Raw genomic sequence first — 72,089 nt, 5'->3', positions numbered from 1 at the left:
CAGATGGGGCTCAGAGAAGAAAGCAAATGCTCATAGAAGTTGAAGAAAGTTTCAAACAGACACAGAGGCCAGCTGGGATGGGCTTCCACTGGCCAATTTTGAGGCAATTAGAGCATCAGAATAAATGAGAATGAAGATGGTAACCTCTAGAGCAAACTAGGAATCAGTGGGTTATGTGATATTGATAAATACATACATACATACATACATACATATATACATACATACATACATAATTAAATAAAGGAGAAGGTAAAGCTCTACCCTACAGTCAAATGCCAAATAATAAACATAAAAGGAATAAAGAATTAGAAAAGCAGCATTCAACAATTACCACAGGAATAAGTGATTCCTGAAAGAATCATAAATGCATGCTCAGTCTGTACCAAATCCCAAAGCAGTCATTGAGCCATAACAGTACTCAAGTTTGGACAATTAAGGGTGGGAGGGTATGAAATACTTAGGGAAAATTTGTCCAAAGATATGCAAGGTCTGTGCACTGAAAATTAAAAGAACATTTCTGAGAAAAATTTAAAAAGACCTACATAAATGGAGAGACATACCATTTTTGGGGGGTCTGAAGATTCACTCAGTATTGTTAGGATGAAAATTTTCCCCAAACTGATCTACACATTCAATGCAATCCCAATCAAAATCTTACTAGACATTCTTAAAGAAATGAACAATCTGATTCTAGAATTCTTGTGGCAGTGCAAAGGAACTAGACTAAGAAAAACAACTATGAGAAAGAACAAAGTTAGAGGAAGCACACTACCTGGTTTAGAGAGTCATCATAATAAAGTAACAAAGAGACTGTGGTATTGGCATCAAGAGAAAGAAGTAGATCAGTGGATCAGATTAAAGCACCCAGAAATAAACCTGCACATACATGAAAAGCTGATTTTTGATAAAGGTTCACAAGTAAGTCAATGGTATGCAACAAATAATCTTCAAAAACTGGTGCTGGAACAAGTGGGTATTTACGGATTTTGATCCATGTCTTCTTGCACCTTATACAAAAGTTAATTAAAATGGGCTCATAGGTCTAAGCGTAACACCTAACACTATAAAACTTTTAGAAGAAAACCCTTTTGGGGCACCTGGGTGGCTCAGTCGTTAAGTGTCTGCCTTCAGCTCAGGTCATGATCCCAGGGTCCTGGGATCACGTCCCACATCAGGCTCCTTGCTCTGCGGGAAGCCTGCTTCTCCCTCTCCCACTCCCCCTGTTTGTGTTTCCTCTCTTGCTGTGTCTCTCTCTGTCAAATAAATAAATAAATAAATAAATAAAATCTTTAAAAAAAAAGGAAAACCCTTTTGACCTTGAGTTAGGTGAAGATTTCCTGGATATGACACATCAAAAGCACCATCTCTGAGTGAACAAATTAGTAAAATGGACCTCTTCAAAATTAAAAACTTCTGCACTTTCTAAGATGATGCAGAGATAATGAAACGAAAAGCCACGGGCTGAGAGAAAATATTGGCTAATCATATAGGGATAAAGGCCTTATATCCAGAATATAGAAAATCTGTCTAAAGTCAATAAGAAGAGATTGATGCCAGCAAGATGGCAGAGTAGGAAGCCACAGCTCTCCATCCTTCACAGAGACAATGATTTAATAAACATACATGGTCAAAGAAGACTTACTGGGAACTCCAGAAACCCATTAGTAAATCACATTAACTCCAGGGAAGCTCAAGGTTAAGAACAGTCACATTGAGATGGCGGGAAAAAGGGGTGGGGGATGTGTTAAATCAAAGATGACAATCTTTCCCTCAAGCCAGCCCAGGTTGGCTTAAGTGAGAGGAAAAGCCCACCTCCTGGCTTCTCCATTAGGAGGTAAAGAGAAGAGTAGAACATGCTTCCAATGTTCAGACATTTTGGGGAACTGCCCAAGGCACTGGTTGCTATCTCACCTGACTTTGAGCTTTGATGGGGGTACTGGCATACTTTGGATGCCTAGGGGCCCCTGAGAAGAAAAGTGAACTCAGCTGCACCAGAAAACTGGCAGTGCCACAGATGGAGGCCAGTACAGCTCACCACAATCAGAAGAAAGTATGTGGAGACATGACAAGTGATGTAACAGAAATAAAAGAAAAGAAAAGAAAAATAAATTTTGAAAAGTGCCAAGGAGACGACTATGAACAATTATAAACAAATAGGATAACCTGGAAGAGATGAATACACACCTAGAAACATACAACCCACCCTGACTGAGTCATGAAGAACCAAAAAAATCTGAACAGATCTAGAACTAGTGAAGAGATCGCAGCAGTAATCCAAAGCTCTCAAAAAAGAAAAGCCCAGAATCAGATGGCTTTGCTGGAGAATTGTACCAATCATTTAAAGGAGAATTTACATCAGTCCTTCTGAAACTCTTCCCAAAAATTGAAGAGGAAAGGACACTCCAAAACTCATTTTTATGAGGTTGGCATTATCCTGATACCAAAATTAGACAAAAATTCTACAAGAAAAGAAAACTAGAGACCAATATACCTGAGAAATATTGATGGAATAATCCTCAACAAAATATTAGCAAACTCAATTCAACAACACATTAAAAGGATTATACTTTATGATAAAGTGGGGTTTATTCCTGGAATGCAGTGATAGTTTGAGTAGGAAAACCCACCAAGGTGATGCACCCTATTAACAGAATGAGGGACCAAAGTCACGATCTTCTTGATGCAGAAAAAGCATTTTCAAATTTTAACACTCTTTCATGTCAACAAACACTCCACACTAAAATTATGAGTAGAAGGAAGTTATTTCAACATAACAAAGACCATATATGAAGTGACCACAGCTAACATTATTCTCAATAGTGAAAAACTAAAAGTGTTGCTTCTAAGAGAAAGAACAAAGAAAGGATACCCTCTTTTGCTACTTCTATTCAACAGAGGACTGGAAGTCCTAGCCCAAGCAATTAGGAAAGAAAATGAAATAAAAGACATCCAATTTGGAAAGGAAGAAGTGAAATTATCTCTGTTCACAGATGACAATATCTTGTATGTAGAAAGCCGTAAACATTCCACAACTACTGAACACATTCAGCTAAGTTGCCTGGTATAAAACCAACACTCAGTTGTGCTTCTATGTACTATCAGTGAACAGTCCAAAAAGTAAACTAAGAAAAAAAGGTCCCATTTTATATAACGTCAAAAAGAATAAGATACTTAGAATCAAACCTAACCTAGTGGGTAAAAGACCTGTACAGTGAAAACTACTAAACCATACTGAAAGAAATTAAAGAAGACATAAACAAATGAAAAGACATCCCATGTTCATGGATTGGAAGACATGAATTGTTGAGATGTCCTTCCTACCCAAAGTGATCTACAGATTCAGTGCAATCCTTATCAAAAGCCCTGTGGCCATACTCTTTTGATTACTGCAGCTTTGTAGTACACCTTCAAAACTGGGATTGTGATACCTCCAACTTTGCTCTTCTTTTTCAAGATTGCTTTGGCTAATTGGGGTCTTTTGTGGTTCCATACAAATTATAGCATTGTTTGTTCTAGTTCCGTAAATAAAAATGTTGCTGATGTTTTGGTAGGAATTGCATTAAATGTGTAGATTTCTTTGGGTAGTATGGACATTTTAACAGCATTGATTCTTCCAATCTATGTGCATGAAAAGATGCTCAACATCATGAATAATCATGGAAATGCAAATTAAAACCAAAATGAGATATCCACTTTACACCTGTCAGAACGGCTAAAATCAAAAACACAAGAAACAACAGGTGTTGGTGAGGATGCGGAGGAAAGGGAACCCTCATGCACTCTTGTTGGGCATGCAAACTGGTGCAGCCACTGTGGAAAACAGTACGGACATGCCTCAGAAAATTAAAAAATAGAATTATTGTATGATCCAGTAATTCCACTACTGGGTGTTTACCCAAAGAATACAAAAACAGGAACTGGAAAAGATACATGTACCCCTATGTTTATTGCAGCATTATTTACAATAGCCAAGATTTAGAAGCAACCTGAGTGTCCACTGATAGATGGATGGATAAAGAAAAAGTCACACACACACACACACACACACACACACACACACACACACACAGTGGAATATTATTCAGCTATAAAAAAGAATGAGATCTTGCCATTTCCAACAACATGGATGGACCTAGAGGATATAGTGGTAAGTGAAATAAGTCATTCAGAGAAAGAGAAATAACATACAATTTCACTCATAGGTGGAATTTAAGAAGCAGAACAAAGGAACAGAGAAAAAAAGAGACAAAAAAACCAGACCCTTAAATACAGAGAACAAACGGATGGTTGCCGGACGGAGGCGAGGTGGGAGGCAGGATGGGTGAACTAGGTCATGGGGATTAAGAGTACAGTTACCTTGATGAGCACTGAGACATGTATAGAATTGTTAATTCATTACATTGTACACCTTAAACTACTATAACACTGTATCATAATTATATGTCAAGTTTTAAAATGGCATTTTTTTTTGCAGAAATAGAAAAAAAATCATCCTAAAATTCATATGGAGTTTCAGAGGACCCCCAATAGTTCAAACAGTTTTGAAACAGATGTACAAAGCTGTAGGCCTCACACTTCCTGATTACATAGTATATGACAAACTCACAGTAATCAAAATAGTATGGTAATGGCATGAAGACAAACATATAAACCAATAGAACAGAATAGATAACCCAGAAACAAACCCTCGTATGTATGATGAAATGATCTCTGACAAGGTTACCAAGGCTACACAATGCCGAAAGGATCATCTCTTCAATGCATGGTGTTGAGCAAACTGGGTATCCACATGCAAAAGACTGAAGTTGGACCTGTACTTTCCTTCCACCATATACAAAAATTAACTTAAAATGGATTAAAGACTGAAATCTAAGATTTGAAATTATAAAAATCTTAGAAGAAAACATAGGGGAGAATCTTTATGACATTTGATTTGGCAATGATTTCTTGACTATGACGCCAAAATCATTGGCAACAAAAGCAAAAGTCGTCAAATATGACTACATCAAAATTAAAAACTTCTGCACAGCAAGGGAAACAATCAAGGGATTGAAGAGGCTAGCTATGGAATGGGAGAAAATATTGACAAACCGATATGTAAGAGATTAATATCCAGAATACATACATATATATATATATATATATATATATATATATATATATATATATATATAAAGATGTCTTACAAGTGAACAACAACAAAAACCTAAATGGTCCAATTAAAGCATGGGCAAAGGATTAGTATAGACATTTCTCTTATGCAGATATACAAATGGATAAGAAGTATATGAAAATATGTGTAACATCTCTGACCACCAGGGAAATGCAAATCAAAACGGAATGTGATATCACTTCACAACCGTTAGGATGGCCAATCTCAAATAAAACAGAAAATAACAAGTGTAGACGAGGATGCAAAGAAAATGGAACCTTTGTGCACTGTTGGTGGGAATGTAAACTGGGGCAGTCGCTATGGAAAACCACATGGAGGTGCCTCAACAAACTGAAAATAGAAGGATCATGTGATCCAGCAATCCCACTTCTGGTATATACCCAAAAGAGTTGAAAGTGGAGTCTCAAAGAGATATTTGCACACCCATGTTCATCACAGCATTATTCCCAATAATAAAGAGGTGGGAGCAACCCAAATGTCCAGCACAGGATGAATGGATTGAAAAAGTGGGATATACCTACACTGGATTATTATTCAGCCTTAAAAAAAGGAAGTTCTGTCGTGTCATATGCTACAAGACAGATGGACCTTGAGGACATTATGTTAAGTTAAATATGTCAGTCACAAAAAGACAAATGCATGATTCCATTGGTATGATGTATCTAAAGCAGTCCAACTCTTAGAAACAGAAAGTAGAATGGCAGTTGCCAGGGGCTTAGGGAGGGAGAAAAGAGAAGTTGTTGCTCAGAGGCCAGAGTTGTAGTCTTGCAAGATGAAAAATTTAAGAGGCCTGTTGCACAACAAGATTCATATGGTCAACAGTATTGTACTGTACAGTTAAAATGATAAGACAGTAAATTTTGAGTTATGCTTTTATACCACAATTTAACAAATGTCTATAAGAAAGAGAGAGTTCCATAAATAAATGGGCAAAAGATTTGAACATACACTCCATCAAAGAAGACATACAAATAACAAATAAGCACATGAAAATATATGCAACATTGTTAGTCATTAGGGAAATGCAAATTAAAACTGCAATGAGATACCATTACAACCTCTTGTAAATGGCCACAATTAAAAAGCCTGACCATAGGAAACATCAGCAAAGTCATGGAGGACGGACCTCTCATACCCTGCTTGTAGAGTGAGAAATGGTAGAGCCGCTTTGGAAAACTGTTTCTCGCAGTTCCCTACGATGTTAGTCTTGCATCTACCATATTATCAAGCCATTGCACTTCTAGCATTTATCCTCGAGAAAGAAAGCATGTGTCCACATAAAGACCCACACGTGAATCCTAGTAGTGTCTTTCCTAGTAGCTTTTTTTACCAGAGCCCCAAATGGGACACCACCAGATACCTATCAACAAGTGAATGGATATAACAATTTGTGGTATATTCATATACTCGAATACTACTCAGCTATAAAAATGAAGGAACTACTGATACATACAATAATACAGACAAATCTAAAGACAAATAGGCTGAAGGAAAGAAGGAAGACCTCCCCTAATAAAATAATACAAACCTTTATGGTTCCATTGATTCCATTTAAACAGAATTCTAGGAAGTGAAAAATAAGCTATAGTGGCAGAATATCAGTGGTTGCCTGGGGACAGAGCAAGGTGTGAGGTGGGGTGGAGGAGTAAGGCGAGGAGGCCTAACAGTACAGAACTGAAAATGTTATATCCTGGGAAAATAATCGTAATGCTCTTTAAGACTGCCTGGTTGTTTGGAATGTGGCTGAGTATTACTACAACACGGAAGCTCTATGGTACTTATTATTTTAGAAATTATTAAATTCTTGTGACTGACAATTTCTAAGTTGTGGAGTTATTCTGAGAAAATATATTGTAAACCCCTAAGGAGTGATTGTGGAAGCAGCTGAAACGTCAGCAGCGTTCCTGTTCTGGGGCTGTTGAACACAATGGCCCGGTAGGAGCAGGATCCCACGATCCCCCGGGGCAAGGCATAGGTTAAGAGAAAATATATTGTAAGCCCTAAGGAGTGATTGTGGAGGCAGCTGAAACGTCAGCAGCGTTCCTGTTCTGACTGTTGAACACAATGGCCTGGTAGGAGCAGGATCCCAGGATCCCCGGGGGCAGCGCATAAGTTAAGACCTTTGAAAGAATGTAACCCTCAGTCTCCCCTTTCTCCACCTGGCGATTGCTAGCCCAAACATCCCGCTCCTCCCTTGTCCCATGACTGACTCCCTGCGTGCTATGCGTAGGGGAAAATGCAAGCCTTGCTTCAAGATATGTGCCATCCCTTTGTACTCCTTTCCCACGCTTGGAGGCATCTGTCCTTGCTTTTCCGATAAAAAAAAAAAAAATAAAAAAAAAAATAAAAGCTATGTGCAGGATTCAGCTGCTGCTGCTCTCCCTTGCAGAGGCAGCCCTGCACGGCTGCTCAGATTGGTGTCTGAGAACTTTATTTCAGTGTGCGACGACACTAAGTAATACTTGCAAAATTTCTGGATTTAAAAAATTGATTGTAAAATGGATAAAATGTGGCTGCCGTGCTAAAATCTCAAATTGCCAGGGAAGAACTTCCAACCAACTGCATATATCTACATCCATCTGAGAGAAACATGGGAATCTCTGAATAATATTTATAAAGTGAGAACAATTTAGGTGTATTTATTTCAAATGTGTATTGAAGATCAAGTTCCTTCTTCAAGCAGGACAATTCATTGCTATCATCGAAAGATGAAAAGATCTAAGATGGGGCTCAAGGGCGACTACACAGCCTGTAGCTACTGGTGGAATGAAATTCCACCTGCTAAACCTCTTCTCCCATGATGAGATCAAAGTAGTTTCTCTACTTTTAGGCTAGTGTGTGAACCTCACAGGAGATAGTCCACAACATGCTTTTTTCAGATCTATGAACTCACTTGAGCCAGGTGTCAGATCCCAATAAACATGTGACATGTTGGGGTCTCCTGAGGACTGCTGCCCTTGAATCTGGAGTAGAAACTTCAGAAGCCGTCAGGACACAGAACCTCAGGACCTGCCTCCTCTGGGCTCTTGATATGAGCTCCTCACCACACAAAGAGCTGCACTGGGAGTGACATATCCAGCAATCACCATGCTTTACTGATGTAACTTTGTGCCGGGAGCCATGTGAAGCACTGGGCTAGTGACAATGACACTGGTACAACATGACAGCCACGTTATGATGGACTTCTCACAGGGCCTTTTTCTTCTCCTTCCCCTTTCTATCTCCTAACGACAAAGGTGAAAAGGAATAAGAAGTGGCCTGAATTCATACAGGCATTCATAATCCTGCAATAGCCACAGGTCCATGGGCTTGCTCATGTGGATCACTGACTGTTCTCAGCCATCCTGTGGGTGAAACATTCTCATCCCTGCTTTGTGGAAGGAGAAGCTGAGGTTCAGAGAGAGTCAGTCACCCCTGCCTTTTAAAAGAAAGTAGCTCCAGGACACCCCTGGAACAAGACACCACACTCGCTAGGGCCAGGTGGGACCCCAAAAGCCCATCCACCTCTCTAAGAGACGGCTGGGACATTGAGTCTCAAAGCAGGAAAGAGGTGAATGGACCTGGGATCCCTTTGTCTCCCCACAGCCCAGGTTGATTCAGCCACCACAGTAAGACACACACTTTCTGATGAGACCCAAATGACTGAAGGCAGGACCTGCTCTTCTCCCCGGCCATGTCTCTCTGTAAAGTCATGATAAAAAGTCATCATGTTCAGCATCATAACATTAGCTTTCTATGGCAACCATAATGCACTGGCTTGTCCTCTGTATCAGAAGTACCTTGGCATTGCCCTAGGTCCCTAACCTTTTGCCAAAAACAAAACATCTTGGTTCTTCAGACCACTGACTGAGAAAGCGTACTAGAGGCACTAGATTTGGACCCAGGCAATTGCCAGAACTCTGTTCAGTGTTTTGAAACCAAACATATCCCCATTGTCAAGGATTTTGTGTGCTTTAAAGAGAGACAGTATGATATGCTAAATTAAATAAATCAAAGACAAATACCATATGATTTTACTTATATGTGGCGTCTAAAAACAAACAAACAAACAAACAAAAACCCAGAACTTGTAGATACAAAGAACAGATTAGTGGTTAACAGAAGGGGGGGAGGGGCACGGGCGGAAGGAATTGGATGAAGATGGTCAAAAACTACAAATTTCCAACTATAAACTAAAGAAGTCTTGTGCTGTAATGTATAGCACAGTGACTATAGTTTACAGTGCTGTATGGTATATTTGCAAGTTGCTAAGAGAATAAATCCTAAAAGTTCTCATCACAAAGAAAAACCTTTTTTTGTAACTATGTGAGTTGATGAATGTTAACTTATCGTGATGATCATTTTGTGGTGCATATGTATGTCAAGTCACTATGCTGCACGCCTCAGACCTATACAGTGTGGTATGTCAATCATATCTCAATAAAACTGGGAAAAAAGAAACAAAAGAAACACTATGAGAGTATTATCAGTACACAGAGACCCAGCGAGGTAATCTATAGTTCTTGCCCTCTGACGGTGAACTTGTACTTCCTAAGGAGTTACACCAGGAGGTTCATTGTGTCTTTTGTCTCTTCTCTGACGTTACAGTTGATTGCTGGGTTTGAGTGTTCTCAGCCTGATCCATCCAGTGTAAAATTTCTGTCTGCTGTTCATCTCATGTTTTGTGCATTCTGAAGATAGTTGTCAGAACTGCATTTCACTGAAGGTTGCAAAAGGGTGCTATTCTAATTCTACAAATATTTCTTCATTTATTAGCTGGAATCCATATATACAAGAAACTTCCTTTCATCAGCTATTAGATTACACTGAGTATGGTATGCACAGGAAGGTCAGGATGACTGCTTAATTCTCTGGCAACATTTCTACTTTTCAAAATAGTGAGTGGTTTCTCTCGGAGCCTCCAAAGATGAGCAGTGAGCTCATTTTGCTTTGTTATTTTGTTTTGCTTTGCTTTGCTTTTAGACTGTCATCTGGAGTTCATAGATATTTGCATGTGTGATGTGTTTTGATCCACTGTAGTCATTATTTTATTTGATATTCAAATTGTTCTATGTCTGGCTAGTGGGAGCCTCTTTAGGTTGGCCTCTGAATGTTGTTGTTTTTTTAAAGATTTTATTTATTTATTTTTGAGACAGAGAGAGAGAAAGAGAGAGAACTAGCAGGGGGAGAAGCAGAGTGAGAGGGAGAGAGAATCTAAAGCAGACTCCGTGCTGTGCATGGAGCCTGACGTGGGGCTCCATCTCACGACTGTGAGATCATGACCTGAGCCAAAACCAAGAGTCAGAAGCTTGACTGACTGAGCCACCCAGGCACCCCTGGCCCCTGAATGTTTTTGACATGCTTTGGGGAATGATAGTTTGGTCCTGACTATTCTGTAACAAACTCTACCCCAGACCTGGAACCCACCATTTCTCCAAGGAATGCTGGCTTCCTTTCAGTGGGAAGTCATTTTAGAGGAATCAGTTTGGGTACTAGAATTGCTCAGTACTACCGGACTGATCACTGTTTCTTGCCTTCTCAGTTCATGGAGCCAGTAAGTATGTATTCTATTTTTCAGAAAATATACATCATCAGCTTCCATCCTTGCCGTTCCTCCAACCCTGGTGTAACTGAATTTTGAATGTGTTTTAAATTTAATAAATTTAAATATAAATAGCCATGCATGGCTAGTAGACACCTTATTGGAATGCAGCAGCTCTACACACATTTCTGCACCTTTCTCTTTTCACTTAACAAGAAATCCTAGAGAACACTCCATAGCAGTAAAGAGAGGGAGTCCCTATTTCTTTTATAGTGACATAGTACTCTCTAGCATGGATGTACATTAGATTATTCAACTATCTACCTATTGGTGGACATTAGTCTTGTTTCTGGTCTTCTGCTGCCAGGAATTGTTCTACGTGGGATGGCCTTATGCTTATGCCTTTTTATCATTTTCCATCGGTTCTTCTGGGTAGATCCTCGGAAGAGAGATTGCCGGTTCCAAGAGTAAATACCTAAGTAATTTTACTAGACAACATCAAATCCCCTGTTCAGGTGTTGTTCTATCAAACTAGCCTCTGTATGATGGTGTGGATCACAGGGAGACCAGTACATTCCAGGAGCATAGACAGATTGCTACACTTCATCTGCTGTGAAGTTAGTTCATTTTTTTCAGAAGCAAATGCTGTGTGGAATACCATGATAGTGGATAAGGCATTCTCTACATCCAGGGATGGTAATTTGGGCCATAGCTATGTGTGTGGGGAAGTCAAACCCACATCTAGAGTATTCCAGTAAAAACACATTCCTGTGAGAACAAAATGCTGCCCCTTCCATGACAGAAGTGATCCAATGTAGTCATCCTGCCATCAGGTAACTAGCTGTTCTCCCCGAGCGAATGGTGCCATATCCAGGGACTCATTGTTGGTCTCGGATGCTGGCAGATTGGGCACTCAACAGTGACTGTAGCCAGGTCGGACTTGGTGAGCGGAAGTCATGGGCTGCAGGCAGTGGTTTGGCTGGAAGCTCAAGGACATGCAAGGAACATAAGTAGAAAGTTGGTGGCAAGGAAATCTGGGGAAGAGATAGGGGGGATAGACTCTAAATGGGCACACAGATATCTTTGCTCCATGTGAATGCAAAGGGTCAGCAAGGGGTGACCTCATCAGAGGAGGAAATTTTACTTAACAAAGGGATAAGATGGCTCTTTATCTGGATATCAGTCAGCTTCTTTTCCAGTCCCTGCTGTCATTGCCTGATGGGCTCGTGAACAACGTGGGTGACCGGGTGGCAGGGAAGGAGGTTATGCTTGGCTCAGGTGAATGGAGGAGGTCAAACAGCCAGCTAACTGGGGGCAGGTTGATTACAGTGGGTCACTTCCATCATGGAAGGGGCAGTATTATGCTCTTACTGGAGTATGTTGTTACTAAAATCCTCTGGATATGGATTTCCCTTCCCTGCACGCAACGCTTCTGCCAAAACTACCATCCTTGGACTTGCAGAATATCTTATCCGCCTGCCGTGGTATTCCACGTAGCATTGTTTCTGACCAAGGAACTCACCTCACAGCACATGAAGTGGGGCAATGGGCCTGTGTTCGTGAAATTCACTGGTCTTACCATGTTCCCCACCATCATGCGGTAGCTGGTTTGATAGAATGGTGGAAAGGATTTTTGACGACTCAGTTACAGTGCCAGCTAGGTGGCAATACATTGCAGGCACGAGGCAAGGTGCTTTGGGAATCTGTTTGTGTTCTACATCAGCATCCCATATACATCCTCCCATGACTAGGATTCGTGCATCTAGGGATCATGGGTTGGAAATGGGTGTGACATCACTCACTATTACCTCTAGCAATCCACCAGCAAAATTTTTGCTTTCTGTTCCTGCCACCTTATGCTCTGCTGGTCTAGAGGTCTTCGTTCCAAAGGGAGGCATGCTTCCACCAAGAGGCACACAATGATTCCATTGAACTGAAAGTTAAGACTGCCACCCAGTCCCTATGGGCTCCTCGTGTCTCTTAATCAACAGGCAAAGAAGGGACTTACCATACAGGATAGGGTGATTGATTCCAATTAAAAGGGGGGAATTTTACACCTTTTAATTTTACCACCTCCACAATGGTGGTAAAGAAGGGGGTGTTTGGAATACAGGAGCTCCCTTAAGGTGTCTCTCAGTCCTATCATGCCCTGTTGATTCAAGTCAACGGAAAACAAAAACAACCCAATTCAGGAATGACTACTAATGGCTCTGATCCTTCAGGAGGGAAGGATTGGGTACCCCCCTACCCGGTAAAGAACCAGGAGAGTTGAAGGCAAAGAGAATACAAAATGGTTAGTGGAAGATTGTACTTAAAAATACTAGCTACAACCACATGACCAGCTACAACTATAATTGTTGTGAAGATTTCTTCCTAATTTTGCTGAATGTGTGTGTAAATGTGTGTTTATTTTTTTTATTTTTATTTTTTTTTAAATCTTTTCTTTTTTTAATGTTTTATTTATTTATTCATGAGAGTCAGAGAGAGAGAGAGAGGCAGAGGGAGAAGCAGGCTCCCTGCCTAGCAGGGAGCCCGATGCGGGACTCGATCCCAGGACCCTGGGATCATGACCTGAGTCGAAGGCAGATGCTTAACCATCTGAGCCACCCAGGCGCCCCAATGTGTGTTTATTTTATATGATAATATATGCATCATATTTGTTTTCTTTCCTCTCTTAACCTCTTATCATGTAACAGTAGATGCATTAGCTTTGCTTCATAGTATTTAAGTATTAAGTTTACCTGATAGTTACATAATAACAAGTTACTTAAGTTACACGATGACAAGGAGAAGAGTAAATACCACCCAAGGACTTTGCATCAACTTCAGGGGAGTGGGTCAGTGCGTTTTCACTTGTATACAGAACAGCTGTATATGTTAGCCAGAAATATGACCTTGTTATTCTGTTTTATTGGGAACTAAGTATGGTTGAAGGAGGTGTGTATGGGTACCAAGTTAACAAGGGGGAGGTGTCCTATGATGGTTAATTTTATGTGTCAACTTGGCTAAGATTTGGTACCCAGTTGTTTTGGTCGAATATTAGTCTAGAGGCTGCTGTGAAGCTATTTTAAAGATATGATTAATATTTAAACCAGTAGACTTTGAGTACAGCAGATTACCTCCATGATGTGGCTGGGCCTCATTGAATAAGTTGAGGGCCTTAAGAGGAAAGACTGAAGTACCCTGAGGAGGAAAGAGTTCTGCCTCCACACCGCCTTTGAACTCGAGATGGCAACATAAACACCCACTAGAATTTCCTGCCCACTGGCTTGCCCTGCACTTTCCGACTTGCCAGTACCTAAAATCCCATAATCATGTGGACCAATTCCATCATACATGTGTGTGTGTATATCTATATCCATCTATATCTGTATCTATATCATCTATATCTATATGTGTACATATGCATATAAATGTGTATTACACACATATATATACGTATATAAGTATATATATATATATATTTAATATAAATATGTATATATGTGTATTCATACATGCTATTGGTTCTGTTTCTCTGGAGAACCCTGACAAATGGATTCACCTTCACTGTCTGCATTTGTTGACCAGACAACCCTTTATGGTTGGGCAACTCTGTGTTGGTGTAGACACATGGGCTTGGCATACTTCATTTAAATTTAAATTTTGCTATCATCCACACTATCTGACTTATTCTACTGTGTTCTTTATATTTTCTGTGCAGAGCATGATTCCTAGGCTGCTTTGCATCTTCTGATTTGAAGCAGAGGCATTTAATACCAAGAGAGTGGATCCAATAAAATGTAATTGGAGGTGTTAGGGCAGAGTGAAGCATATAGAAAGCATTATATCACAATAGAGATATTTTGTAAGGGAAGAGGGGAGAGCATTGAGACTAGAGTAACTGAGGTTCCAAGAGGGTGATTTCTGATCTTGTGTATTCATAAAATAGGGAAAGTGTGTGTGTGTTCTTACTCCAGGATATCCACCATTCATTGATTGATTCATATATGCATGGTAATGACCCTAAACAGTGGTGAGGGCCTGCATGCCCAACTCCTTCTTCCATTGACACGGTCAATAAACTCCTTTTACTATCCACCACTTATACTAGAATGGTCTTCAACATTTCTTCTACATACGCTGAGACACGTATCAGATAGTATTATACTTTCTGCTTCAACCATTAAGAAGCATTTAGAAGTTTCAAGAGGATGGGTGCCTGGGTGGCTCAGTCGGCTAAGTGTCTGCCTTCGGCTCAGGTCATGATCCCAGGGTCCTGGGATCGAGTCCCACATCGGGCTCCCTGCTCAGCAGGGAGTCGGCTTCTTCCTCTGACCCTCCCCCCTCTCGTGCTCTCTCTCTCTCTCTCTCTCTCTCTCACTCTCTCTCTCTGAAATAAATAAATAAAATCTTTAAAAAAAAAAGAAGTTTCAAGAGGAGAAGGAAAATCTACTCTATTTAATCATGTTAGGGTTCTTTCTGTTGTTCTTTCTTCCTTCCAGGTATTCCCAGATTCCTTCTTTTACCAATACCCATGTGTTTTTAGAAATTTCTTTAGCCACTCCTTTAGGGTACATCTATTGGTGACAAATTCTTATCATTTTCCCTCACCTGAAAATGTCTTTATATTCCTGTTAATTCCCAAAGGATAATCTATCTGCATATAGAATTTAGATGGGCAGTTCTTTTCTTTTAGCACTTGAACGGCGTGCCACTTCCTTCTGGTCGACATGGCTTCTGATGAGAAATTTGCTATTTTTGTATAGTGTTTCTCCTATAGATAATGCATTTTTTCTCTTCCTGCTTTGAAGAGCTTTTTCTTTGTCTTTAGATTTCTGAAGTTTGATGATGTGTCCTTTCATTGGTTTCTTTGGACTTACTCTCTTTGGGATTTGTTTAGCCTCTGTAAGTCTTTGGCCAGATTTGAAGGCTGTTAGTCATTATTTGTTCCAATATTTTTTCTCCCATGCACTCTTTCTCCTCTCCATTCAGGACAACAATGACATGAATATTAGATATTTTGTTAGAGTCCCACAGGTCCTTGAGGCTTCGTTTTATTTACTTGTTTGTTTAGTTTATTTCCTCTGTTGTTTCAGGTTGGGTAATTGCTATTATTCTATCAACAGGCTCACTGAATCGTTTCTCTTTCTTCTCCATTCTTCTGTTGAGTTTATCCATTCCGTTTTTATTTCAGTTATTGTAAGGTTTGTGTGATGAGTAATTTTATGGGTCAACTTGTCTGGGCCTTACTACCCAGATATTTGGTCAGAAATTACTCTAGATGTTTCAGTGAAGTTGTTTGTTTTTTTTGGGGGGGGGTGAAATTATCATTTAAATTAGTGGACTTTGAGTAAAGCAGATTACCTTGCATAATGTGAGTAAGCATCATCTAATCAGTTGAAGGCCTTTATAGAACAAAGACTGACCTCTGCTGAGCAAGAAGGAATTCTGCCAGCAAACTGTTTTTGGGCTTGAACTGCAACTCTTCCCTGAGTCCCAAGCCTGGCAGCCCATTGTAGGTTTTGGACTTACAGTTGTCACTTGAGCAATTCCTTAAAGAGAATCTCTTTCTCTCTCCCTTCGTGTGTGTGTGTGTGTGTGTGTGTGTGTGTGTGTATCCTTCCCCCCAAGAGCCCTAGCACACCTTGGTTCGAAAATTTACATTTATTTATTCCTCTTTATATTTTCTATATTTCTTTTTTTAAATTTTATTATGTTATGTTAGTCACCATACGATACATCATTAGTTTTTGATGTGGTGATCCATAGTCTCTCACGGTTCATCTCTCCCTCTGATTCCCACCCCCCCTTTATTTTTCCCTTCCTTCTCCTAATGTCCTCCATGCTATTCCTTATGTTCCACAAATAAGTGAAACCATATGATAATTGACTTTCTCTGCTTGACTTATTTCACTTAGCATAATCTCCTCCAGTCCCATCCATGTTGGTGTAAAAGTTGGGTATTCATCCTTTCTGATGGCTGAGTAATATTCCATTGTATATATGGACCACATCTTCTTTATCCATTCGTCTGTGGAAGGGCATCTCAGCTCTTTCCACAGTTTGGCTATTGCGGACATTGCTGCTGTGAACATTGGGGTGCATATGGCCCTTCTTTTCACTACATCTGTGTCTTTGGGGTAAATACCCAGGAGTGCAATTGCTGGGTCATAGGGTAGCTCTATTTTTAAATTTTTGAGGAACCTCCACACTGTTTTCCAAAGTGGCTGTACCGACTCGCATTCCCACCAACAGTGTAAGAGGGTTCCCCTTTCTCCACAACCTCTCCAACATTTGTTGTTTCTTGCCCTGTCCATTTTGGCCATTCTAACTGGTGTAAGGTGGTATCTCAGTGTGGTTTTGATTTGAATTTCCCTGATGGCTAATGATGATGAACATATTTTTCATGTGTCTGTTAGCCATTTGTATGTCTTCTTCAGAGAAGTGTCTTTTCATATCTTCTGCCCATTTTTTGACTTGATTATTTGTTTTTTGGGTGTTGAGTTTGAGACGTTCTTTATAGATCTTGGATACCAACCCTTTATCTGTAGTGTCATTTGCAAATAACTTCTCCCATTCTGTGGGTTGCCTCTGCTTTGTTGACTGTTTCCTTTGCTGTGCAGAAGCTTTTTATCTTGATGAAGTCCCAAAAGTTCATTTTTGCTTTTGTTTCACTAGCTTTTGGAGATGTATCTTGAAAGAAGTTGCTGTGGCTGATGTCAAAGAGGTTACTGCCTATGTTCTCCTCTGGGATTTTGATGGATTCCAGTCTCACATTGAGGTCTTTCACCCATTTTGAGTTTATCTTTGTGTATGGTGTTAGAGAATGGTCGAGTTTCATTCTTCTGCATGTGGCTGTCCAATTTTCCCAGCACCATTTATTGAAGAGACTGTCTTTTTTCCATTGCATGTTTTTTCCTGCTTTGCCAAAGATTATTTGACCATAGAGTTGAGGGTCCATATCTGGGTTCTCTATTCTGTTCCATTGGTCTCTATGTCTGTTTTTGTGCCAGTACCATGCTGTCTTGATGATCACAGCTTTGTAATATAGCTTGAAATTGGGCAACGTGATGCCCCCAGCTTTGTTTTTCTTTTTCAACATTTCCTTGGCGATTCGGGGTCTTTTCTGATTCCATACAAATTTTAGGATTGTTTGTTCCAGCACTTTGAAAAATGTCATTGGAATTTTGATTGGGATGGCGTTGAAGGTATAGATTGCTCTGGGTAGCATAGACATTTTAACAATGTTTATTCTTCTGATCTATAGGCATGGAATATTTTTCCATCTTTTTGTGTCTTCTTCAATTTCTTTCATGCGTGTTCTGTAGTTCTTAGAGTATAGATCCTTTACCTCTTTGGTTAGGTTTATTCTGAGGTATCTTATAGTTTTTGGTGCTATTGTAAATGGAATCGTTTCTCTAATTTCTCTTTCTACAGTTGCGTTGTTAGTGTATAAGAAAGAAACTGATTTCTGTGCATTGATTTTGTATCCTGCCACATTACTGAATTGCTGGATGAGTTCTAGTAATTTGGGGGTGGAGTCTTTTGGGTTTTCCACATAAAGTATCATGTCATCTGCAAAAAGAGAGAGTTTGACTTCTTCTTTGCCAATTTGAATACCTTTTATTTCTTTTTGTTGTCTGATTGCTGTTGCTAGGACTTCTAGTACTATGTTGAACAGTAGTGGCGAGAGTGGGCATCCTTGACGTGTTCCTGATCTTAAGGGAAAGGCTCTCAGCTTTTCCCCATTGAGGATGATAGTCGCTGTGGGTTTTTCATAGATGGATTTTATGAACTTGAGGAATGTTCCCTCTATCCCCATACTCCGAAGAGTTTTAATCGGGAAAAGATGTTGTATTTTGTCAAATGCTTTTTCTGCATCAATTGAGAGGACCATATGGTTCTTCTCACTCCTCTCATTAATGTGATCTATCACATTGATTGATTTTCGAATGTTGAACCACCCTTGCATCCCGGGGATAAATCCCACTTGGTCGTGGTAGATGATCCTTCTAATGTATTGTTGGATCCTATTAGCTAGGATTTTTTTGAGGATTCTGGAATCCATATTCATCAGGGATATCAGTCTGAAATTCTCCTGTTTGATGGGGTCTTTGCCTGGTTTGGGGATTAAGGTAATGCTGGCCTCATAGAATGAGTTTGGGAGTTTTCCTTCTGTTTCTATTTTTTGAAACAGCTTCAGCAGAATAGGTATTATTTCTTCTTTGAATGTTTGGTAGAATCCATCAAGCGCTGGACTCTTGTTTTTTGGCAGGTTTTTGATCACTGCTTCAATTTCGTTACTGGTTATTGGCTTATTCAGGTTGTCAATTTCTTCCTGTTTCAGTCTTGGCAGCTTATAGGTTTCCAGGAAGGCATCCATTTCATCCTGGTTGCTCAGTTTATTGGCATATAGTTGTTGATAATAATTTCCAATAATTGTTTCTATTTCCTTGGTGTTAGTCGTGATCTCTCCCCTTTCATTCATAATTTTATTAATTTGGGTCCTTTCTCTTTTCTTTTGGATAAGTCTGGCCAGTGGTTTATCGATCTTATGAATTCTTTCAAAGAACCAACTTCTAGTTTCGTTGATCTGATCTACTGTGTTTCTGGTTTCTAATTCATTGATCTCTGCTCTAATCTTAATTATTTCTCTTCTAATGTGTGGCTTAGGCATCATTTGTTGCTTTTTCTCTAGTTCTTTAAGGTGTAGAGTTAGTTGGTGAATTCGGGATTTTTCTATTTTTTTGAGTGAGGCATGGATGGCTATGTATTTCCCCCTCAGGACCACCTTTGCAGTATCCCATAGGTTTTGGACAGATGTGCTTTCTTTCTCATTGATTTCCATGAATTGTTTAAGTTCTTCTTTGATTTCCTGGTTGACCCAAACATTCTTGAGCTGAGTGGTCTTTAGCTTCCAAGTGTTTGAATTTCTGCCAAATTTTTTCTTGTGATTGAGTTCCAGTTTTAAAGCATTGTGGTCTGAGACTAGGCAGGGAACAATCTGCTGAGACTTTTTGTTCTTTTTTCATTTGTTTCAAACATGTTTATGTTCACTAATTGAAACCTTTTTATCATGATACTTTAAAATCTTTGTCAGAGAATTCCAACATCTGTGCTATCTTGGTATTCTTGTCTGTTGATTCTCATTTCTTTTTCAAGTTGACATTTGCCTGGTACATAGAAGATGGATTTTTATTGTATTCAAGACTTTAGGACTTTATGTTATGCAATTTTGCATCTCATTTAAGTTGTATGTTTTAGCAAATCTTCTGTGATACCATTCCAATGGAGGAAGGAGGTTGTCATCTCATAACAGCCAGGTAGGGATGCAAGTTTAGGTTCCCTATGTGGTCTCTGATATCACCCCAGAGGTTGGGGAGGGGTGCCTGGTCAGTCAGGTGAGTGTGGAATCCATGCTCCCCACTCAGACTTTGCTGGCCTGGTGGGAGTGGAGCTGCGTTTTCCTCTGCGGTATTTGGCTGTAGTAGGATAGTTATGATCTAAAAGGTTTCTTTTTTTCCTTTTTTTTGAATTATGTTCAGTTATCCATCATATAGTACATCATTAGGTTTTGATGTAGTGTTCAACGATTCATCAGTTGCATATAACACCCAGTGCTCATCACAACACGTGTCCTCCTTAATACCCATCACCCGGCTAGCCCACCCCCCAACCCCTCCCTTCTGTAACCCTCAGTTTGTTTCCCAGAGTCCAGAGACTCTCATGGTTTATCTCCCTCTCTGATTTCTTCCCATTCAGTTTTCCCTCCCTTCCCCTATGGTCCTCCGTGCTACTCCTTGTGTTCCACATATGAGTAAAACCATATGATAACTTTCTTTCTCTGCTTGACCTACTTCACTTAGCATAATCCCCTGGAGTTCCATTGATGTCGATGCAAATGGTGGGTATTCATCCTTTCTGATGGCTGAGTAATATTCCATTGCATATATGGGAACCACACCTTCTTTATGCATTCATCTGTTGAAGGACATCTCAGCCCCTTCCACAGTTTGGCTATTGTGGACATTGCTGCTATGAACTTTGGGGTGCATGTGCCCCTTCTTTTCACTACATCTGTACCTTTGGGGTAAATACCCAGTAGTGCAATTGCTGGGTCATAGGGTGGCTCTATTTTTAACTTCTTGAGGAACCTGCATATGTTTTCCAGAGGGGCTGTACCAGCTTGCATTCCCACCAACAGGGTTAGAGGGTTCCCCATTCTCCACATCCTCGCCAACATTTGTTGTTTCCTGTCTTGTTAATTTTAGCCATTGTAACTGGTGTAAGGTGGTATCTCATTGTGGTTTTGATTTGTATTTCCCTGATGGCAGGTGATGTGGAGCACTTTTTCATGTGTGGTTGGCCATTTGTATGTTTTCTTTGGAGAAGTGTTTGTTCATGTCTTCTGCCCATTTCTTGACTGGATTATTTGTTTTTTTGGGTGTTGAGTTTGAGAAGTTGTTTATAGATCTTGGATACCAACCCTTTATCTGTAATGTCATTGGCAAATATCTTCTTCCATTCCGTGGGTTGCCTCTTAGTTTTGTTGACTGTTTCCTTTGCAGTGCAGAAGCTTTATATCCTGATAAAGTCCCAAAAGGTCATTTTTGGTTTTGTTTCCCTTGCCTTTAGAGACGTGTCTTGCAAGAAGTTGCTCTGAGGTCAAAGAGGTTGCTGCCTGCATTCTCCTCTAGGATTTTGATGGATTCCTGTCTCACATTTAGTTCTTTCATCCATTTTTTCTTTGTGTATGGTGTAAGAGAATGGTCCGGTTTCATTCTTCTGCATGTGGCTGTCCAATTGTCCCAGGGCCATTTATTGAAGAGACTGTCTTTTGTCCACTGGATAATCTTTCCTGCTTTGTCGAAGATTAGTTGGCCATAGGGTTGAGGGTCCATTTCTGGGCTCTCTATTCTGTTCCATTGATCTATGTGCCTGTTTTTGTGCCAGTACTACGCTGTCTTGATAATCACAGCTTTGCAATATAACTTGAAGTCAGGCATTGTGATGCCCCCCAGCTTTGGTTTACTGTTTCAACATTCCCCTGGCGATTCAGGGTCTTTTCTGGTTCCATACAAATTTTAGGATTGTTTGTTCCAGTTCTGTAAAAAATGTCGATGGTAATTTGATAAGGATTGCATTGAATGTATAGATTGCTCTGGGCCTCATAGACATTTTAACAATGTTTATTCTTCCAATCCAAGAGCATGGAATGTTTTTCTATCTCTTTGTGTCTTCCTCAATTACTTTCATAAGTATTCTGTAGTTTCTAGAGTACAGATCTTTTACCTCTTTGGTTAGGATTATTCCTAGGTACCTTATGGTTTTTGGTGCAATTGTAAGTGGAGTCGATTCCTTAATTTCTCTTTCTTCAGTCACATCGTTAGTGTACAGAAATGCAACTGATTTCTGTGTATTGATTTTGTATCCTGCCATGTTGCTGAATTGCTGTATGAGTTCTAGCAATTTTGGGGAGGAGTCTTCTGGGTTTTCCACATAAAGTATCATGTCATCTGCGAAGAGTGAGAGTTTGACTTCTTCTTTGCCAATTTGAATGCCTTTTATTTCCTTTTGTTGCTTGATTGCTGTGTTTGACTGCTCAAGCTAGGACTTCTAGTACTATGTTGAACAATAGTGGTGAAAGTGGGCATCCCTGTCGTGTTCCTGACCTTAAGGGGAAAGGTCTCAGTTTTTTCTCCATTGAGAATGATATTCGCTGTGGGCTTTTCGTAGATGGCTTGTATGATATTGAGGTATGTTCCCTCTACCCTATACTTTGAAGAGTTTCAATCAAGAAAGGATGCTGAATTTTGTCAAATGCTTTTTCTGCATCAATTGAGAAGATCAAATGGTTCTTGCCTTTTCTTTTATTAATGTGTTCTATCACGTTGATTGATTTCCAAATGTTGAACCACCCTTACATCCCAAGAATAAATGCCATCTGTTCATGGTGAGTAATCCTTTTAATGTACTGTGGGATCCTATTGGTTAGTATTTGGTGAGTATTTTGGCATCCATGTTCATCAGGGATATTGGTCTGTAATTCCCCTTTTTGATGGGGTCTTAGGTTTGGGGATCAAGGTAATGCTGGCTTCATAGAATGAGCTTGGAAGTTTTCCTTCTATTTCTATTTTTTGAAACAGCTTCAGTAGAATAGGTATTATTTCTTCTTTAAATGTTTGGTAGAATTCCCCTGGGAAGCCATCCAGCCCTGGACTCTTGTTTTTTGGGGGGAGGTTTTTGATTACTTCTACAGTTTCCTCTGATTATTGGTCTGTTCAGATTTCCTACCTCGTCTTGTTTCAGTCTTCGGTAGTTTATAAGTTTCCAGGAATGCATCCATTTCTTCCAGATTGCCTAATTTGTTGGCATATAGTTGTTCATAATATGTTCTAACAATTGTCTGTATTTCCTTGGTATTGGTCGTGATCTCTCCCCTCTCATTCATGATTTTATTAATTTGGGTCCTTTCTCTTTTCTTCTGGATACGTCTGGCCAGAGGCTTATCTATCTTATTAATTCTTTCAAAGAATCAGCTTCTGGTTTCCTTGTTCTGTTCCACCATTCTTCGGGTTTCTAGTTCATTGATTTCTTCTCTAATCTTTATTATTTCTCTTCTCCTGCTTGGTTTAGATCTTCCATTGCCGTGAGTGGGATGTTAAAGTCCCCTACTATTAATGTATTATTATCGATATATTTCTTTACTTTGGTTAGTAATTGGTTTATATAATTGGCTGCTCCCATGTTGGAGGCATAGATATTTACAACTGTTAGATCTTCTTTTTGGATAGAACCTTTAAGTATGATATAGTGTCCCTCTACATGTCTTACTATATATAGTCTTTGGTTTAAAATCTAATTTGTCTGATAGGAGGATTGCTACCCCAGCTTTCTTTTGAGGTCCATTAGTGTGGTAAATCATTCTTACCCCCTCACTTCCAATCTGGAGGTGTCTTTAGGTCTAAAATGAGTCTCTTGTAGACAGCATATGGATGGTTCTTGCTTTTTTACCCAGTCTGATACCCTGTGTCTTTTGGTTGGAGCATTTAGCCCATTTACGTTCAGAGTAACTATTGAAAGATATGAATTTAGTGTCATGGTATTGCCTGTAAAGTCCCTGTGTCTGTAGATTGTCTCTCTTACTTTCTGGTCTGTGTTACTCTTGGGGTCTCCCTTCATTTACAGAATCCCCCTTAATATTTCTTGCAGGGCTGGCTTGGTGGTCACATATTCCTTCAGTTTCTGTCTGTCCTAGAAGCTCTTGATCTCTCCTTCCATTTTGAATGACAGCCTTGCTGGATAAAGTATTCTTGGCTGCATGTTCTTCTCATTTCATAACCTGAATATATCTTGCCAGCCCTTTCTGGCCTGCCCGGTTTCTGTGGATAGTTCTGATGTTATTCTCATGTTCTTCCCTCCGTACTTAAGGAACCTCTTCTCCTTAACTGCTCTCAGGATAGCTTCTTTGGCTCTAAGATTTGCAAGCTTCACTATCATATGTCGGGGTGTTGATCTATTTTTATTGATTTTGGGAGGGGTCGTCTCTGCCTCTTGGACATGAATGCTTTTCCCTTCCCCAGATTAGGGAAGTTCTCAGCCATGATTTCCTCAAATATACCTTCTAGCCCTCTCTCTCTCTCCACCCCCTCTGTGATCCCGATAATTCTGACATTGGTTTGTTTCAAGGCATCATTAAATTCTCGAAGCCTTTCTTCGTGGGCTATTGGTTGTCTTTCTCTCTTTTCCTCAACTTCCTTCCTTTCCATTAGCCTGTCCTCTAGATCACTTATTCTCTCTTCTGCCTCACTGACCCTAGGTGTTGGGACATCCAATTTGGACAGCATCTCATTCATAGCATTTTAAAGTTCGGCCTGATTGATCTCATTTCCACCCTTAGGGATTCTGTATTGTCATTTATGCTTTTTTTCAAGCCTAACTATTAACTTTATACTAGCTATCCTGAATTCCATCCCTGACATCTTACCTATATCCATATCGATTAGCTCTGTGGCAGAGAATAATGCCTCTGGTTCTTTCCTTTGTTGTGAATTCCTCCTTCTAGTCATTCTGCCCAGGGAAGGATGGGTGAGTGAATGAACAGAGTCCAAAATATCAACCACAACCTAGAAAAAATCCAAAGTTGTCAGAAGCCATCACAGAAAAGCAAACAAAGCCAAAATGAAACAAAACAATAAGAAAAAGTGGGGCGGGGAGAGAGAGAGACTATAATCCCACGAGGTGGACAAAGCAGGGTGATCCACTTGTTCCTGATTGAATTTTGGTCTTTGTGTTAGAAGACACTACATCCCAAAATTGTAAAGAAAGCAAAACTTCACACACACACACACACACACACACACATAATTGACTAGAATGAAAAAAGGACTAGAATGAGGCCTAAATCTATAAAATGTAGATGTGAAAAAAATAAAAGTTAAAAAGGGACTTAAAAACATAAGTTGGTAAAATAAGAATCTGGATGAAATGGAAAAAAGGTTAGAAAAAAAAAAAAGAGAAATGGAAAATTTTAGGCTGAAGGATAAACAAGTTGTGAGGAAACACCTGGAGCTCAATATACTATTTTCCCCTGGCCCTGGAGTTTTACAGTCTCATGGGATCCATAAACTTGTCATTCACCTATTTTCCAGTCTGTCTTCTCGGGGAGGGGCCTGCTGTTCTGCTTCTCAGGTGTCTTTGCCTGGGCTGAGTTGCCCCACCCCTTGTCAGGGGGATGAGTTCAATGTGAGCTGGTCGTCTGAGTGGCTTTTGTTCCCTGGCGTCTTTCTGCACCTCTTCAGAGGGTCAGAGTAAAAATGACCATGCCCGGATCTCTGGCCCAGAGCCGCAAGATTGCGGTCCCCCCTCATCAATAATCCCACGGGTCAACTGCCTCCACTTCTCTGTGCGCCAAACTCCACAGACTCCTGCGGTTCGTGCCCACTGCAGTTCTCCCGGGGGGGAGTCTCAGGGACCCGGAAGCATCACTGCGCTTCTTGCCTTTGCGACTGTGTGTGGTTGTGGGCTCGCGTGTGCACCCTCTTCTGCTACTCCCAGGTCACGGCTGGGTGCCGCCCTACCATCCTTCCCAGAGCCACCACTGCCCTGAGAGCTGTTGCCCAGTCGTGGGTGCAGCCGTTTCGTCCCTCCCAGGGGATGGTAAACGGCCCACACATTCCAGTCCTTTTCAGGGCGCTCAGGCAAAGAGTGGTCTCCCTACCGGACCGGCTCGCGGTTTGTGGTGACCAGAGCTGTGAGTCCCTCCTGGGCTCCCTGACCATAACCAGTTTCCCTGCTCCACTGCTTGGGTGCTCCATAGGTTCAGACACCCCCGTTCTTTCTATGTCTGCTGGGATCCTGAGACCACAGTGACCCACCTAGAATTCTGCCCTTTTCATCCCCTAAGCCCCTTTCAGAAAGGGATGTCTCTCACTGGAGCAGATTTCTAAGCGTTCCGATTTTGCGTTCCAGTGTTATATCACTTTCTGGTAGCCAGCTTATGGAGGCTCCCTGCCCCCTCCATTTATCTTCCCATATTTCCCCACAGATTCACAACTCCGCACCTCCTACCTTGTAAAAAGCAGTCGTTTTTCTGCTTGTAGAGTTCCAGATTATTTCCCTACATCTCAGGCTGAATTCGTGGGTGTTCAGAATGGTTTGATAGGTATCCAACTAAATTCGAGGGACCAGATGAAACAAGGTCCCCTACTCTTCCACCATCTTGCCTCCCTCCCCTCTGGGTCTTGTTTTTTTTAACCATTCTGACACCCTATGTCTTTTGATGGGAGCATTAATCCATCTACAATCAAAGTAATTATTGATAGATAGATATTTAGTGCCATTTTTTACTTGTTTTGTCATTGTTTCTGGAGATTCTCTCTGATCCTTTCTTGTCTTTGTCACTTTTGGTCTCTCCTTTCCACCCAAAGAGTCCCCTTTAATATTTCTTGCAGGGCCGGTTTAGTGGTCAGGAACTCCTTTAGTTTCTGTTTATCTGGGAAATGCTTTATCTCTCCTTCTATTCTGAATGATAGCCTTGCTGGATAGTGTGTTCTTGGCTGCAGATTTTTCCCATTCAGCACTTTGAATATATCATGCCACTCTCTTCTGGCTTGACAAGTTTTCTGTTGGGAAATCTCCACCTAGGCTTGTGGGTTTTTCCCTTGTAAGTTAAGGTCTTCTTTTGTCTTTCTGGTTTTAAGATTTTTTTCCTTATCACTACGTTTTGGAAATTTAATTACAGTATGTCTTGGTCATGGCTGAAGAGGGAAATCCCCCCATTCCACTGAATGTTTCCCAGTCCTTAAGATACTACCTTCTCACACACTGTTTCAGTCCCTGCATACCGCACATCCTTCTTTCTCCTCAGCAGGGACAATGGTTCTATTTCCTTGATTCAATCCCTAGAGGCCCCTGCAATAGCCCAGTACTAGTGGTTTACATTAGGGAAGAAGGTTGGGGCTGTTTCAGAACTGCAGAAGGAGTGGTCTTCTAGAGCTGTGGGTCTCCAACATTCCCGACACATTCAAAGATGCATTCAGCTCTATCCTGACAGCCACCTACTTCCTACAGCCCCCGAGTTCCAAAGGGGGCACCAGGCAGTAATAATAAGAAACCGCCATTCACCGTGCTTAAAAAATGTCAATAACATCATAATTTAAAAGTAGTACAGGTCACTAAGCCACAGGAATAAAAGGCACAGCATAGGGAATATAGTCAGTGGTATTGTAAGAGTGTTGTATGGTGACAGATGGTAGCTACACGTGTCGTGAACATAGCATAAGGTATAGAGTTGTTGAATCATTATGTCTTACACCTGAAACTAATGTAACATTGTGTGTCAAGTAGACTCAAATTAAAAAAAAAAAAAAAAAAAGTACTACAGGTCACTATAAAAAAAAAAAAAAAATTAACCATTGGCTTGGGAAGCGTTAAACGTCAGTGCCAAAATAAAGTTAGGGCAACTGGAGCCCTGGAGGCTTCAGGACACAGTGAGGAAATTAGAGTAACTCGAGGTTTCATGACCGAGCAGACATTCACGTAGCAGTTTCTCCAATTTCTTTAACCTCTCTTAACTTCCTATACCCTGACCTAATGTATGGATCGAATAATAGTTTACTTGAATAAAAGTTTGGATGAAAGGAGATATAATTTTGAGTACTATTTGCTTACATTAGCTTTGCCAATTTGATTTTCCCACCTTCCAGATCATCTTTCCTGGAGGAAATTCCTGTTCCTCTGACCTCTCCCTGTCTGTCTACTGCCTTAAAAAACAGTCAGTTCGCATGCTTCCCATTCCAGGGTCTCTTGGCCCCAGGGGCAGAATTTCACTTGGACCACCATTATTGTCGTCATCATCATCATCATCATCACCTCCAAGAGTGGTTGTTGAGTGAGCACCCATGGGGGAATGTAAAATGACCAGTCATAAATCCCTGGTGGCCCATCATCTACATAAGAGATTGCTGGGTATATGAAATATTCCTGACCCTTCTTTCATTTCGCCCCCTCTCCCCCACAGAGGGTTTTTAGACTTTTTCCCTTATCAATCTCTTTTTCCTTAGAACATGAAATTTTAGTACCACAGCTGAAATGTTAAGTGTTTATGTACTGTGGTCCTTTGTACTGCCACAAACCATTGTAATGTAAAGGTTACCAACTCCCTACCCTTAAGAACTCATTTTTAGCCCATTTGGGAGTAATGTCTGTTAAGAATGCATTGAATATTGTGATGAGCACAAAAGCTGGAACCCGATTATATGGTGTATGATATGTGGAATTCTTCTTTAGGCTCTGCTGGCTTACCCTTGGTCATCTGTAAAAGGGGACCCAGGACGCCTTCCTTACAGAACTGTAGGGAGGGGTAAATGGGAAACCCAGTACAGAGCACACAGCACATAGGAAGACTTCAAGAAATGTGAGTCCTGGCCCATCTTTCTCCTCCTTCCCAGAGAGTGATGACTGTTACCTAAAACCAAACAGCATAACTGCCGCAGAGACCACCCGGAAACGTGGCAGTAAGAAGTAGCCCCTACTCACATAATGAATGAAGCTTTGGGGCCACTTCTGTGTTGCAGGATGGCTTTGCTGAGGGATTTGGGGTGGGAAAAGAGGATCCTCAAGCCGTGTCCTTTAATTCCTTGTCCTGTCCTGTTTCTTTATCTTCTAGATCGATATTGGAAAAGCAGTTTGCCATTGAGCCCCCAAATGAAGAGACAGTGCAGATAAAGAGGAGGCAGGAACCACAGGCCCTTGACCCTGACACCAGACCCCATTACCCACTCCAGGACCATGCACGGGAATTTCATCTGTACCATCAGCTTCTTCAAAGAGAAGGGTTGGGGAGCTTCTTCAAAGAGAAGGGCTGGGGAGCTGTGTACCCACGTGGGCACAATACTAGAAATGTGTAAAACTGCAAGTTTTTAAGTCCTAGAAGGTTGTCATCTATCAAGGAGACCTTTGGTTGCCCTTTGGGGAGTGTAAGAGGTACAATGCCATTTCTGTTCCTGCCTAGATGACTCTGGAAGATGGATTTTTTCCATTGTGGTGAGTCTGAGTTTGTCATCTGTCAAATGGGTATAATGATGCCATCCTCACAGAGATGCTGTGAGGGAGAATACTGCACATATATAATTGTGTGCATGTTTCAGCTATAAACATGTAAGTGATCTCATAGTGTAAGGGCCCCTTGACAACCTCTTTTCTCTGAAAACAGTGTTTCAGAGATTTCTCTAAGAAGGTGACTGTGGGGCTGTTTTGATATGACCATGTTGCCATGACCATTCTTACACGTGCTTCCTGGGGCACAGGTTCCGAAGTTCTCTGCAGGCCAAAAATAAGAGTGGGGCCGCTGACAGGAGCCCACTTTCCTCTCTGATGGATGTTGCCTAATGTCTCTGCAAAGAGGTTGTACCAAATTAGTTCTTCTCCAGCAGCATGTGGAGTTCTCATTGCCCCATCCCAACCAATTTCCATTTAAACAGGATGCTGTCTGAACGCAAACGCACGGAGCAGATTTGCTTTTCAAACCCTAGAATTACTGTAGGACATATTGTGAGGCACACAATGGGACCATTAGCTAACCATTTAGAAATGTGTGTGGAAAATATGTCATTAAGAGAGAAACGAGATGGGGAAAAATGAAAAGCATCCTAACATTCTAACGAGGTGGTATTACATTAGGGATTAATATTGATAATGTTGTCATATCCATTCTTTGCAGAGGTCTGCAGAAAGAAGCGTAACCTCTTTGCCATGTGTGTCTCTGCTCAGGAGCATGTGCTTTGGAGTCACACACACCCACAAAGAGAGGATAGCCATATCTCACTACCAGGGTTATCCTGAGATTCAATCCAGCCACTGAATGAAAAAACCGGAATTGGACCCCCTTGTAAGCATTTTCCTTCATAAAGAGTAGCTGTCTTTCCTACCTGGAGCTGGTAACTCCTGTGGCAACTTGTCCTGCCCCTTCAGCCAGGGCCCCTTAACTTGGATACTTCAGAATCACTTTGCTGATTCTTTTCTTAACCCTTGTCTGAGACTCCCTAAAAGGTGGAAATAGGACTTTTGTATGGAAGGCCATTCAGGTTATAAGCCATAACCTGATGGGCTCCAGAGGACAAATAAAGCACCATTTGGCACCAACAGTGTATAGGAGTGCCCTTTTCCCTTCATTCCAGCAACACCAGGTATTACCCAGCTTTTGTCTTTACTGCGCATCCGATCTGCTCATATTCCCTAGATGTGCCTCATGGGAGAGTCCTCTGAGATGGTCATTAAACTTACAGATTCACAGCTCTTGTTCCTCTGCAGTATCTCCAAGAGCTCAAAGAGAAAATATGTTTCTTTGATGTTAACCGACAGGTAAAATGAGAGGACACAAAATACCTTACTTAAGTGAAAATGGGGTGTTGATTTTAGTCCATGATCCCAAACTTCACGGATCAGGAGAAGAGATGGCAAATGACTGATGATGCCCTACTTGTAAAGAGATGCCATCAACTGGGGATGGTGACTCCCGCGTGGGCCCCAGGGGCTGCCTCTACTTCTCCCACTCCCCGAGTTGTTTTGTGTGGATGAAGATGTGTTCTGTGAGGCTCTGAGGGCATGTGCTTCTGGGCAGTAGGGAGAGGGAGGTGTCAGCTAGGGAGGTGTCAGCTGTTAGGGAAGCCCTGACCATAGGGCATGCTGATGTAAGAAATGAGTGAAAATCAGGGCCCTAAATCAGGTTGGCCAGCTATGAATGTGATGCCTAAATAATAAGGGTGGCTCATGCCCCTTTCTCAGAGGCATGGGAAATCCCTGTGTGGGGATGACACTTCCGTCTTTGTGTGACTTGGAACCTGATTCTGAAGGCAGTTCTTGGTATGTCCTCACATGGCTCGGTAGGGGCGTCATTTGGGAGGTGGACTCCTCTGAAGGACACAGATGGTCAGAGCTATTTTTGAGACCCCACTGCCTGTGGACCGGACAGCCTCTTCCAGCTGAGAGAAGGACAGGAGAGAAAGCTAGGTGGGCATAGGTGTCTCTCTCCCTCCCTCCCTCCCTCTCTCTCTCTCTCTTTCTCTTTTCCCTCAGGGCAACTAATGTTTATTGCTCATCTCTTTCTAATTAGACTTCCATATTCATGTAGTTATACCCCTGAACACATTAATCTAATCTGGGCATCTCCTATACACTAATAAAAAGAAAAGAAAAATCTAATACATAATTCTGGTAAGAGACCAAAGTCACACAATTAATTTCAGAGATATGATAATGACAGGATAATATCCTACTCCTATTCCTAGTTTATAAAACAAAATATAGCTTAATAAAATACTGCTTTAGTATGGCTGTAGGAGTATTTGTATTGTTTGGCAGGTGTCTCTTAAAGAAAGGGGCAACCGCTGGTAAAATGAGAACCAGGATCATCAACTCTGGCTGCATGAGGTGTTGGCCTGAGGATTTTTGAGCACTTTTACATGTTTCATAAACTTGAACTAGAGCTCAGGTTTGCTGATTCCCAGCTCTGTGCTCTCCTCATGAAGTACTGCTAAGAGCTGCCCTTCAAAGGACAGGCAAGATTTCCAAGACTTCCTTCTTTTCTTAAGGCTGAATAGTATTCCACTGTGTGTGTGTGTGTGTGTGTGTGTGTGTGTGTGTGTGTGTTGTGTACACACACATATACATATACACATACAAATACACATATACACTCACTTATATGTAGAAACTTTTTGAAAAGGTCAAACTCTTAGTAACAGAGAGTAGAGTGGTGATTACCAGGGTCTGGAAATGGGAGGAAAGGGGAGATACTGATCAAAGGGTACAGACTTTCAGTTCTAAGATGAATACGTTCTGGAGGTCTAATGTACAGCATAGCAACTATAATTAACAATATGTATTGTATACTTGAAATTTGCTAAGAGAGTAGATCTCAAGTGTCATCACCAAACACACAGAAAAAGTGGTAAATATGGGAGTAGATGGATAGGTTAACTAGTTTTATTGTGGTAAATCGTTTCACAGTGCATGCATGTACCCAAAGATCAGGTTTCACACCCTAAATACATATAGTTTTTAATGTGTCAAGTACAATGAAAAAAAAAAAAAAAGATATAAAGGCCAGTCCTGGTTCTTACTGGTTTGAAGACACAGTTTCCTCACCAAAAAGGGGTGATTGACACCACTCCCTTACTGGGTGGTTCTGAAGAGGGAACGCCATCCTGTGTGTGCAGAAAACAAGGCCTGTGCAAATATAACCCCTTCCTGTTGATGAGACACCAGGGTGACTGGAACATAGAGGGATTAGCCAATGGTGCAGTTTGCCCAGGGCACAGAAGGCTTGGCACACAGGGCTAGAAATACAGGCTGGATCCATAGGATGTGGGGCCTTGGCAGGAAGAGGAGGTGGGCTGCCTTTGAGGGTGTTTTGGAGGAATGATTGTCTTTATCCACTTTCCCAATAGCACCAGCATTAAGAGGCACTGCTATTCCTTCCAGGGGATATATTTGGCTCTCAGCCTCTGCTGCTATGCAGCAGTCTGCCTCTGAGATCACAGCAGGACTCGGGGACACTGCTCTGGTCAGCTGTGTCCATAGCGTCCTGGAGAGGGGAAGACGGGGAGGGGGTGAGGGTAAGTCTGGGAAGCCTTTCCAGGGGTGGGGTCCTCGGCTCTGGAGCAGCCTGCTCTCTCAGAGGGGCCCACTCCACAGTGTGGACACATCAGGTAACACCAATGAGGGAAGACAGTGAGTAAAAGGGATGGATCAATGAGCCAAATACAGATATGGGGTCAACGCCAAATAAAGCTTATGTTTAGTCTTTCCGCATACACAGGACTTCTCCAAAAGGAATTGGTGACACACTCTCCATACTGTTTCATGAATTATTCTAACGAATAACACACGTTTTTTCATTTCAGAAATCAGGAATTTTGATATTAAAGAAAGTAGAAAAGCACAGTGGGGATAGATGCCCCTTTGCTGGTCACATGGAGAATTGCAGTTCTAAAAATCTTGGATGGGGACACAGCCAGAGTGGTAGGAAGGAGGAAGAAAAGGACCTGGGCTTCATGGGACCAGAAAGAGCCTTCTGGAAGTTTCGACCCACTGGCAGAAGTCCCTCTGCATCCAGCACTTTTTGGCATCTGTAAGTCCCAAAACAGAAAGCCCACCCCTCTCTGAGAGGGAGAGAAAGCTGCACTTTGAGCGCGTATATGGAATGATAGAGCTTGAGACATAAAAGCACAGACACGCAGAATGTTGTGTTTCAGCCATAGAAACACACACACACACACACACACACACACACACATCTACCATGTCTAGGCAATTAGTTTTGAACTTGCTTCTCCCCCCGCGAGCAGTCTATTTCGTACATATTTCAAAAATAGTAAGTATATGCGTCCGTTTTTGTCAATCCACTTACAAATTCCTTCTCTCCAAATTATTACCTTGATGATTTTCCTGATGTAACATTTCAAGCAATAAGTGAATGTGGATTTATAAAATAACGTTACTTGTGTATTTATAAAATAACATCATTTTCTGATCCTCATCCTCTGAACCAAAGGGGCCTCTGTCAATAGATTGGTGCATCTTCTCCAGATGCGGTTGTCTATAGGTAGAGAATTAACTTGTATTTACAGACAAACAAATATATGTATTCCCATTCACATGTTTTTCAAAATCATAATTACATTATACATACACATCTTTAGCTTGCTTTCCCATTTGGTGTTATTCATATCAGTTATTATATGTATTTCACTGGTTGTTGCCCTTCTGGCATTTAAAAATGTTTTTGTGTGTGTACACTTTTTCAGTGAGCTCTCTGTAGCAGTCTTATATCCATCTCTTTGTTGGTTAATACGTGTGCTTCATATTGCAAGCTAGTCGCTTTCAGCTTTACTACATACTTACTAGGTGTTGCCATATTGCTCTCCAGAGTGGCTGTCCACTCACCAGTGGCACCTGTCAGTTCCCCTTGCCCAAATCATGCATCTAAAGGGGGAGGTTGTGTTCCTGGTTCTAAACAGGGACCTTGGAGTCAGACAAACAAGCCAGATGATACTGGCTCTATCTCTCAGTAGCTGTGTGAACCTAGAAAAATACTTAACCTCCTTGAGCCTCACCTTTGTGGTGTGTAAACGGAAATCCTGACTCCCACCTGAAGGGAACATTGTGAGGAGTTCAAGGGGGAAACCGCCCTAAGGATCCCAGCATGATATTTGGTGCATCATCCACAATGCCAGTGTTTGCTCCCTTCCCATCCCAACTGCTCCAGTCTTTGACAGGGAGGAGGTTTCTTACCTCAATAGCATCACCACGTTTTAGGGAGTATCTGCCGATGTAAGAAGAAGGGAAACACACATACTCATCCGTTTAACATAGGTATTTCAGTGCCATCTCTGTGACATGCGGTGTTATGGAGCTGCGCTGGGGCAAAGTCCTTATCCTTTCCATGGAACAATTCTGCTTTTCCTGTCCTCAGTTGGTACCCTCTATGTTCGCATCAGGACTGCACATAACCTGGGCATCTGGGAAGATCTTGACGCCCAGAAGAGGTGACTGGGGATCTACTGGGAGGAACACTGGAATACGGGTCAGGAGCTCTTCCTGGGACTCAATGCCTGAGCCATCCCAGGGTAAGTTCCTTTCCCTGCATGTCTTACACTGTCACATGGGTGTTCACTGAGCATCTGTCACTCTTCACACCTTCAGTGGCCCAGGGGCTGCAGAGGTCATGGTAATGGTTTCACAGGTCCAGGTCCTTGTGGAACTTATGGTAACCTCTGTAGAACCTCCTTAATGTATAAAGAGGAGGAAGGGCTCACTGGAGTCGTCAGAGACTCCCTGAAGATGAGCTGGGCCTGGCACAGTGGGCAGGACTAATGGAAGCTGGATGGGAGGGAAGAGATGGGGAGTCCAGCCCGACTGGTGAAGAGTGGGGGCTCCCAGGTGAGCAGACATGGCTCAGAGGTAACTGATTGGGCACTCCAGGGGGCTGAGACCATCCTAGGTTAGGAGCAATTGCAGGATTATTACATATTTGCTTCTTTGTGATATTACACAATCTTCTAGGAAGTCTGGGTGAGATCAAAGCTTTGCCTGACCTGGGAGATACTTGGTTAGAGGCATGTCCTCCTACCACTACCTCACCACCACCTTTTCTGACGCAGGCTAGGGTACTAAGAACAGCCAGGCATCACTTCTTCTCACTTTATTTTATTTTGGAGGGGTGGGGACAGTGTCTAACTTTGTCTGCTCCAGATCTGAGGTTCCTGCCTTTGGATATGGCCATTGAAGAGGTATAAAATGTTTGCATCCAACCACTGGCTCTCTTCAGCACAAGAGTGATAGGATGATGGTATGACAAGGGGCTGTGAACGGAGGGGGATTCTGGGATCATTAAAGGCATGATGTCACTCAAGGCTTATGAGAAGCCATGTGGGATCAATGGAATCCATGTTTAGGAAGATCAGCAGTTATGCCGTACTTTGGGGTTAAGGACCACAGGCAGGGATCCCAGGGTATCTGATCAGTCAGATATAAGTTCTGAAACAAAGTATTGGGAGTAGAGAGTAACACACAGGATCCGGAGGTATCCTGAGTGAAGGCACACAAACTAGTTGGAGATGAGGGATGGAAAGGAGCATCATCAGGCCACTCCCCCTGGAGTTCCTGCAGCTGCTTCTGGGCCTCCTTCCTCACAGAGGCTCCTGGGCCCTGATGGGGTTAGGGAGGGGTCCACCCCCCCACCCCCACCAGCAGCTTTTGTGAGAAGAACACCTCGTTGGAGGTTATCCAGGTACTTGATGCCTTTGTGCTTGATGGGAAGGAAGAGAAGCAGCATATGGGAAATAATCCTCTTTTATTGTTCCATGAGCTAAGCCCACATGGAATTCCACAGCCCCAGCCTCTCTGCCACCCTACCCTGAAGCAGAGTGTAGCAGGGCGTAGGGAAACGAACAGAGCAGCTGCCACTGGAACCTTCCTGTCCAGACTCCCATTTGCTACCCTCCGTCCCAAACAGTCTTCCCATCTCACACTCCATACCATATTACCGACAATCCACCTGTTCCTTGGTACAGGCCTCTACAGTGGACTCTGCCCCTCACAGATATTTGAGCAGCATGGAGACCAGATACTTTGGAAATAAGGAGTGACATAGGACATAAGAATATCTGCATCCTAAACATAAATTTAAAAACAATTCTATCTTAATAAAAGAAGATGTTGCTCGAGGGATGGTTTATACACTGTGTAGTTTCCTTTTTTAAGTAAGTTTTATTTTAATTCCAGGATAGTTAACATACAGTGTTCTGTTAGTTTCAGGTATATGATACAGTGATTCAAAAATTCCATACATCACCCAGTGCTCACCAGGACAAGTGCACTCCATGATCCCCATCACCTCTTTCACCCATCCCCCCGCCCACCTCCCCTCTGGTAACCATCTGTTTGTTCTCCACAGTTAAGAGTCTGATTCTTGGTTTCTCTCTCTCTCTCTTCCTTTGCTCGTTTGTTTTGTTTCTTAAATTTCACATATGAGTGAGATGATACGGTATTTGTCATTCTCTGACTGACTTATTTCACTTAGAACTATACTCTCTAGCTCCATCCGTGTCATTGCAAATAAGATTTCATTCTTTTTTGTGACTGAGTAATATTCCATTACACACACACACACACACACACACACACACACACACACACGTGTTCATATGTATATATAACACTTCTTCTTTATCCACTCATCTACTGATGGACACTTGGGCTGCTTCCATACTCTGGCTATTGTAAATAATACTGCTATAAACATAGGGGTTCACATATCCCTTTGAATTCGTGTTTTTGTATTTTTTGTGTAGATAGCCTGTAGTGCGATTACTGGATCGTAGGGTAGTTGTATTTTTGACTTTTTGAGGAACCTCTATACTGTTTTCCAGAGTGACTGGACCAGTTTACATTCCCATCAACAGTGCAAGAGGGTTCCCTTTTCTGCACATCCTCACCAACACTTGTTGTTTCTTATGTTTTTAGCCATTGTGACAGGTGTGAAGTGATATCTCATTGTGGTTTTGATTTGCATTTCCCTGATGGTTTCTTTTCTTTTCTTTTTTTAAATTTTATTTATTTATTTGACAGAGAGAGAGAGAGAGAGAGAGAGAGAGAGAGCACAAGCAGGGGGAGCAGCAGAGGGAGGAGGGAGAGGGAGAAGCAGGCTCCCCCCTGAGCAGGGAGACTGACATGAGGCTCAGTCCCAGGACCCTGGGATCATGACCTGAGCTGAAGGCAGATGCTTAACCGACTGAGCCACCCAGGCACCCCGAGCACCTTTTCATATACCTGTTGGTCATTTGTATATCACCTTTGGAATAATGTCTATTCAGGTCCTTTGACCATTTTTTGATCAGATTATTATTTTTATGTTATTGAGTTGTATGAGTTCCTTATCTATCTTGGACATTAGCCCCTTATCAGATATATGGTTTGCAAATATTTTCTTCCACTCCATAGGTTGCCTTTTAATTTTGTTCATTATTTCTTTTGCTGTGCAAAAGCTTTTTCATTTCATGTGGCCCCACTTACTGATTTTCGCTTTCATTGCTTTTGTGTCTTCGTGTCACATGCAAAAAATCACTGCCAAGAACATTGCCAAGGAGATTTCCCCTTATGTTTTCTTCTGGGAGTTTTATGGTTTCGGGACTTACATTTAAATCTTTGATCCATTTTGAGTAATTTTTTGTGAGTGGTGTAAGTTAGGGGGTCCAATTTCATTCTTTTGCATGTGAGTGTCCAGTTTTCCCAGCACCATTTCTTGAACCGACTATCCTTTCTCCATTGAATATTCTTGGCTCTCTTATGAAATATTAGTTGACCAGTTATGCATGGGTTTATTTCTGGGCTCTCTGTTCTGTTCCCCTGGTCCATGTGTATGTTTTTATGCCAGTACCATACTGTTTGATTATGATGGCTTTGTAATGTAGTTGAAAGTCAGGAGGTATGATGCCTCCAGCTTTGTTCTTCTTTCTCAAATTGTTTTGGCTATTCTGAGTCTTTTGTGGTTCCATATGAATTTAAAGCCTTTTTTGGTTCTGTTTGTGTGGAAAATGGCATTGGTATTTTGATAGGGATCGCATTGAATCTATAGATTATTTAGGGGTAGCATGGATATTTTAACAATATTAATTCTTTCCATCCATGAACATGGAGTATCATTCCATTTATTTGTGTCTTCTTCATCAGTTTCTCTCATCAATTCAGCATATAGATATTTCCCCTTCTTGATTAAATTGATTCTTAAGTATTTTACTGTTTTTGTTGTTAGTATAAATGGGATTATTTTCTTGGTATCTTTTTTCAGTGGCTCACTGTTAGTGTATAGACGTGTAGCTGATTTCTGTATGCTGAATGTGCGCCCTGCAACTTTACTGTATTCACTGTGATCTTGTTGTTGTTGTTGTTGTTTAATCTCATTTTATCATGGTCACAGAGTGACTTAATCTGATGTTGGTGTTCTGTGTGATGGCTGATGATCAACAGGAGAACAATATAAGCCAGCTGTGAGTGTCAGGTGATTTCGTGATGGAGAATGGTTGGGTAGACAGCAAGAAAAATTTGAGAGACCGTGCATATTCTCAATGAGAGTGACAGAGATTGCTGGTGTGGACAAAGCCAGGTGTAGATGGAACCACTGAGGACAAACAGACCGGTTATACAAAGGTAAAGGCTCTACATTTTTTTTTTTCCATCTGAGTGCATGGTGAGCAAACTTGGGCACCACTATCCTAGAAAGTAATGGATACGGGGCTCAAATCCAGATCTGCCTCACTCCTGTTCACAGGTCTGTAACCAGTGAGGTTTGGCACTACCCTCTCTTAAAGATGAGGCCAGCACCGGGAAAAAGACTGAATTTGTCCTGGGGGCCATCTTCACGTAAGGAAGTGAGGCAACAGGCAGATCCTAGGCTGTGGCAGCCAGTTGAGGGTGAGGTCCAGGTTGAAATAAGTGAGGTGTGGCTGTTTATGCTCATACAATGCACTATCACACGCCCCTGGGATTTCTACAGGGGACCGCTTGTCATGTTTGAGGTTTTCAACCATTCTATTCTCACGTTCAGTTTAGTGCTCAATATACTGTGTAATGTGTACATCGCACTTTTACCAGTAGAAAGTCAATTTCCTTTCCATTGTGGACATTCACCTCTACCCTTTAAACAAACACCCAGTGCTCATGCCTTCTGCCAAATAATTTCTTTTCCCAGCTCCTGAAAACAGATTGTCTCGATGGGAGGTCAAGGATTGCTTTGTATTGAGCCATATTTGTTTTGAGAAAGCGATGGATGGTACTTAAACCGGGTTTGGTGCACTGCCGTGTTAGTCAGGTTCAAGGGTTTTGTTCAAAGTGCCCATGAATATGTATGAAGGCATCTTCATCTTAACCTCAAATTCTGTAGTTTGTGTTACCTATTAGCAAACATGTTGTAATGCAGATTTTAATTGTAATGCTTAAAAATGAAACTCTTTAATTTTGAGAAAACGATTCCTTTTTGAGAAACACATATTCCTCCAGGGCTTGCCAGTGACATTCTTACAATTGTTAATTCATTTTCACTGAGAAAGGATATATAACTTTCCTTCTCTGTTAAAAGCAGTATCTGGGTAACAGATGTCTGGGGGATAAACAGTAGAAATAGAAACAAAGAATTGTCTCAAATAGTCACAGTAAATTGAAGCTAGAATTTTAAATAGTTTTCAGGTGTCAAGAATGGAACCCCAAAAGTTTACTATGTTTGTGAGTGTTTTGTGGCATTGCTAGTTATTTCCACTTTCCCCTCCATCCTTGGGTGTATTTTCCACACTGTCTAAACTGAGTGGGAATTCCCATTATGTTCATAAACAAAATCTATAAAAGTATATCCAATAATTAATGCAAGACCAGGTGAAGCAGTAGGAAGAGTAAAAGCTTTGGCTTCAGAAGATGTGGGTTCCATTTTGGGCTCAGCCAATGAATAGGAGCATGACATGTGACAGTGTGGGACATTAAGTCCCCAAGCACCAGCTTCCCTGTTCAGAGAGCGAGGATTCTCTTCTTCATAGGGTCTTTGCCAGAATTTATTGAAATCACAAGGCAGTGAAGGTCACACAGGTGCTTTAGCCTCAGCCATGCCTGGAATCTGAGGCTCAGTTTCCTCATCTGTAAAGAAGGAATCACCATGTGGACTTTGTGGTTACATCAAAGGGATTAAATGTTATTATGTAGATTAAAATATAAGTCAGTGTCATATTACATAACATAATTAGTGACAATATAAAGAAAGATGAGATCTCCTCAGGGGTTAATGGAAATGTTTGTTTCCTTCTTTAGTGCTTTTTTAAAATGATTTTTGAAATTCATTTAAATATTCTGAAATGTATTTAAGAGCATTCCACAAAGCAAATTATTTAAAAACTTCCAAACTTGTTGGCGAGGATGTGGAGAAAAAGGTGCACTGTTGGTGGGAATGCAAATTGGTGCAGCCACTGTGGAAAACAGTATGGAGCTTCCTCAGAAAATTAAAAATAGAATTACCATGTGATCCAGTAATTCCACTACTGAGTATATAGCCAAAGAAAATGAAAGCACTAATTCGAAAAGATATATGCACCCCTATGTTTATTGCATCATTATTTAAAATTACCAAGATACAGAAGCAACCCAAATGTCCATCCATAGGTGAATGGATAAAGGAGACGTGGTATATATATTATATATAAACACACACACACACACACACACATATTATATATAAACACACACGTATATATGGTGTGTGTATAAAATATATGGTGTATATATGGTATATATACCATGGTGTGTGGGTGTGTTTGTGTAATGGAATATCACTCAGCCATAGAAAAGAATGAGATCTTGCCATTTGCAACAAAATGGACGGACCTAGAGGTTATAATGCAAAGTGAAATAGTCAGAAAAAGACAAATATCATATTATTTCACTCATAGGTGGAATTTAAGAAACAAAACAAATGGCTAGAGGAAAAAAAGAGACAGACAGACGAAGAAAAAGAAAGAAAGAAAAAGAAAGAAAGAAGAAAGAAGAAAGAAAGAAAGAAAGAAAGAAAGAAAGAAAGAAAGAAAGAAAGAAAGAAAAGAATCAGACTCTTAAATAAAGAGGACAAATTGGTGGTTACGAGAGGAGATGGGTGGAGGGATAGGTGAAATGGATCAAGGGCATTAAGAGTTCACTTATCGTGATGAGAACTGAGTAATGTACAGAATGGTTGGATCATTATATCGTACACATGAATCTAATATAATGCTGTATTTTAATTATGCTTCAATTTGAAGCACCACCACCACCACCACCACCACGAACAATTTCCTAACTTACAATTCTTTTTTTTTTTTTAAGATTTTATTTATTTATTTGACAGAGAGAGACACAGCGAGAGAGGGAACACAAGCAGGGGGAGTGGGAGAGCGAAAAGCAGGCTTCCCGTGGAGCAAGGAGCCCGATGCGGGGCTCGATCCCAGGACGCTGGGATCATGACCTGAGCTGAAGGCAGACGCTTAACTGACTGAGCCACCCAGGCGCCCCTCTAACTTACAATTCTACCTCTGGAAGGTTCATTTGTTCTCTGTCATGAAAAACCACATCTCCTAAAAATCACAGACTGTCATTACAGTACTTTCATTGGATCTTTTAGAGAAGGAAGCATCAATCTGCAGCCTCAACAGCTTCTCTGAAGTACACGCCCTCATTGCTGTCTGTGGAACCACTCTACAGTTCAATTTCTGAACTGACCTGTGTCCTGGACATCCCCCTCAAAAGTAGAAGAGGCAAATCTGTGGCAAATCTTCAGGTAAAATATTTGAAAAACTTCAGAATCGTTAGTCCACCCTGTGGAGCCACAGCCCATGAGAACGTTTGAGCTCACAGTCTTTCGTCCCCTTTCACATGAACAGTGTATCTGGAGATGGGAAAGGTGATGGAGTGACTAGATGCCTAAAGGTAATCAAACCGGTAGGGTGTGTCTGAGACTTCTCACAGGAAGTGAATGCTTAAACTGAGATTGGAGGCTAAGGAGGCAAAGGAGGCATTAGCCTGCTGAATAGGAGAGGGTGGAGACTAACCAGACATAGCAGGAAGGAAATACCTTATAACCTGGCTCATCCCTTGGGAAACCCAGTGTGGAAATCCCTTACACAGCAGTTTGGCATGCTGAGAAAAACTTTGTAATACTTAACAAGACAACTGTAGAAAGTTCCTGAACCCTTTCTGCCCTCTCTGCTCCCACCTCAGGCCTATAATCTCCACCAGCCCTCTAAGAGGTGTGTGATGTTATTACTATGATTTCTCTCTGTGAAACCACAAAGAAGAAGAAACTCGTTAGGTAAAGCAGTTTGAGCATGATCTTAATTTACATGCCGTTTCACCACTCGCAGTGCAAAATTTAACTTTTAATGACTCTTCTCTCCTTTTCCCAGTTAATATTTTTCACTGGAGAAAATTCAGGAATTGGGGGTCCGTGCCATCTGATGAACATATCTAGAATGGCAGCTTAGACATCACTTAGCAGGGAACCCTGGAAGGAGGAAGGGAGTAAGGTCCCAATCAGAGGGAAACTTCTGGAAGATTTTGTGGAAAATGAAGCATTAAGGGTGAGTCAGAGCCCATGTACATGAAATCCAGTACCAAGAACTTTTCTTCAGCCCCTCCCTCCCAACTATAACAGGAAACCGATAGGTGTGTGATTGAGAGACAAAAATAATGTGGAAAGAATATATAGATTTAGATATATACAGTTAAGCTACACACAAACATATGATTTTTGTAATGAAATTTCCAACCAGGTATATACTACAATGCTATAAAATCTTATATCAGTTATTTTTTTGGATTTCAAGTTAATGTATTTATTTCAAAGTCAAATGCAGTGTAGGCATGTGTATTTATTAGAAAAAATATTTTTGTATGTATTTTTTATCTTGTTACACAGCAAGACGTATTTCCTTGGGAATTTTGTTTATATTCCCCAGATATACTTCCCTGTGCACAGTAATATATAAGTACATTTACACGAACACACATATTCTTCCAAATTTTGTTCACAATATGTATATACTATTCTCCATATGTTTTATATATACATATATGTTTATGTATATACATATATGGAAATATATGCACACACAAACATACATACATGTGTAATTGTTTTGTACATGTTTAATCTTATAAGTTTGTAATGTATAGTTCTTATTTGAATTATTTCAACGGACTTCAAACGACAATCTTTTATTAATCAGATTTATTTATCTAATAGAATATTAAACATTTGCCCTTAAAACACATTCCATGCATTTTCCCAATAATTTGCATCTCCTTATATGTAACATTTCTGTTTGGGATAGAGAAGGTTTTTTTTTTTTTTTTTCTTTAGCTTCCCTTTAATTTGTCCAATCAAATTTGTAAGAGAGTTAAAAGTTTTTCTTGGTTTTGATTGCCCCAGGTGTTCATGTCATGTTGACAGGCAGGGTACTCAAACAAACTTTTACCCAGTGTCTTTGTCTTGAAGATGATGGTGGAGATGAAATCCCATTCCTCAGGCCTGAAGGCCTAGATAGGGGGCCAATGGATAACCCTGTCCTGGGGATGGTGTGTGGGGCCCAACCAGAAGCAGAGGAAAAGTAACCTCCATGGAGGGAAGAAAATGATCATTTGCAGAATTATTTTAAGCCAGAGACACTTTACATTGTACCTTCAATAACCTTACAAGTATTCGGTTGTTTTCCCCACTTATTTACACATGTAGAATTAGGTGTGAAGCTTTTTTCCATTGTGCCAGGAAGCCTTCAGTGCTTTGAATTCTCACTGGGCTACTATTTGATGCAACCCTAAGTATTTCTTGTTTTGTTTTCTGTTGTAGCTGTATTGTTTTTAAATGAAGACAACCCATGAAAATTAAAGCAATTTCTGTACTATCAAAAGAAAAAAAAATAAAAGTTTGAAAAGATGGGAGTAACTATTTGCAAACAATATTACAGAATTTGTGCTACTGGGCTAGAAAATGAAGGACTTTTGTTTATCAGTGGAGAAAGGGACAAATGATAACAAATAATTTTATGTATGCTTTTTATATAAAAGCAAAATGCTTCTCCAGTACACATCTGGAAAGATGCCACACCGCATTAACTGAAGAAATGGCAATCTGGAGATGTTGTAATAAGTAAGTGAAAAAATCAATTTGCAGAAAATTATTTATGTGATTGCAAATTTTTAAAAGTGTGTATCTATAACCACATAACTACACAAATATTTTCAGGTAGGTGTACACATTACCTAAAGAGAAACACCTCTGGAAAATGTGCTCCAATCTATTTACATTGGATATCTTGGATATCTGCGAGTTGGGGTGAGGGGATCATACAGACGGAAGGTGCAGAATGATTTCATTTTCTAAGTATACGTTTTTAATGTTTAGCATTTTGCGATTAGGCAAATTTGTTGAGAGAAACACTTGAAAACATCTAATAGCCAATTCACAAGAAAAGTTCACCTATACTTACCATGTTATGAAAATGTTCACACGATACTGTTTAATTAGCAAATATAAACTTCAGCTTTCGACTTGACAGTTTATCTGTGTGTGTGTGTGTGTGTGTGTGTGTGTTTCTGTCTTACACTTCCCTTACCCCCAAATGTTCACACTCTCATGTGCAGAGTTTTCTTCACCTCTCTCAGGGACTGAATTTTCTCTCTCGGGGCATGGAGATCCAGGAAGGGATTGTGGCCAAAGAGTAGAAAATTCCAGAAAGTAGTGGAAAATTCCAGAAAGTTCTGGCTAATGCACTGGAGCCCAGGCGCCTCCCTCCTTCTTTCTGCCTTGCAAAGCCCTCTGGTCTGAAGCTTTCAGAGCTACAGTTCTGTCTCTGACCACTAAGGGGCATCTACCTATACTGACTACGTTTTTTGGTAAAGGAAAAGGCATGATTTGTTTCATTCTACTCTCATTACAGTGACCCACCAAACTCTGTTTGCTATTTCCTTTTTAGTTTCCAGGTCTGCTGTGTGTGTGTGTGTGCGTGTGTGTGTGTGTGTGTGTGTGTGTGTGTCTGTGTGTGTCTGTGTGTGTGTTTGTGTGTGTTGTTTATGTTTTATTTTTGTTTTTGTTTTTTTGGTGGGGGAGGGTTTGTTTGTTTGCTATTATCTCTCTGGAATGAGTTGGAGATAATGGCAGCCGTGTGATTATTTTCAGAACATTCTTTTATTTTGCTCTAACTTAAGAAAAAAAAAATCCGACATATTGCAGCAAGAATTTAGTTAGGCTACATATGCATGGACATGTCACCGCCATTCCATGGAACTCAGTTGCAGTCTCTGTTTCTCCAGGTATCATCTGAATGACTCCAAACAAGCTCCAGCACCTCGTTAAGCTGCAGCAAACTTGCAAAGCTGGTGACTGTGATATCAGAGCCCCCTTGTGAGGAATCCAGGACAGAGCAGATGCAATGTAGCAAATCCAAAGCCTGGCCTATAGCTGGCACTCAGAGTTCTCTGGGTTTGCAGAATGAGGGAACAAGATGTATTGCAGTGGATACAGAGCCTGGCATACAGAGTTCCTTGTGTTTGTGGCTGCAAGTACCTGGGTCCCACCCCTCGTGATTCTAATTGGCCTTGTCTGCAGGGCTGATTCAGTTGGAAACAATTCCCTGGTAGGCTGGTAACAAATTCAGGGGACAGGAATTATATGAAGTAAAGCCTCCTCTGGAGGCAGCCAAGGCTCTCTTCTCCATGCCTTTGAGGAAGGGATTTCCTGTAAGGATTCCGTCTTGTTTGTGTGACGCTGACAAAGTGGTTTGTGGCCTGCTCTCACCTTCCTCAGCAGCTGTCCCTGATCATCTCCAAACCTCCAGCTCCAGACCTCACGGATTCTCTTCACAAGCAACCTGCGAGGACACTGGTGACGGGCCACTGCCTTCGGTCCACACCATGCGTGAGTTGGTCAGCATGAGGCCTTGGTCTCAGATCCCCAGAGGGTGTGAGGGGTTCTGGGTCCCTTCCCCCACCCCACCCCACCGGACACCCAGCCAACCCCCGTTTAGAGGAGGGGTGGAGAGGGCCCAGGCTGACTATTCTCCACTCTCTTGAGGAAATGGGCCAAGTGAGCCCTGACATTCCCATCCTGGTTCCACATGGAAAACCTCCTCTCCTATGGAAGTGGTCATGGCTGAGGTGAATTTCTTTTCACTGGTTGAGGGGATAGACCTGACTTATGTGGTCCTCACAGGTCCAGCCTTTGGAGAGTGGGGAGGGTCTCCTAGGTTGACGGGGGTGTGAGGCAAAGGGGAGGGGGGTTGGTTTAGATTAACATTCTTTGGATGCCTACTAGAGGTGGGGGAGGGGCAGAGAACCCACCATTACCCTTGACTCTGACATCAACTATTTAGGGTAGATTGTATTACCCCCAGGGACGATTCTTGAGGTTTGCCTTATAGCCCAGCATATGACCGATTCTGGAATGTTCCACGTGTAGTGTTTATGTGCACTGTTCCATGCCAATTAAGTAAATTTGTTAATTTACTTAATTCTCATTTTAAAATCTCCACCTAGTGGAATTTATGTCTGCCATTTTATGTGTCACTCAAGGAGGTGTGTTGCCACATTGTAATCGTGAATTTATCCATTTCTCCTTTTACTGTCATTGTTCGCTTTGCACATTTTGGCTCTGTGTTAAGACATGCACACCAATTTAGAATTTTGTATTAATGGCTTCTTTTTGCATTGAACCTTTTATCACAACGAAATCTCCTTTTCTCTAGTAATGTTATTTTTTTCTTGAAAGAATACCTTTCCCTTTAGTAATATGGGTATACCAGCTTTCAGTCGGTTAGTGTGTAAATGGTACACATTTTGCCAAGTTTTAATTTATTTTCAAATTTTCTAAATCATTAAATTTTGCATGTTTCTCCTTTAAGCAGCATTTGATGGAATGTTTTCTTTCCAGTCTCATAATATCTGTCTTTCTATGTGGAATAGCCAGTCTGAAACTTTTAATGTAAATATAGATATAACTTGGTTTCTGTATACCATATTAACTGCACATTTATTTCTGCCTGTTGTAAGGCCCTTTTCCTCTCCTTTCCTTGAAATGATTTAATATTTTCTTTTAGAGGGAGAGAGGGGTGGGGAGGGGCAGGGGGAGAGGGAGTGGGAGAGAGAGAGAGAGAATGGCTTGATCTCACACACCTGAGAACATGACCTGAGCCGAAAACAAGAGTCAGATCCTTGGGGTGCCTGGGTGGCTCAGTCAGTTAAGTGGCAACTCTTGATTTCGGCTCAGGTCGTGATCTCGGGGTCATGACTTCGGGATTGTGAGATAGAGCCCCGAGTTGGGCTCTTTGCTCAGCGTGGAGTCTGCTTGAGATTATCTCCCTCTCCCTCTGTCTCCCACTCTGCCCCTCCCTTCCCCCCTCCTCCGTGTCTCTCTCTCTCTCTCTCTCTCTCCCTCAAATAAATAGATATATAAAATCTTAAAAAAAAGTTTGGACACTTAACCGACTAAGTCACCCAGGCGCCCCTAATATATATATATTTTTTTAGTATTAGATTGTTACCTCATTTGGCTGGACAGTTAAACATTCTTTAGCCATTCTTGTAGCGTTTACCCTTAAGACTATAATGTACTTTTTTTTTTGCCTTTTCATGGTCTTATGTAAATTACTTCTTTAAAGCTCTTCAGACAGAGAAGGAACTTTGGAACACTTTGATTCCACTCACACCCTCCCAATGTATTGCCATGAATTTTAATTCTATGTATATTTAAACCCCTAGAAGACATTAGCATCCTGGTGCTATATAGTCAATACTCATTTAGACTGGCCTACATATTCACAAATGCCGTTAGTCTTTCTTTCCTGCATCTTTGTGCCTCCATCTGGGATCGTGTTTCTTCTGCCTGAAGAAGAACCTTTAATATTTCTTTTAGTTTGAGTCTTCTGGTCACAAATTTCCCCAGTTTTGCTACATTAACATCACTGTGAAATGTACATCTTTTCTTTAGGAATGTTTTTCCTTAAAGCATACTTTGTCTCCTATTAGTATTGTTATACTGACTTGATTATCCTGTTACTTTGGGAAAGTTCTCAAGCAAGATCGCTTCAAATGCCACTTCTCCACGTTTCCCTCTCCTTCATTCCGGGACTCAAATGGAGCATGTGTTAGATATGCTCACTACATCTCCCTTAATTCTCTCCCTCTCTCTTTTCGTATTCTCCATATTATGTCTCTCCAGGCTTTTCTGGATATTGTCATCAGACCTAACTTTCGCTTCTCTAATTCTTTCTTCAGGCGGGAACTCACCTTTGACCCTTGAACCATAACACCAAACTTTCAGGGTGGATTTTGTTATCCCCCTAGGGCAGAGGAGGGAACTGTGAGTTAGAGATGACAGGCAACTTGTCCCAGGTCACCCAGCCTGAAAAGGGCAGAGCAAGGGCTAACGTCACAGATTAAACCCTAGGCCCAAACCCTTTCCTCTGTGCTCGTTTTCTTCTTGGCTGCACGTGCTCCCCACCTCTCATCTCCCAGGAAATGCAACCACAGTGAAGTTTTTCAACCTTTTTGGCACTGTGCTCTATTTCATTTTAGATGATAAAGTCAGTGATATTTCTTCATTAGCCATGATATTTCCCCAGAACCGTTTGTGGTGTTGGGACCACTGACGCGTTGTTCTCAATTTCAGGGCATAATGATGTAGGTAAGCTCTTACAAAGAAGAACAAGATGCTGGGGTATTTACCGAAGGAGATATAGCAACTGGTCTGAACAAGTCAGTTCTGGCATTCAACCTTCATCCCACCAGCAACAAGATGGAGATCCGGCAACAAATGGCGCTCACATGAGCACCCAAGTGAGATAGTAAGTGACCAGTCAGCATAGCTGAAATGTACCAGCCAGTGGAATACATAGCCCTGTAGCTGAATGTGTCATTCTCTTCTCCAACCTGGAAGAGTGAAGAATGATAGAATCAGGTTAATGGTTGAGCAAACTTTATTGTACCCTGGTATCAGTGGGCAAACGTGTAATGGAAGACTTTCTGAGCACGTGTGGACTACTTCCTTCTCTCCACTTCCCCACAGTGCTCCCTATGCCGTTTCACCGTGTCATCGGAGAGGCAATTTTCAGAAACAAGACCAAACCCAAGCTAACATGGAGGGAGAGCAAAAGCCTCCAGAGAGAAGAATGCAGCGGGAGAGGCAGGATGAGACCGTGGGGAAATGGTTCAAGATCATTGTGAGTGCCCCTGCAAAATGGACCTAATAAGTAGAAGAAGGTGAACAGAGGGAATTGTGTTGGACTCATGTAGAGACGCTACGTACTTTTCTGGGGGCAGAGGAGTGGGTAATCGGTCTTTTTATTACTAGCATCATTACATTTGTAGCATTACATATGTTAACATCCTAGTTAACATCCTAGATCAAGTAAGGGCAGACTCAGAGGAGCAATATAAAGGGAACAGACTGACTACAGGGAGAATCAGGTAAGTTGTCTAAGAGCAGAGGAAACTACAGCCAAGGAGATGGAGCAACTCCACACTGGAAGGCTCAGTTTAGCTCTAGCTGAGTGTGGGAGGAGGTTGTGTCTCTGGGGTCCCTGTTGGAGAAGCAGGCTAAGGCATCCTGCCCTGAGCTAGTATCACTTGGAACTTTAAAAAAGGAAGTACGTGTTAAACATCTTAAGTCGATTATTTGAAAAAAAGTGTTTGAATTGAAGGAAAAGTTATTTAGTAAATCCATGTCTGGCACAAGAGTTTGCAATAATGGATAATGTCCTATCATAAGAAATTATTTTAAAGCCCCCCCCCCAAAAAAAAGGTATGAAAGGAAGACATGGTTGGGTCTTATCTTAACCTTGGAATCCATTGTGTCAATCTCTTCCCCCATCTCTGGCTCCTAGATTCCATTCGGCATCAAATATGATAAGAAGTGGCTACTGGATCTGATTCAGGGACAATGCAGTGTCCCCTTCACCCCAGTGGAGGTAAGAGAAAACAGCAAAGCAGATGAGAAGAAACAGGGCAGATGAGCAGTGGCTCGGGTCTCATATTCTCTTTCTCTTGCTATTCTCCCTATAGTTTCACTATGAGAGAATGCAGGCCCAGTTCTTTGTTGAGAATGCCAACGTTGCCTTTGCATTGAAGAGTGTCAACGGCAAGATCTGGGATGAGGCTAATGAAAGGGTGTGTGTCAAGGAAGTGACTGGGGCCAGTTAGGGGCAAGAGGGCAGGACAGGGGCAAGGTCTTGTGTCAGATTTCCTGGTACTTGACCCAGCCCCTCTTGTGTTCCCTACAGATCTCTATCTTTATCTACCCCTCTGATGCACCCCACTCTGTGCACAAAGAGCTGAAGTCAGAAAAGGTGGAGCAGACAAAGGTAATGCAGACTCAAGAGTAGCTGTGCATCCGCATCCAGGCCCACATTTCCTTCCCACACCTATTGCCCCCCCATCTCCACCTCAAACTCAGAGCCACTGACCCCATCTCTAACTCTGCTGCTGACCATGAACAAATGATATGTAGTCTCCCAGCAATCTCTTAACATCCAGAGGGTCCTCTTTGCCCCTGGTATGCCTACAGCAGTAATTCTGGGGCAGCTGAGGGCAGAGGGGCCTGTCTGGGAAGGAGACTTAGGGATGGTAACGTGGGGAGGGGTTGGTGCTGGGGCTCTGCCAGCCGGGCCTCTCGCAGCCTTCCGATTCCCTCCTCTCGGCTTCTCGGAGACTTGATCACCCATGATATTGAAATGGTACCAAATCCTAGGAACAGCATGGCTGCCTCCCTGCAGACCCATGAAAAGAGCATGCCCGAGGTGAGGACTCAGTCCCAGTGCTGAGACTGATGCTGAAGGTGGGAGAGATTAGGTAGAAGAGGCAGATTGGTCTCAGATATCCCCTGTTGCGGTCCTCACTCTAACTTTTTCTTCATCATAGCTTTTGCCCTCGAGCCCGAGCACCAAGACCCCCTGCCAGCTGGATGGCTTGTCCAACACTCTGCGGAATGCCGCCAGCATCGAGAGCTTGACCCTCTCCAACAGTGAGGTGAGGTGTGGTACCCAGATCCTGCTTTGAAAGGAAGTTGGGAGTGCTCACGGGATGGTGACAAGAGTCAGGGGAGTGGATTTGTTGGAGAAGGGAAGGACCGGGGCTGCAGGGTCATCCTGGCCATCTCTCTCTGCTCCACGTGTTTCCTCCCCATAATTATAGGTGAAGTCTGCAGGGGAGTCGGACGAGGGCAAAAGTCTGCAGCCAGAAGAGATGAGTGCCGATAGAAGCCCCCTGTGCACCACCTTCCCTGATAAATCAACCAACATAAGGTCAGTTGTACACTGTGTCACCCCGTGGGACTCTGAACTATGCCTGACGGTGCCTGTTTGGAGGAGGCAGCAGCTCTGTTCCTTTGGGGGGACCAGAGACCCTATGCTCTCTTCTCTGTGTCCCTCGCCTGTGCTTAGACATCTCCTTCCCTTCCTCTGACCTGCTCACCAGTTTGTCTGGTCTGAGGTCCGTTTGCAGGTTGTCTGCACCCAGCCTTCTCTAGCGTGCCAACCCCAAAGTGTGATCTACGAAGCAGGGCTCCCCTTCCTCACTAGGACCAGAGTGACCACCTTGAGCCTGGTGCTGGTGCCCTGGACTGAGAGGGGCCCTCCAGCCCAGGGCCTCATGCTGAGACGGGCCTTTCTGCCTCCCTGCCGAGACAGGGCTTCCCTCCCTTGTTCTGAGAGGGACCCTCTTTTCCTTGAACCAAATGTATCCCCCCTCCAGTTCCAGGCTGCCTTGGTGGCTTTCCTGCCCCATGCTGAGGGCCGAGGTCCTGGGGGACTGCCATCATGACATCCGTTCCTCTGACCCCCTGCCAGGAGCTGGGCCCTCCTTGGGAGAAACCAGGGTTCCCTGAGTCAGGGGGCCGGAAGTGGGTGACTGCCAGTGAGCAGAGGGCTTCCTGAGGCAGGAATGGAAGGCAGAGGGCAGAGGTGCTTGAGAGGACAGAAGGACAGGCCTCTCAGAGGCACTGCCCCCTCCCCTCCCTCCGCATGTCACATCATCCAGACTGGTCCTTCAGAGGAGCCCTGGGTAGCCCGACATGCGTATAATCCCTCAGGCAAGGAACCAACTGGGACAGGCACAGGTGCACTGGGGTCATCAGGAGGGAAGGTGGTGATCATAAGAGGGGACCACAGACCCCCAGCTCCATGCTGACCTGGGGCTTGACCCTCTACTCCCTCTGGGGTAGGTCTCCTGCCCCCGTGGCTGCTTCGTTCCCCATGCCTGGCTCAGACTGAGCTCACACAAGTGACAAAGTTTCAACCAGCGTGCAATGGGCCCCCAGCCCAACACCTGCATGTTTTCCATTCCTACGTCGGATGCCAGGGCCAGCCAGGGCAGATGAAGGAAGGGACTGCAGGCAGAGAGCCATTTCCCCTTTCTCCTCTCTTCCTCCCTGACCCCCACCACCATGGTAGAGCTTCTTTCCCTTCCCTTTGTTTTGCTTTCTCTCCCTCTTTTGTCTCTACTCCCCTCTCCCTTCCTACCTTCAACCCCTCTTCTGTCTTCATCCCCCTCCCTCTCCCCCCCTGCCTCCTGGTTCCTGCCTCACTCACCTCCTTGCCCCAGCATCCCGGGCCACCCCTGGGGGGTGTCATGGTCCTGCAGCATGCTGGACCCCTAGTGAGGTAGCAGAGCCCTGGGCTTCCACCTCATTCCCTCTTCTCTCTGGAGCCTTTGGTGGGGACCTGAAGGAAGGAAGGGAGGCAGGAAGGAGAAGGCAGCCCTGGAGCCTGGGCTCCAAATGTTGCTTCTGGTGGCACTGGACACGGGAGTCAGGACAGTCTAGGTGGGATCCACCCAGGGGGAAAGAGAGGGAAGAGGGGGTGGGGTGGAGGAATGGAATCAGAGAGAGGAGGGGGAAGAGAGTGTGTGCTTTCCCTCTAGGTCCATCCACAAGGGAGGTGCCAAGGGCCCTGGAAGCCTAGGACAGTGCAGTGTAGGTGGGACGTACTGGGCTGTGTGTCAGGTGTAAGTGTGCTTGCTCCCATGATGAAGGACACCTGCAAAGTTTCACTGACTTTTCTGTTTTGTCTGGATTTCTGCAGCTCCATCCTGGAATTGTTTCCCAAGTTACTAAGCCTGGTAGGTGTATTCCTCGATCATTGACTCCTCTGCTGGCGCTGATGCTGCCCCAAACCTGCCCTGAAGCCATTTAGGTCTTGCAGAAGTTACAATTTTCATGACCCTTCAATCTCATGGAGGTCCAGATCCATGTGGGAACCCAACAAGGGCTCCAGATCGCCTTCAACCACGTTCTCCAGGGGCATCAGGGACCCCAAGACAGTGATCCCAAATGTAGTCTTGCCCATGTAATTTCCAGGGCCCTTTTGCACCTGGCCTCTGACCCTCACCCTCTCCGGGGCCCATCCTTTCCCTGATTGTTCAGCACCAACTCCTGGTCCACACTGCCCACTCCCTCTTCCTTTCCCCAGGACAGCCAGGAGTCACCTTCACCAACCAGTATCGGTATTGCAGCCCACAAGAGGTTACCAACCTGCAAGGTGAGGAGGGCGGATCAAGCCGGGTTTTGGGTGGTGCGTGAGGAGGGGTTATCGGCCGTGGTGCTGAGGACTGTTGTGATTTCAGGGAAGCTTCTTTGGATCTGATGCACTGAAGAGTCTAGTCCTGCAATTCCTGCAGCAGTAAGTACTCCTGGGAATCTGGGGAAAGGGATGGCTAGGATGGGTGAGGTCACCCAAGCTCAGGACTGCTGACTGGGTCTCGAAATCTCATTTGGGATCCACACCACAGAGATAGACTGTCCTCATTGCTCTCCCACAGGTACTACTTGATCTACGACTCTGGAGACCGTCAGGGTCTCTTCGGTGCCTACCACAATGAGGCCTGCTTCTCCCTGGCCATTCCCTTCAACCCCGAGGAGTCAACCCCGTGAGTAGCAAAGCTCCGACTCTGCTCCTGGGCCCTGTGGCTCCCCAGTGGATACAGGGCAGCTCCTGGAAACACCCACACTGGCCAGACCACCACCTCCTGTTCCTCTTTCTCTCCTAGAAGCAGCTTGTGCGAATACTTCAAGGAAAGCAGGAATATGAAGAAGCTCAAGGACCCCTGTGCGTGTGTGATGGGGAAGACTGGGCAGGGAAAGAGGTGTGAAGTGGTAATTATAGGGCCTAGGGTGTGGCAACTGCTGACCTTTGCTTGTTTCTCCTCCCCCCATAGCCCTGCGTGTTCAGCTGCTGAAGCATACAAAATGTGACATCATGCGCTCCCTCTGTGTGCTGCCCAAAACTCAGCATGACCTCAACTCCTTCATGGTGGACGTGTGGTTCCAGACGGTGAGCACCGGCTTCCTCCCTCGGGCAGCCCCAGAAAGCCACGGGTGGGTAGGAAGTTTAGGTGACTTAGCACCTGGGCCCTTCCCTTTCAGGAGACGATGCTCTGCTTCTCTGTCAACGGGGTGTTCAAGGAAGGTGCGTGTGTGTAGAACCTCCTCCCCAGATGCTCCTCTGCTCTCTCCCTGCTGGCTGGGCTCCCTCTCAGAACTCTCCCAGCTTCCCTGGTGCCTTCCCTTCTCTTCCTATGCCCGTTATGTTCTCCCATTTCCACGCTCCCCTCAAATCATCCTGGTCTGAACTAGGTCTATGCCGGTCTGCCCCACATAGCTTGGGCATTAGGGACACAGTCTGTGGAGTTGGACAGCTCTCACCCTAGATCTTTACTCTGTGACCTTGGGCTCTTAACCTGTAAGTTTCTTCATTTGCTAATGGACCTAATGATGTCCATCTCTTGAGCAGCTGTGAAAAATGCATCAAATGCACTTCTGAAGTGGTTTCCACTGGTCCCAGCACATGGTAGTGTTCCTGTCACTGGGAACAGATTGCTTTCCCCATTCGGAACACCCTGACTCCCCACAGAAAAACTGTCCCCTTCAGCATGAATATCAAGTCAGACCCTGGCTGGGGAATGCTGTGTGAGTATGTAAAGCATGTGGAATGCTAAAGGGGTATTGTTGTTTGTTGCTCGTTGTTGAAGTGGAAGGCACGTCTCAGGATTCTGTTCGTGCCTTCACCCGGACATTCATCGCTACCCCTGTCAGCAGTTACAGGTGAGTGCTTTGTTATGGGTGGAACACCCAGTTCAGTATGAGTTCAGGGGTATGGGAATGGGGAGGTACAGGCTTCGGGGTGTTCTCAATATTGTGAAAAGCCAACAGGTACAACCAAGGAATCATGTCTCCTAGTGATTAAGAGCATCGGCTCTGGAATCAGATTATCGGTTCTTTCCCTGATCCCAACACTCACTAGTTTTGTGACCTTTGTCAAGTCACATGATCTCTTTGTGACCCAGTGACTTCCTCTGAAAACGGAGATTAGACTCTCCTCGGCAGTGTAAATATGGGTGTAAAATTGTCTGTGGTTTGGGGATAAACCTATAAATGTAGTGAAATTGGTTAGACAGTCTCTCCAAAGGTTGGCTCTGTGAAAGGTGAAGGAAAAGTAGAGGTACCAGCCAAGGAACCTGGGTGGCAGGCACAGTAAGGGTATGGAAAGAACCTGGTTGCTGAGTGGCAGTGGAAGCAGGATCGTTGTTGGGGTGTGGGGTTGTCTATCTGTCCAGTTTCTAAGGTCCCATTTTTTCCTTCAGTCTATGCATCGTGAATGATGATCTGTTTGTGAAGGACGCCAACCCCAAGGAGACCCAGAGCACATTCTCTATCCCAGTGTTCACACCCTCCTGCAGCTCCTGGCCCACCCTTTGCCAGAAGCAGCAGGGAATGGGGCAGACTTTCTCCACCCAGTCTGGGATGAATCTCCAGTGGTCTCAGAAGTGAGTGCTGGGGGTACATGGGGATAGGAGGGAGCTGGGAGTAACCAAGATTGAATCATGTCAACTTGCAGGTAACTTGTTTTGCTTATTTAGTTCACTCATCATCAACCCTGAACATTATCCTTTCATTACTTATAAGCTAAGCAGTTTATTTATTTATTTACTTACTTACTTACTTACTTACTTATTTTTAGCTAGCTTGTTTTTTAAAACAGTTGTTCATTGCTTTCCTAAATCCATGGACCTGCACATTTATTGACAGACATTTTGGTTTCAGGAATTTTTCCCAGTACACACTGTGCCACAGGGCTCATTCCACTGCCTCAGTTGTGATAAATGTAGTGGCGTGTTTCTTTTGCACGGATTGGGAAATGGTACTGTGCAATCAGATTGTCTCCGGCTTTAGCTTTAATGGATGTCACCTGTGCTTTCTCCACCCTAGGTAACTTCACGACAGCCAATGGGACTACATTGGTTCTCACATGGCCCAAGGTGAGGTTCAGGAATTCAGGCCAAATGAGCCGAAACTGGGTGGCCTGGGGAGGAAACTCAGGGCTCCTGGCTCTGCTGATCTCCCAACTCCCTCTCTTCACTTCCTCCAGGCCAAGCACATGATTCCAGAGGAGACCCTCACCCAGACTCATCCAGGATCCTGAGAACACAGCCCTGACAAGAAACTGTTTTTTGTAGTCATCTTCATCATCTTTGCTGTCTATTTTCTCTAGCCTGAGTTAATCTCTGACTGAGCGGGAGGTTTGCTGGGAGCTGGGAAGCCAACGTTTAACTGACACTAATCTGCTCAAAGACCAACTGCGTATTTTCCCACCCGGGATCCCTGATTCTCTTCTTAATAAATAGTGGCATTGCGTGTTATGTTGAATCTCTGCAAAATCCATTCAAGGCCTGTATTTTGATCACTGGTCTACAGAGAAAGAAAAGGAGATCCAAAGAGGGTCAGTGACTCTTGGAGAACAGTAGGGTAGAGACTCAAATACTAGACCTCTCTTTAAAGCCCAGGCTCTGTGTGTGCCCCATGGCTGTGTGGCTACCAGGGTGGGGGATGTTCTCTTATTCTGTTATACCTGGGGATAGTGTTCTGTGCCCCTAGTGTATTAGTCAAGTATTTTTAGGCAGAGAACAGTATTCTTTCTTAGCCATACAAATCTATTCAAATTTAAAAGCAATCCATTTAGGGAAAAACAGCATTAAAGAGCCCAAGAGAACCTGGGAAGAATAAATTGCCATCATATATAACTTATATTGTATTAATATCCTTGACATATAAAGGAATCACTAGAAAGAGGGAAACAAGTATCAATCAAGAATTGTTATTAAAATCAATAGGAATACCCAAGATATGCATGAAATCCATCCAACCATAATAACCTACAAGAACACAACTGCAAATATTTAGACGTGGTACTAAATGAGAAAGTAAAGCTGACCTGGAGGCTGGTGTTCTCTGTCCCCAGTGTTCTAGTCAGATATTTTTATACATAGAATAGTATTACCTTCTTAGCCATATACATCTATTGAAAAGCAACCTGTTTGAAGAAAAGCAACATTAAAAAGCACATGAAAATCTTGGGATAAAAAATTGTCTTCATGTATAACTGATATAAATATCCTTGATATATTAAAAAAAATCAGTAGATCAGATACTGAGATCAACCTAAAATTCTTATTAAAAGTATATAATAATGCCCCAAAAGTCTATGAAAGTCTATCCAAACATAATAATAATAAAAACACATTTGCAAACTTTGAGATAAGATACTAAATGAGAAAAGAAAGCTAAAGACTTTTATTTCCAGGAAAAAAATATATATATTGTGTGTGTGGGTTTGTGTGTGTGTGTGTGTGCATACTGATACACTGTATAGGATGTGTAGAAAACTCATTAATTATAAAAGTGCATGTGTCAGGTAAAAATATTTGGAAAAGACATAACCTCTTAGAAGCAGGATTTTTTTTTTTCTTTAGGTCAGAGAAACCCCCCCCCCCCCCGCCCTCTGGTGTGTAAGGTACCTATTGGGGTCTGGAGGAGATGGAGAATTATTGATATGAGGAAGGCCCCTCAGAGTCAGTTCTGGAAGGCGTTCACAGGTGGACCCTCCCTTGAGGCCTAGGAGCATAGTGGAAGGAGGGGGTTCAAATGTAGGGGCAGACCTTGTGTGCCTTCATGAGCAGATAAGTAAACAGCCTTTCAGACCTACGCCTCCTGAGCAGCCTCTAGGTTGCTACTGTCTATGGTTGAGAACTAGGAATGCTTCCCTAATTACTTCCATGTCTATTGCAATCCTTATTCTCCATCCTGTTTATAAAACACATAACTACTCAATCAAAATCGGGCAGGTCTGAGGCCACAGGAAATTACTCAGAATAGGAAAGGCAAAAGCAATCCCAAGGTTCCCAGCCTGGTGTCTGCTGGGACACCTGCCACCTGCTAGGACACCTGCTGGATGGGAACCTGCCATCCTAGCTCTGATGTTTTTTGCCTTACAAGGGTCCTGCTCAGATGTTTATCTTCTATGCACCCAATGAAGCTTTGGGTTAAGGATCAAGATCATAACCCATTTCCTTTTGTTTCATGTGCTTTTGTGACCCTAGTTTTTTTAACTTTTTTGTCATCCATTCTCTCTGTATCAGCAGAAAGACTGCCCTCCTATGTCATCACTGGGTGTTCTGTAAGCCAAAGCTTAATTTTATATGTAATGGGGACTTATGAAGATTTCTGAATGGGTGTAGTGACAAAATCATCTTCCTTTTGAATGCCAGTGACAAATATATATTAACAATATAAATATTATAAATATGTATATGTATACATATATATTTCCATACCTAATCTTACCAATTAATAACTATCCTTTTTAAAAAAAATTACTAAAAGAGAAATTTCCGTAGTAATTTTAACAATGAGGGTGTTATGCTCAAATTTTTTGAAAACACACTTGCTTTTGAAAATGCAAATTTGTTCCAGTTCTATTGAGTTTATCTGAGAGAAACACTAGATAAAAGAGGATAATTAGACCCAACTGAACCAAGCCACAAACCTCAAATATCTACCAGCTCCCTCAGTCCACAGTAAGTGTTATCAGCCACACCCATCCACATTTGATGTTAGCATTTTCTGTGTGATTCAGTTAGCTTTCTTTCCACCACTTGATATCTCTTCTGTGTATGCTCTGATCAATGAACATGGTATGTCTCATCATGTATTTAGATTTCATCATTATTTTGTAGTTTTCAGCATACAAGTCCTATAAAGGTTTCTTAAAATTACACCTAAATATTTTTGAGTGATTGCAAATGACATGGTGCTTTTAGGTTCAAATTAGAATGTCTGTGTGTTCATTGCTACTTTATAGACATGCAATTGGTTTGTCCATTTATCTTGTATCTTATTACCTTGTTAAACTCACTTACTAGTTTTAAGAAGTGTGTGTGTGTGTGTGTGTGTGTGTGTGTGTGTGTGTTTTCCTTGGGATTTTCTACATAGACAATTATGTCATCTGCAAATAAGGAGATCTTTTTTTCTTCCTCTCAAATCTGTATGTCGTTTACTTCCACTTTTTAAATTTCTTTCTTTCTTCTTTCTTTCTTTCTTTCTTTCTTTCTTTCTTTCTTTCTTTCTTTCTTTCTTTCTTTCTTTCTTTCTTTCTTTCTTTCTTTCTTTCTTTCTTTCTTTCTTTCTTTCTTTCTTTCTTTCTTTCTTTCTTCTTTCTTCTTTCTTTCTTTCTTTCCTTCTTCTTTCTCTCTTTCTTTCCCTCTCTTTTGCCCATTGCCCCTGCTGGAACTTCCACACCATGTTCAATAGAAGCAGTGAGAGTGTACATTTTTCCTTTTTCTCCAGATATTATTAGGTAGGAAACCATTCAGTCTAGCATCATTAAATATAATTTTGCTGTAGGTTTTTTTGTAGATGCTCTTTATTAAGTTGAAGAAGTTTGCCTTTATTTCACAAAGAGAAAATCAATTAGAGCTAATAAGTGAATTTAGCAATGTTGCAGGCTACAATATCAAAATTTTAAAAAATGCATTTCTCTGCATCATCACAGAACAATCTGAAAATGAAATTAGGAAGATAATTTCAAATACAGTAGCATCAAAGAGAATAAAACACATGAATAAATTTAACTGGGAAAACGCAAAACTTATATTCTGAAAACCACAAAGCATCATTGAAAGAAATCAAGACCTACTTAAATGGAAAGATGGAGGAGGAGGCAAGATGGCGGAAGAATAGGGGACCTCCTTTCATCTGGTCCCTTGAATTTAGCTAGATAACTATCAAATCATTCTGAACACCCACGAATTCAACCTGAGATGTAAGAAAAAAAAAATCTGGAACTCTACAAGTAGAAAAGTGACCACTTTCTGCAAGGTAGGAGGTGCAGAGGAGTGAATCTGAGGGGATATATCAGAAGATAAACAGTGGGGGGAGGGAGCCTCAGTAAGCTGGCTACCAGAAAGTGACATAGCCCAAGAGGGCAAAATCAGAACCCTTAGAAATCTGCTCCAGTGAGAGACATCCCTGACTGAAAGGAGCTCGGGTGGTGAAAAGGGGCAAATTTCTAGATGGGACTGTGTGGTCTCAGGATCCCTGGAGTCACAGAAATAACCGGGGTGCCTGGGCCAGTAGAGTTCCCAAGCATTGGAACAGGGAAAGTGGTTAGGGTCAGTGAGCCCAGGAGGGGGCTCTCAGCTCGGTTTGCCATAAACTGCGAGCAGAGGCTCGATAGGGTGACTGCTCTCCGTGTGGGGACCGTGCAAATGACAGGAACTCAGAGCGCCTGCGCCTTCCCATGGGAGGGGCAGAGTGGGTGCGTGCAGACTCCAGGGACGGCTCTCAGTGCCTGAACCCTGCAATAAGCAGGAATGCGGTGGCCGTCCGCCCCCCCGCCAGGGGCTGAGTGGGTGCATGCATGGCGGGGCAACAGCTCTCAGGGTGAGAACCTTGTAAAGGACAGTAGTGGACAACCCTCTGCTCACCCCCTGGAGGGACAGAGCGGGTGTGCGCAGGATTCGGAGTCCGCTCTCTGTTGCCAGGGCCCTACAATGTGCAGGACCCTCCTCCTTTCCCCCAGGAGGATCAGTGTGGATGCACACTGTAGGAGTCTGCAGAGTTTGGCACACACAAAAGTGAAGACCATTTATCCCTGAGGGTTTACTGAAGAGAGGGGATAGGGATCTTTCGGCTCTGGGGCTGGAGATGAGGCACGGCCATTTTTATTTTGATCCTCTAAAGAAGCCCGGAGAGCCTTCCAAGAACAAAAGCCACACAGAGGACCAGCTTACACTGAGCCTGGCCCCCTGGCAAGGGGTGGAGCAACTCCACCCAAGCAAAGACACCTGAGAAGCAGCGTGACAGGCCCCTCCCCCAGAAGACCAACTGGAGGAATAGGTGCACAGCAAGTTTATGGACCACACAAGACTGTAAAACTCCAGCGCTGGGGGAAAATAGTATAAACCCCTAGTCAGACTCATGGAAAAGAAAAGAGAAAGGACCCAAATTAATAAAATCATGAATGAAAGGGGAGAGATCATGACCAACACCAAGGAAATACAAACAATTTTAAGAACATATTATGAGCAACTATATGCCAAGAAATTAGGCAATCTGGAAGAAATGGATGCATTCCTAGAGACCTATAAACTACCAAAACGGAAACAGGAAGGAACAGAAGATCTTAACAGACCCATAACCAGCAAGTAAATTGAAGCATTAATCAAAAACCTCCCCAAAAACAAGAGTCCAGGGCCAGATGGCTTCCCAGGGGGAATTCTAACAAACATTTAAAGAAGAAATAATACCTATTCTACTGAAGCTGTTTCAAAAAATAGAAATGGAAGGGAAACCTTCCAAACTCGCTCTATGAGGCCAGCATTATCTTGTTCCCCAAACCAGACAAAGGCCCCACCAAAAAGGAGAATTACAGACCAATATCCCTGATGAACATGGATGCCAAAATACTCACCAAGATACTAGCCAATAGGATCCAACAGTACATTAAAAGGATTATTCACCAGGACCAAGTGGGATTTATTCCTGGACTGCAAGGGCGGTTCAACATCCACAAATCAATCAACGTGATACATCCCATTAATAAACGAAAGGACAAGAATCATATGATCCTCTCAACAGATGCAGAAAAAGCATTTGACAAAATACAACATCCTTTCTTGATTAAAACTCTCCACAGTGTAGGGATAGAGGGAACATACCTCAATATCATAAAAACCATTAACAGAAAGCCCACGGCGAATGTCGTTCTCAATGGGGAAAAACTGAGAGCTTTTCCCCTAAGGTCAAGAGCACAAGGATGCCCACTCTCACCACTGTTGTTGAACATAGTACTAGAAGTCCTAGCCTCAGCAATCAAACAACAAAAGGAAATAAAAGGCATTCAAACTGGCAAAGAAGAAGTCAAACTCTCACTCTTCACAGATGATATGATACTTTATGTGGAAAATCCAAAAGACTCTACCCCAAAATTGCTAGAACTCAAACAGCAATTCAGCAAGGTGGCAAGATACAAAATCAATGCACAGATCAGTTGCATTTCTATACACTGACAATGTGACTGAAGAAAGAGAAATTAAGGAATCGATGCCATTTAAAATTGCACCAAAAGCCATAAAATACCTAGGAATAAACCTAACCAGAGAGGTAAAAGATCTGTACTCTAAAAACTACAGGACACTTATGAAAGAAATTGAGGAAGACACAAAAAGATGGAAAAATATTCCATGCTCTTGGATTGGAAGAATAAATATTTTTAAAATGTCTATGCTACCCAGAGCAATCTACACATTCAATGCAATCCCTATCAAAATACCATCGAAATTTTTCCCAGAGCTGGAACAAATAATCCTAAAGTTTGTACAGAACCAGAAAAGACCCCAAATAGTCAGAGGGATGTTGAAAAAGAAAGCCAATGCTGGCAGCATCACAATTCCTGACTTTAAAGTATATTACAAAGTTGTGATCGTCAAGACAGCATAGTACTGGCACAAAAACAGACACATAGATCAATGGAACAAAAAAGAGAATCCAGAAATGGACCCTCAACTCTATGGTCAACTAATCTTTGACAAAGCAAGAAAGACTATCCAATGGAAAAGAACAGTCTCTTGGATAAATGGTGCTGGGAAAATTGGACAGCCACATCAGAAGAATGAAACTGGACCATTCTTTTACGCCATACACAAAGATAAATTCAAAATGGATGAAAGACCTAAATGTGAGACAGGAATCCATCAAAATCCTAGAGGAGAAACACAGGCAGCAACCTCTTCAACCTGGGCCGCAGCAACTTCTTGCTAGACACGTCTCCAAACGCAAAGGAAGCAAAAGCAAAACCGAACTATTGGGACTTCATCAAGATAAAAAGCTTCTGCACAGCAAAGGAAGCAGTCAATAAAACTAAAAGGCAACCTGTGGAATGCGAGAAGATATTTGCAAATGACATGTCAGATAAAGGGCTAGTATCCAGAATCTATAAAGAACTTATCAAACTCAACACCCCAAAAAACAAATAATCCAGTCAAGAAATGGGCAGAAGACATGAACAAACAATTTCTCCAAAGAACACATACAAATGGCTAAGACACGTGAAAAAATGCTCAACATTACCTGGCATCAGGGAAATACAAATCAAAACCACAATGAGATTCCACCTCACACCAGTCAGAATGGCTAAAAATAACAAGACAGGAAAAAAGGAATGTTGGTGAGAATGTGGAGAAAGGGGAACCCTCTTACACTATTTATTGGTGGGAATGCAAGCTGATACAGCCACTCTGGAAAACAGTATGGAGGTTCCTCAAAAAGTTAAAAATAGAGCTACCCTACGACCCAGCAATTGCACTACTAGGTATTCACCCCAAAGATACAGATGTGGTGAAATGAAGGGGTACCTGCACCCCAGTGTTCATAGCAGCAATGTCCACAATAGCCAAACCATGGAAGGAGCCGAGATGTCCTTCAATAGATGAATGGATAAAGAAGATGTTATTTTATATATATATGTATCTCACTCCTTCTTAATCCACTCATTTATCCATGGACACTGGGGCTGCTTCCATAATCTGGCTACTGTAAATAATGCTGCAATAAAAATAGGAGTGCATGTATCCCTTTGAATTAGTGTTTTTGTATTCTTTGTGTAAATACCCAGTAGTGCGGTTGCTGAATCATAGGGTAGTTCTATTTTTAACTTTCTGAGGAACCTCCATATTGTTTTTTACCGTGGCTGCACCAGTTTGCACCCCCACCAGCAGTGCAGGAGGGTTCCTTTTTCTCCACATCCTCACCAACACTTGTCATTTCTTGTGCTTTTTATTTTAACCATTCCGACAGGTTTCAGGTGGTATCTCATTGTGGTTTTGATTTGCATTTCCCTGATGGTAAGTGGTGATGAGCATCTTCTCATGTGTCTGTTAGCCATCTGGATGTCTTCTTTGGAGAAATGTCTGTTCGTGTCTTCTGCCCATTTTTAATTGGGTTATTTGGGACTTTTTGGTGTTGAGTTGTATAAGTTCTTTATATATTTTGGATACCAAGCTTTGATCAGATATGTCATTTGCAAATATCTTCTCCCATTCAGTAGGCTGTCTTTTAGTTTTGTTGGTTGTTTCCTATGCTGTTCAGAAGCTTTTTATTTTGATGTAGTCCCAATAGTCAATTTTGCTTTTGTTTCCCTTGCCTCAGGAGACCTATCTAAGAAAGATGTTGTTATGGCCAATGTCAGAGAAATTATTACCTGTGCTCTCTTCTAGAAGTTTTATGGTTTCCAGTCTCACATTTAAATCCTTCATCCATTTTGAGTTTATTTTTGTGTATGGTGTACGAAAGGGGTCCAGTTTTCCCAACACCATTTGTTGAAGAGACTGTCTTTTTCCCACTGGGTATTTTTTCTTCCTTTGTCAAAGATTAATTGACCATATAATGGTGGGTTTATTTTTGGACTTTCTATTGTGTTCTATTGATCTATGCATCTATATTTGTGCCGGTACCATACTCTTTTGATTACTGCAGCTTATTAATATAACTTGAAGTCTGGAATTGTGATAGCCCCATTTTTTTTTTCTTTTTCAAGATTGCTTTTGCTATTCAGGGTCTTTTGTGATTTCATACAAATTCTAGGATTGTTTGTTCGATTTCTGTGAAAAATGCTGTTTGTATTTTGATAAGGATTACACTAAATGTGGATTGCTTTGGGTAGTATAGACATTTTAACAATATTTGTTCTTCCAATCCATGAGCATGGAATGCCTTTCCATTTGTTTGTGTTGTCTTCAATTCCTTTCATCAGTGTTTTATAGATTGCAGAGTACAGGTCTTTCACCTTTTTGGTTAAGTTTATTCCTATGCATTTTATTCTTTTTGGTGCAATTGTAAATGGGATTGTTTTCTTAATTTCTCTTTCTGCTGCTTCGTTATTAGTGTATGGAAATACAACAGATTTCTATATGTTGATTTTGTATCCTGTGAATTTACTTAATTCATTTATCAGTTTTAGTAGTTTTTCAGTGGACTCGGTAAGGTTTTCTATATACAGTATCACGTTATCTGCAAAGAGTGGAAGTTTGATTACTTCCTTGCTGTTTTGGACGCCTTGTTGATGTTGTTGTTGTTGTTGTTGTTGTTGTTGTTGTTGTCTGATTTTTGTGCCTAGGACTTCCAGAACTATGTTGAATAACAGCAGTAAGAGTGGACATCCTTGTCTTATTCCTGACCTTAGGGGAAAAGCTCTCAGTTTTTGCCCATTGAGGATGATATTAGCTGTAGGTTTTTCATATGCGGCCTTTATTATGTTCAGGTAGGTTCCCTCTAACAGTAGGCTGTCTTTTAGTTTTGTTGATTCTTTCCTTTGCTGTGCAGAAGCTTTTTATTTTGATGTAGTCCCAAGAGTTTATTTTCGCTTTTGTTTCCCTGCCTTAGGAGACATATCTAGAAGAATGTTGCTATGGCTGATGTCAGAGAAATTACTGCCTGTATTGTTGTGGAATTCTTAAGCCTTTATTTCTTCTCTGGTTCTTACAACCCCCCAGGCTGGTTGCCAAAACTCTCTTTTGTTTTCCATAAGGTGGCACTATAGTTCAAGTTTGTGTTTCCTCCTCTGCCCAGAGATCCTGGTCTGCTTTTTGGAAGCATTCTGTTTATTGGAGCTTTCTCTTACCACTGCACTTGGGAGTGCACACTGGGAGCCTGACCAACAGTAGGGGAGGTGTGGGTTTGGCCCTCAGGGTGTTGGGAGTGCCTGCAGGCCCACTGTGGGGGATCCTGTAGTGAAGTTCTCCCGGGGGCTTGTGGGCCAACTTCCTGCTAAAGTCCTGTGCGTAGTCAGCAAGTATCATGTCCCTTTAATGCCCCTTGATATTCTTATCTGCCTCTTCCCAGTATCTTCTGCCCCTACCCTCACTCAAGTCGTGGAAGTCCTGCCTTAGTACTCTGGTGCTGCTGGAGAGCAATGAGTTTGTCCAGCAGCATCCAAGAAAGCTGAGGTAGCCAAGCACTCATTCACTTTCTCCTTTTACTGCGTGAGAGGTCACTGCCAGCTAGTTCAGCATCATGCTGTTTTGCCTTGGATGGGCAGCACTGGCAAAGTTCCTCTTACCCTCTTCAGTGCATCCAGACTCATATTTTTTTGTTGTTGTTCCAACAGAGAGGTGGACTCTCTACTCAGGTACATGTATTTGTGGATGGATTTCTAATTAGTTGTCAAAAAGGGGGGACCAAAAGGAAGGACATCTTATGCTGCCATCATGCTGATGTTTGGTTCTACAAGTATTCATTCTTTGAAAGTCCTGAAAACACATCTTTTGAAGTTATACTATAATTTATTGAATCAATCCCTAGTAGATATACTTTAATTTTTTCAAACCTTGTTTATTATCAACATTGCACCAATAACACCTTATGCATATAGTCTCCCATAAAACATGTGCCAATATATACTCCCACTTACACTGAATATATCACAATATTTGACTTATGCTCTGATGAACACAAGACATAATCATTTCTAAATACCTAAACATGCAGAAATGTAGATAGAAATACATAAGAGACACAAATGTACTCATCAACCGATTTATAACCTATTGGCATTTTATCATGTGTGATCTAGATTTTTTTATTAAATATTATGAATATGCCTCAATCCATCTTGCTTTTCTTTCATTCCATTCTCTCCCCAGAGGCAACTGCACTTTAAGCCTTATGTGCCCTTATGTATGTTTTTATACTTTTATAGATATTTTTATGGCCATAAGTAATATACAACATTACTTTTAGAGACTTAAGAACGGTTGAGAATGGTCCTATAAGAAATGTTTGCTTTTGAAACACACTTTTCTTACATGATATTATGCTTCGTTTTTCATACATATTGATATATGGAGTTACAGGCTTTTTATTTTATTTTTTATTAAAGGTTTATTTACTTACTTTAGAGAGACAGAGTGCATGAGCAGGGGGAGGGGCAGAGGGAGAGAGGGAGGGGAAGCAGACTCCCCACTGAGCGGGGAGCCCTAGAGGGGGCTTGATATCAGGACCCTGAGATCATGACCTGAGCCAAAACCGAGAGTCAGACACTTAACCAACTGAGCCACCCAGGTGCCCCTATAGGTCTTTTATTTTAACTGAAGCATTGTGTTCCATTGTATAAATGCACCACAATCTGTTTGTTTTCTTATAGATGGGAATGCAAGGGTTTTTTTTATGTCTGTTTGTTGTTATTATTTTTACCTTTATTTTTCATAATTATTTTTGTTTTGTACAGTATTAGAATGAATGGATATCATTGTTCCTAGTTCTTTCCCTCCCTGTGCCAACAAATGTTTCAATATTTTATCAATCCTGTCTGGCCAAGGTTTTCTCAAATCTGCCCTTACATAACAATCATTCAAGGTGTTTGCTAAACAAACAGAATCCCAGTTCCATGTCCTCAAATTTCTAATTCACCAGGTCAGTTAAGGGGTCTAGAAGCTTGTATTTTTCAGTAGTGCCTCAAGCATTTCCAAAGATCAGGCAAAGTCTGGGAAGCTCCTCTTTGATCAGTTAACAAGAAATCATCTCATTAAATTCTTAAGTGGCTTTTCTTTAATTTTTAGTTCAACTTCTGTTCTTTTATATCTCCATTGTCTTTAATGATTAGGTTAAAAATTTAAAAATACAGACATGCATAATGTAGCAAATTTGATAAACATCCCTATTCATTTTTACTATGCAAATACATACACAGAAGACAACTTTAATTACCCAAGGAGAAATACAATAATCATTTAGAATGGTAAATAACTTCTTCTTCTTCTTTTTTTTTTTTTTTTAAAGTAGCTCCATGCCCAGCGTGGAGCCCAATGGGAGGCTTGAACTTGCAACCCTGAGATCAAGACCTAAGCTGAGATCAAGAGTCTGACACACACCCAACTGAGCCACCCAGGCACCCCTGGAATGGTAAATCACTTCTAAGTAAAGTATCCCTTATACAAGAAACCATTCTTCCCTAACCACGTAACCCTTACGTGATAGATAAGAATTGTCCTAATGCTGAAAGTTTTATTGCTGTTCTTTTCATGGTCATTAAAGACTTTTTGTTGCATTTGTTTCAAATCAAAACATTTTTCAGTACGATAACACAAGTCACAGAACAATAGTGCTTGTGAAAATTACTGATGTTTTAAAATATGTAACTGTTAAAAAAGATATGTGACAGTTAATGTAACATATCCAGTTCAGAGCTTGATAAGATTTTTTTTTAAAAGAACTTTGTTCCTCCTCTACAAAAGCCAGTTCATCTTGATAATGTCAGAAATAATTATTTTTAAAAATTCCAGTTGAGACAGAAACCAACATGAGTGGGATAGTTTCCCTAAGTCTTAAATAAAACGCAAAAGATTGTCTGCTTTATTTATACCTCCATCACACAGAATCACACAGAAGTTATATGTATATATAGAAACATTTCATTCCTTTTACGGTCCATAAAATTCCAGTGTATTGGTGTACCAAAAGCTGTTAAACGACAAGTGTGGTTGATGCCTCACACAGAAGGTTGCTTCACCCACAAAGCACCAACATAGCTCCTGTTGAAAAACGCTGCAAATTTTGGATTCTTACCAAAATTTCACCATCACCAAATCACTTCCATGAAGCTCTGTGAATGTCACTCGCTCTCCAGAAAGACTGTGAAATTTAGATTCTCATATGTAGTGTATTATAAATAATGCCCGCACTTTCACTAACAGTTATTTAAAAATGCAATATGGCAAATATATATACATGTGCAATAAAGTACAAAGACTAATTTTACAGACACCAAAGTACTCATTACCTAAATTTACCACCTTCTGATATTTAGCATTCTTTCCTGGCAGTTCTCACACCACCTGCTTCAGAGCAACATACTAGAAGGGGGGGAAATCGGAGGGGGAGAAGAACCATGAGAGACGATGGACTCTGAAAAACAAACTGAGGGTTCTAGAGGGGAGGGGGGTGGGAGGATGGGTTAGCCTGGTGATGGGTATTGAGGAGGGCACGTTCTGCATGGAGCACTGGGTGTTATACACAAACAATGAATCATGGAACACTATATCTAAAACTAATGATGTAATGTATGGGGATTAACATAACAATAAAAAAATTAAAAAAAAAAGAAGGACAAGTGGCATGCTGTGGGTGAACAGAGCACGGGGTGGTACCTTCAAATGGTGAGATGGGATTGCCAGTGAAGCATCAAGAAGGAGGTGCCATTTGAGCTGAGAAAGGATAAATAGTCAAGGAAAGTTCTCCAAGGGGCCATTCCAGGTCTGATCCATGGTACAGATGAAAGAATGTGCAAAGGTATACTTGGTGGTTACATAGATAATCCAGTATTGCTTCAGTGTAAGACACTTGGATGGATAAATTGAGAAATTATGGAAAGATAGGGCCAGCCAAGTCTCTGAGAGCCTCAAACACTGTGGCCACAGAATCAGGATACTTCCCTATAGGTTGTTTGTTTCCAAACCTGACTGAGCATCAGAACTTCTGTATTTTTGTTTGCTTGTTTGTTGTTTAATTTTGGTGTTGGGGATAGGTAAGGGGGAACAAACATCAAGATCTGAGCTGGACTCCTCCAAGTTAACTTCTTAACCTACCATTAGGCCTGGACAATCAATGCTTGTAGTTTTTGTCTCGAGATGATTAACTCTGTCTTTCAAACTTAGGATCTAAATGTGAGAGGATCTACAAGTTTCACCTGAAATCTCCACAGATGTATGCTGAAGATGCACACCATTAACACAAGGAAGTTTCCACTCACTCTGTAAAATAAAAATCCTTAGCCAAACCCTTAATCTCAGAAACATAGGGTATCAGGGCTGTACAGGGCCTGAGTCCAACAGCATTAGTTTTCATAAACACCACCATATAACCACCACCCCAATCCAGACACAGAACATTATCAGTACCCCACAGGGCTCTTCCGTGTCCTCCTCCAAGCCATTACTACCACTGCCTCTATGCAAAGTTCACTACTATTCTGATTGCTAATGTCATAGATTAGCTTGCCTGTTTTTGATCTTTACAAAAAGGAAATCATACAGTATTGAACTCCTTTATGTCTGGCTTCTTTAGGTCTGTTAGACTTATTCAAATTATCACATTTTGCAATAGTTTATTTTCCTTGCTCTACAGTAGTCCATTCTTTGACTTTGCCAAATTAATTTACCCATTCTTGTTGGTGGGCATTAGGTTGTTTTCAGCCTTGGGTTATTATGAATGATGCTGCTATGAACATTTTTCTGCATATATTTTTGGTGCACAAAAATTATTTGTCATTGAAAATATACCTATGGGTGTAGTTGGTAGGCTATCAGATGTGTGCAAGTTCAGCCCTAGTAGATACTAACTGGTTAACGAAGTGCTTGTATCAGTTCATACCCTATCAGCAGTGTAGAGTTCCACCTACTTCGCATCCACATCAACAGTTGGTTTTGTTAGTTAGTTTTAATTTCAGCCATTGCTGAGGACATTGTATTACGGTTTTAGTTTGGATTTTCCCAATGAACAATGATGTTGAGCAGCATTTTTATATGCTAAGTAGCCATTTGGATAGAGTAAGATTATACCTTTTTTTCTCACAGCATACGCAGTATGATTCAATTTGGCCAAAAACTTATATGCAATTTATGTATGTGTGCATTTATATGCATATATATAAAGAATATGGACCTAACTCTTAGTAGTGGCAATATTGGTTGAGCACTTGCTCCATGCCAGACACACTTCTAAAGTGCCTCATTTATATAAACTCATTCAATCCTTACAAAAGCCTTATAGGGTCCATTTTTTTCAAGCCAATGAAGAAAGCAAAATGCAGAAATATTGATATCACACCTACTTATTATACTAGTTGTCAGTGGTTAGTGGGAATCCCTGATTATCGCACTTTCTTCTTTATACGTGATTGAAATATACACACTACCAGCATCCCCAGAAGACTCCTTCTACATGTAAAGGGGTGAATATGTTATCTTCCCGGTGGTTACTAAAATTCCTTTTATGACTGGGTCGTAAAGATGTCATCTGAGATGAGTGAAGAGATAAATGGTCCTGGGTCATTTGGTAAAGTATTTAGAAAAGAGCAAAGTTGTATACTAAAGCACCTGCAGTGTAGTTCCATTTAATTTTTTATCATATGTGTAATACATACATATGTGTATTTATTCACATATATAGAAAAATAATGCAACTGAATAATAGTCAAAGATAATGATAATAACTATTGAAGCATTTTCTCCTTGCCAATCACATACACACGTATATAATATTTAATGTAGTTATCTATATCTTTATATATTAATATATAGGCTTATATACTTGATATACATATGTTTATGCATTATTATTATTATTATATGCTTATGTTAAATATGTATGCTCACAACCATCCTATATGGCAGAAGATTTTTTTAAACAATAAAAGGACAGAAATATTAATATGACATATATATATTACAATGGTTGTCAGTGAGCGGTAG

General features: G+C 41.8%; 1 protein-coding gene across 1 annotated transcript; it reads left to right on the top strand.

Moving 5' to 3' along the window:
- The first annotated feature begins 46,160 nt into the window (after window positions 1-46,160).
- Window positions 46,161-70,348, top strand: LOC144380382 (nuclear RNA export factor 3-like). Its single transcript, XM_078064017.1, is given in 20 exon segments — window positions 46,161-46,164; window positions 48,913-49,087; window positions 49,309-49,462; window positions 50,126-50,209; window positions 50,304-50,408; window positions 50,522-50,633; window positions 50,749-50,793; window positions 50,949-51,037; window positions 51,432-51,541; window positions 53,318-53,354; window positions 53,705-53,773; window positions 53,859-53,914; window positions 54,054-54,161; window positions 54,282-54,340; window positions 54,450-54,565; window positions 54,658-54,700; window positions 55,263-55,335; window positions 55,875-56,057; window positions 56,500-56,549; window positions 70,275-70,348. Coding segments are annotated over 20 exon segments (1,746 nt in total).
- The last annotated feature ends 1,741 nt before the right edge of the window (window positions 70,349-72,089 follow it).

This window comes from Halichoerus grypus, chromosome X (assembly GCF_964656455.1).
Source record: "Halichoerus grypus chromosome X, mHalGry1.hap1.1, whole genome shotgun sequence".
Lineage (NCBI taxonomy): Eukaryota > Metazoa > Chordata > Mammalia > Carnivora > Phocidae > Halichoerus > Halichoerus grypus.
This window is presented reverse-complemented; position numbering and strand designations above follow the sequence as displayed.